This window comes from Nicotiana tomentosiformis, chromosome 1 (genome assembly GCF_000390325.3).
Source record: "Nicotiana tomentosiformis chromosome 1, ASM39032v3, whole genome shotgun sequence".
Taxonomy (NCBI): domain Eukaryota; kingdom Viridiplantae; phylum Streptophyta; class Magnoliopsida; order Solanales; family Solanaceae; genus Nicotiana; species Nicotiana tomentosiformis.
Genome location: NC_090812.1, coordinates 68,694,816 through 68,755,886, shown reverse-complemented (window position 1 = coordinate 68,755,886; position 61,071 = coordinate 68,694,816). Strand labels below are relative to the sequence as shown.

At 37.0% G+C, this 61,071-nt stretch overlaps 8 protein-coding genes across 13 annotated transcripts; 3 read left to right on the top strand and 5 right to left on the bottom strand.

The window, feature by feature from the left end:
- Window positions 1-3,802: 3,802 nt before the first annotated feature.
- On the bottom strand, window positions 3,803-6,022 carry LOC104089322 (protein MAIN-LIKE 2-like). Its single transcript, XM_009594184.2, has 2 exons — window positions 5,966-6,022; window positions 3,803-4,393 (listed from the first exon to the last, which is right to left on the bottom strand). The coding sequence occupies exons 1-2, from the start codon at window positions 6,020-6,022 to the stop codon at window positions 3,803-3,805; spliced, it is 648 nt and encodes a 215-aa protein (XP_009592479.2).
- Window position 6,023: 1 nt separating this feature from the next.
- On the top strand, window positions 6,024-12,733 carry LOC104089320 (alpha-L-fucosidase 2). Of its 4 annotated transcripts, XM_033654313.2 has the most exons (10): window positions 6,034-6,474; window positions 6,820-6,965; window positions 7,998-8,839; window positions 8,967-9,099; window positions 9,447-9,605; window positions 10,059-10,283; window positions 10,453-10,554; window positions 10,692-10,827; window positions 11,674-11,869; window positions 12,153-12,733. In XM_033654313.2, exons 1-10 carry the CDS (start codon window positions 6,258-6,260, stop codon window positions 12,457-12,459), a joined length of 2,463 nt encoding a protein of 820 aa, XP_033510204.1. In that variant the 5' UTR covers window positions 6,034-6,257; the 3' UTR covers window positions 12,460-12,733. The 4 variants fall into 4 exon arrangements, 3 of the variants coding, with proteins under 3 accessions (XP_070040481.1, XP_033510204.1, XP_070040490.1); XR_011410820.1 differs by lacking the exon at window positions 12,153-12,733 and having other exon boundaries at window positions 6,024-6,474; window positions 10,692-11,498; window positions 11,674-11,813; XM_070184380.1 differs by lacking the exon at window positions 9,447-9,605 and having other exon boundaries at window positions 6,032-6,474.
- Window positions 12,734-13,375: 642 nt separating this feature from the next.
- Window positions 13,376-16,445, top strand: LOC104089319 (uncharacterized). Its single transcript, XM_009594179.4, has 4 exons — window positions 13,376-13,753; window positions 14,180-14,289; window positions 14,533-14,600; window positions 16,189-16,445. Exons 1-3 carry the CDS (start codon window positions 13,614-13,616, stop codon window positions 14,553-14,555), a joined length of 273 nt encoding a protein of 90 aa, XP_009592474.1. The 5' UTR covers window positions 13,376-13,613; the 3' UTR covers window positions 14,556-14,600; window positions 16,189-16,445.
- A 1,810-nt stretch (window positions 16,446-18,255) lies between these two features.
- Window positions 18,256-18,597, bottom strand: LOC138906730 (uncharacterized). Its single transcript, XM_070196239.1, has one exon. The coding sequence runs from the start codon at window positions 18,595-18,597 to the stop codon at window positions 18,256-18,258; it is 342 nt and encodes a 113-aa protein (XP_070052340.1).
- Window positions 18,598-18,919: 322 nt separating this feature from the next.
- Window positions 18,920-19,282, bottom strand: LOC138906727 (secreted RxLR effector protein 78-like). Its single transcript, XM_070196236.1, has one exon. The coding sequence runs from the start codon at window positions 19,280-19,282 to the stop codon at window positions 18,920-18,922; it is 363 nt and encodes a 120-aa protein (XP_070052337.1).
- A 10,206-nt stretch (window positions 19,283-29,488) lies between these two features.
- Window positions 29,489-34,628, bottom strand: LOC104089318 (TIP41-like protein). The gene is made up of 8 exons (XM_009594175.4): window positions 34,341-34,628; window positions 33,545-33,730; window positions 31,917-32,004; window positions 31,454-31,567; window positions 31,275-31,334; window positions 31,152-31,193; window positions 30,900-31,028; window positions 29,489-29,714 (listed from the first exon to the last, which is right to left on the bottom strand). The coding sequence occupies exons 1-8, from the start codon at window positions 34,478-34,480 to the stop codon at window positions 29,598-29,600; spliced, it is 876 nt and encodes a 291-aa protein (XP_009592470.2). The 5' UTR covers window positions 34,481-34,628; the 3' UTR covers window positions 29,489-29,597.
- Window positions 34,629-36,304: 1,676 nt separating this feature from the next.
- Window positions 36,305-45,708, bottom strand: LOC104089317 (pathogenesis-related homeodomain protein). 3 transcript variants are annotated; one of them, XM_009594172.3, is made up of 9 exons: window positions 45,336-45,708; window positions 41,893-42,650; window positions 40,688-40,853; window positions 40,481-40,604; window positions 40,260-40,372; window positions 39,593-40,153; window positions 37,961-38,230; window positions 37,333-37,422; window positions 36,305-37,209 (listed from the first exon to the last, which is right to left on the bottom strand). In XM_009594172.3, the coding sequence occupies exons 2-9, from the start codon at window positions 42,363-42,365 to the stop codon at window positions 36,784-36,786; spliced, it is 2,223 nt and encodes a 740-aa protein (XP_009592467.1). In that variant the 5' UTR covers window positions 42,366-42,650; window positions 45,336-45,708; the 3' UTR covers window positions 36,305-36,783. The 3 variants fall into 3 exon arrangements, with proteins under 3 accessions (XP_009592467.1, XP_070040467.1, XP_070040465.1); XM_070184366.1 differs by having other exon boundaries at window positions 41,893-42,645; window positions 45,336-45,702; XM_070184364.1 differs by lacking the exon at window positions 45,336-45,708 and adding an exon at window positions 45,173-45,308 and having other exon boundaries at window positions 41,893-42,648.
- Window positions 45,709-53,325: 7,617 nt separating this feature from the next.
- On the top strand, window positions 53,326-55,197 carry LOC138906723 (uncharacterized). Its single transcript, XM_070196234.1, has one exon. The coding sequence runs from the start codon at window positions 53,326-53,328 to the stop codon at window positions 55,195-55,197; it is 1,872 nt and encodes a 623-aa protein (XP_070052335.1).
- Window positions 55,198-61,071: the final 5,874 nt, after the last annotated feature.

The window sequence follows — 61,071 nt, the reverse complement described above, 5'->3', positions numbered from 1 at the left end:
AAATTATCAAATTCCGAAACCAATTCGTCCCTTAAATCATGATTTCTCATTTTGAAATATTTCTTCAAAAACCTCCATTTTTCTCAACTCAAAACACAAATTAAATGATAAATAAAGATAAAATCATGGAATATAATAAATTCTATGTGAAGAACACTTACCCAATCGATTTGCTTGAAAAACCCACAAAGAATCGCTCAAAACCGAGCTCCACAAGTCAAGATATGATAAAAATGGCCTAACCCTCGATTTGAAAATCTTATATTCTGCCCAAATGATTATGCATCGCGAACGCGGAGGAAGGATCGCGTTCGCGAAGAAGAAAAATGAGGCTGCCAAGAAGTGCTTCGCGAACGCGAAGACAAGCTCACGAACGTGAAGACAAGCTCGCGAACGCGGAGAAGAAATAATTACTTCCCAGAATTAGTGTTACGCGGTCGCGAACAACATATGCGATCACGAATAAGGAAATTGATGGCCCAAGAACTGAGCTACGTGAACGCGAAGGAGGGAAAAACAGACCTTCGCGATCGCGAATGAAATCATGCGAACGCGAAGAATAATAATTCATTCTCCACAAATTGCACTATGCGAACGCGGAAGAGGTGACGCAAATGCGATTAAGGAAACCAGATGGCTGAAACCATCAGTCCAAAAATAGAAGAAAATAGCCCGTAGCCCATCCGAAACTCACCTGAGGCCTCCCGGGACCCCGTCTAAACATACCAACAAGTTTCATAACCTAACAGGGACTCGCTTGAGACCTCATATCATATCAAACAATGTCGAAACTACGAATCGCACCAAGAATCGAACTTATAAACTTTCAAATCTTCCAACTTCTAAAACACATATCGAAACCTACCAAATCAACCCAGAATGTCGTCAAATTTTGCAGAAAAGTCATATTCAACATTACGGACCTTCTACAACTTCCGGAATTAGATTCCGACCCCGATATCAAAAAATTCACTACCGGTCAAAATCTCCAAAAATTTGACTTTCGCCAATTCAAGCCTAAATGAGCTACGGACCTCCAAAACACAATCCGGATACGCCCCTAAGTCCAAAATCACCCAATGGAGCTAACGGAATTGACAAAACTCCATTCCGAAGTCGTCTTCATATAGTTCCGACTACAGTCAAAATCCTAAGGCTTAAGCTTCCATTTTAGGGACTAAGTGTCCCAAATCACTCTGAATCATCTGGTAACTGAATTCAACCATACATGCAATTCAATACACATAATACGAAGCTTCTCAGGGCCTTATGCCTCCGAACAAAAATGCTGATGAGTCTGAAGATGACACACCCTTCCCTGATGAGGGTGATGATGATGAAAAAGAGAATGCTGAACCTGATTTGACGAGGGAGCATGCTCCAACTCCCGTTAGACCAAGAGTGTATGAGTCCCACGTGTCATTTCATTCAAGGAAGATTCCCTACCTTGATCATTTGCCAAGTATGCCGGATGTTGATGCCCTCACAAGGGATCTTAACGAAATTTGAATAGTAATGTGGGATAAATCTAGAGTGACGGTGATGTCAAAGGGCATGCTTTTTGCTGATAAAGCGCGCCTAAGCAGGGCGGTGCGAATGTATAACATAAAAGAGTGTCGTGAGATCGTGGTTCATAAGTCATCTCTGGATGTATACATGGTTTACGGGTTGTAATTGGATGCTGGATGCAAGGAAGCTGAAAACAAATTTGTGGGTTGTGGGTAAATACATTGGCACCCACAATTGTGAAATGGACACATTCAGTGGGAATCATTTTAACTTGAATGTTGACTTGATTTCTCTTGTCTTGATTCCACACATTGAAGCGTCCATAAGGTACAAGATGAAATAGGGTATAACATCTGTCCACCAAGTATATGGGTGTATCATTACCAAAAGAAAGGCATTTCTCGGGCGCAAACGTGCGTTTGAAATTGTTTATGGTAACTGGGATAAGTCCTTTGCATCTCTACCCAGGTACATGGCCGCATTGCAACACTTTAACCTCGGTACTATTGTTGAATGGAAGCTTGAGCGGAGTCCGGAAATACCATAACGTATATTCAGATATGTGTTATGGGCATTTAAACCAGCCATTGATGGTTTTGTGCGTTGACGGCCGGTAATATTCATAGACGACACTCACGTCATGGAAAGTATGATATTAAGTTGTTGATCGCCGTTGCAGTAGATGCTAATGGAAGTATATTTCCCCTAGAATTTGCTATTTGTGCTAATGAAAGCCAAGATACATGGACATTATTTTTGTACCACTTGAAGGAGCACGTTGTCAGACAGCGTTCAGGTATTTGTCTAATATCTTATCGTCATGGCGGTATTTTAAGTTTTGTACAGAATTTCCGTGTATGGAAGGAATCGTATGCCTACCATCGTTACTATGTGAGGCACCTGAAGGCCAACTTCCAGAGAGCTTATCCGAATAAGGACTTGCATGATTTAATGTGGATGGCTGCAACAGATCACCAAGAGTATAAATTTAAGAGGCGAATGGAATTGATCATGCAGGAAGACCAAGGAGCTTATACTTGGTTGATGCGACATGAGCTTGACAAGTGGACTTTGCATGCGGATGATGGTAGAAGATGGGGAATTCTGACTACAAATGTGTCAGAGTCTTTCAATGGGTTATTGAAGTCTGCACGTGGATTGCATGTCACTGCCATGGTGTGAATGTCATTCAAGCAGATGGCGGAGAGGTTTGTTGAAAGGTCTAGAGGTGCATCCTCATTGATGGAAAGGGGTTTTGAATTCATGCCAATACCAATGAAAAGATTTGAGAAATACAGGAAGCAAGCATAATGGCATTCATTTTTGCAGTATTGCAACGAGCAAAATATTTTTGAAGTTCGAACCGCTATCCATCATAACCGGGGAAATAATACACACACCGTCAATGAAACCAGAAGATTATGCTCATATGGGAAATGGTCCATTTATCACATGCCGTGCTCACATGCCATGAAGTACTTTCAACATACAAGTTTCGCGACAACGAGGTACGTTAATAAAGAATATAGTGTTACTGCATACTTAAACACCTATAGTGGATAGTTGCAGCCAGTGGGTGCTGAGCATTATTGGCCACCGGAACCATTTAAAATGGTGTGTAGCAAGGAGTATGTCTGTCAACGACAAGTGCAGAAAAGAACGCGTATACGGAACCAAATGGATGTTGGTGATACCGTTTATGCACGTAAATGTGGCATATGTTCCCAAACAGGACACAACCACCGTAAATGTCCTTCAGTGGTTTGGATAGCAGTGGTAGTTCAGCTCCCGGTGGAAGTTCATCCAATGTGGCCAACTATTAAGGATACACGTAGTGTTTTGTTGCCGTAATTTATTGTAATAAATGTATGTAAATGTTCAGCTTGAAAAATATATGAAATAAAAATTATGATTCCAATAGGGTTAAATCTAATTGATATTTAGTATCAATACTTCAGTACAACAATTTAACATACCACCCCAAGAAAAAAAATAATAGTCATTCACCAAGTAAACTTAAGTATACATGTACCTGCGCGCCCTCCAGCAAATCCAAAAAATCCCTTCAATAGGATAGATTATGTCGAGCCTCGACCTCGCATCTGTAGCCTCGCCTATCAATCCACCTTCTAGCTAAAGGGAGAAACGGTGGAGGTGGTGCATCCGGAGCGATGGGTGGTAGAGATGGCTGCAACTGCAGGAACCGCTCCCAGGTCCAAACCTAATATACAATGTGGACGTAAAGTTTAAGGTATATTTTTACTATGTATGTTTTAATCATGAAAATAATTGACTATGTTTTCACCTGTAGCAGCGAAAAAAATCCGGCAATGTCTCGTTGGGTGCCCATGCTCGCCCGACACATCTGCCTATACAAGTAACCTAGAACATCTGCACCCCAGCTGTAACCAGGTAAATCATCTAGCCGCTCAAGATGATGAAGAAATCTAAAGCTGACTAGGTTTTCCGAAGTGTTCGGGAACAATACCTCACCAAACATAAGCAGCATCAACAATCTCGTGTACCGGTCGATATGGAGATCCTGTGTATCATCTGTAATGTCCGCATCCATCGCCTCCAGATGCAGCTGGATAGGCGTCAATTGCAAATGACTGGCCCCACTCAATGCAACTTCCTCCGCTGGTTGGAAACCGGTGAGCCACTGCAACATTTGTAGGTACTGCAATCCCGTATAATCTCTGAGAGCATGCCGGTAAGCTACAGAATGTCCATCATCCAGCAGCCCATAAAGAACCCCCACGTCCTGAAGCGTGATGGTAGCCTCGCTAATGGGTAAATGAAACGTGTGCTCTCCGGTCGCCACCGCTCTATCATAGTCGTGATCAACGACAGGTCCAACTGCAACCGGCCGATCTCTATGATCCTATAGAAACCCGTATCCTGAAGGCGTCTGACTATACAGGGATGGAGTGGGTGGGCCCTAAGAAAGTCCCCCATATGTACGAAGACCTATGCTCGGCCTGTAGCAACAGTAGCTCTAGCGATGCAGGTCCGGGATGCACATGCGGAACCTCCATGACGACTACCGTAAATTGAACAATATTAATTAAAGTATTTTTCTTTTTCATTGCTTAACATCTTTAAATATATTGCAATATCTTTAATATTAAAATTTATTCGATATTTTTACTATATTGTTAATTAGGTTGATACATTTTCTATATTATAATTTTATATTTTATATGTTAGTTTATTATTTTATATGTTACTTTATTATTTTATATGTTAATTTACTTTTTTATATGTTTGTTTATTATTTAATACGTTTGTTTCTTATTTTATATGTTCGTTTATTATTTTATATGTTAAGTTTATTATTTTATATGTTTGTTTGTTACTCACCTATTTTTTACTGTAATAAAATTAAATAATTAATTTTCATAACTATACAAGATTTAATTATTAAATATTCATATAACAATACTTAGTTTGACAAATATTGTTATTTTCTAATGTTATTTTCTTACATTTGTTGACTAGAATTCGAGAGAGTTTGTGTTTGAACTGCCAACTTTTTTCAGATATTTTTGGGTTTAACAGATAGTTAAATGATTAATTTCAATAACTACAAAGATACTACGCTAAAAGGCACTACATTTTACTACGCTAAAAAGCACTACATTACAAATACGAGCACTACATTAAAATTACAGGCACAACATACCACTACAGGTAACTAAAGTCACATATTCATATATGTACAATAATAACATCTAAATAAGATTAATTATTCCTAAAATAATAATTTATCTATTTTACTAATCTTTTAGCAAATAATTAATCTAAACCGGATAAAAATAATAAATTAATTTAATCATAAAACAATCACGAAAAAACATATAACAAAGTAAAAATTAACTAATTAATATTTTTTTAACAACTAATAACAATTTCTCTATTTTACTAATTTTTTTATCATACTAATAATATAATCCGGATTAAAAACAACAAATTAATTAAATCGCAAAACAATCACGAAATAACATAGAACACAGTAAAAAGAACTAATAGGCATTTTTTATACATGAGTTTTAACAAAAAATAAATCGGAATACCTCGATTTTAATTTTTTGGAAAGTTGAAGATTTGGTGATTTGGAGCCGAAACGAGCAACACATTACGAGATAACGCCTTAGATACGATATGAGATCGAGAATCTATACTTTTTGTGGGACCGATGGGCTCCAACTGAGTTTTTTTGGTTTAAAATGGTGGGGGGCCGCTGGAAAGGAGGGGCGTGTTCTAGTTCGCGTCTGTGAGGAAAGGAGACTTGCATGCTTTTTTATCTAGGTATAGCGCAATATATATGCACGCTATACCTTCCCGCCTAATTAAAGTTCAAATATAATGTGATATTTTATCGCGCTATACCTTAACGGCTTTGAGTCCAAAAGAACTGCACTTTAATTCCGGACTCATAAATTCTGGGACATACATGTCGTGCAGTGCAGTAGAAGAAGAAAACTGTGTCACATTCTTTTGCTGTCACCATCTCTTCGTTACACACCAGCACCAACCGCCCTCAGTATTCTGTCCCTACGTCACATTTGCCACACTTCAATGTATCCTTTGCTCACTTCACGGGTTGAGTTAAATTTTGAAGTGCTTGGAATTTACTGCACTCTCAAGTTTCAAAACACTACTTTAATCATCACTTACTGTGCTGAAATAAAAAAAGTGACTTCCTTTCTTTGAGTCCTAATTGAGTCACTTCTATTGGAGTTTCAATGGAAGATTGTGAATGGGTTCTTGTAAAGGAGCCCACAGACAGAGATATATGGAACCCAAGTTTGAAATATGGTGAGGAAAGTTCTTCTTTGAGGCCTCTTGAGATAAGGTTTAATGAGGCAGCTAAGCATTGGACTGATGCTCTTCCCATTGGTAATGGCCGGCTTGGTGCTATGGTTTGGGGTGGTGTTTCATCTGAAATTCTCAATCTTAATGGTAAGCTGCAGTTTTCCTTGGTAATGCATGTGCCTTTCATCTGTAAATATGGTTACTTGGGTTTTACTCGTAAGAAATAAAGATATTAACCCAAGTAAAACCTTCTAGGGATTTTAGAAACAGGGGCAGGCACAACTGTGATAAAGATTTTCTTTGAGAAATTCCTATTAGAAAGGAACTGATATTAGCTTGTAGTTGCTTTTGTGTAACCATTCAGGGAATTTATATTTTTCGACCCGTTTAAACATGTTTTATTTAACCTTTGAATTTAAAGAGCTATCTTAGAGTATTTTGGTTTTAGGCAGAGAGCATTACAAACTGAAGTTTCTTTTGTGGTTTGTTTAGAGGACACACTCTGGACTGGAACTCCTGGGGATTATACTAACCCTGAAGCTCCAAAGTCATTGGCTGAGGTCAGAAAACTTGTTGATAATGGCCAATATGCAGAGGCTACTGAAGCAGCTGTACAACTGACGGATAATTCCCCTGATGTGCGTTTCTTGATTAGCTTGGTTTTTATTTCGCATCACGTGTTCGTCCTTTGTTTGCATCAATCAACTTTTAATGGTTTGGTTTTGATCTTTGGTGTAAAATAATAATTTTAAAAAAAAACCAAAGCCTCATTGTTAAACACATAGATACTCTATTAAGCGATGAGAAAATTTAGTGAACTAATGAAGAGATAACCACTATGAAGAAAATAGTTCATTGATGTTGAAATTTGATTTTCCGTCTCTCTTTGTTTAATTCTATGTTTCACTTAAATGACAATGTTAATAAATAGGTACAAATAATGGAATAGAGCGGGAACTTTACCAAGTTGCATGTTGTGATCACATTAAGAGTTTTATGCTCTGTATATGAATTTCAATTTTGCATCTGTATGTTCTAGTCCATATTAAAATCCTTCGAAACCACCCACCCACTCCCCTGAAATTATTTAACACAAAGTGAATGGCGTGTGGACGGTAGTTTGCTCTTGTTTCCGAAAAAACAAAAGATTATGGAGTAGTTTGAGTGGTTCCCATCAAGCACTTGCAGAGGGTTAATCCCTGAAGTGGCTAAGTCCCACAACTGTGTTACATTATGCCAGTACCAATACTTACACAGATTCCGACATTAATAAGGCTACTAACTTATATCGATTCGACACCTGTTACATTATGCCTTGAAAAAAGTATGAGGATATTAATGGAACAGTCTGATCTTGCTATTGTTAGTAGCCTTATGAAGGTATTGAGGAATTAATGTAACACGGTTATTAGCCGTTGCAGGGATTAACCCTCTGCTGATACTTGAAGTCCCATTTATACCTTGACTTGCTTAAGCCATGTCCCCTGACACCTAGGGGCTGGCTCTGATGCTTTGGTACAGACAAAGGGACCAACTTTGTAGGAAGTAGATGAGGTTTCCATCTTAAATCTTGAGAAGGTGAAGAAGAATGCACTCTTTAACTGGATTTCCTAGTAACTGTTTTTTTTTTTTTTTTGGCTGGGGGGCAATGTCAATGGACAATGATGAAGGTTTACCAGCTCCTTGGAGATATTAAGCTTGAGTTTGATGATTCTCATGGGACATTTCAAGAAGAAAAGTATGAGAGAGTGTTGGATTTGGACACAGCAACAGTGAAAGTAAACTACTCTGTGGGTGACGTAGAATTTGCAAGGGAATATTTTGCATCAAATCCAGATCAAGTGATTGCAGCAAAGGTTTCCGCAAATAGGCCGGGGTGTTTGACTTTTACTCTATCTATGGATAGCAAAATGCATCATCATACTTATGTCAGCGGAAATAATCAAATTATTATGGAAGGAAGTTGCCCAGGTAAAAGAAAGCCCCCCAAAGTGGACACAAATGACAATCCCAAGGGAATTCAATTTACAGCAATTCTTGACTTACAGATCAGTGGAGGCTCAGGTAATCTACAAGTTTTGGACAATAGGAGGTTCCGTGTCGAGCATTGTGATTGGGCTATTATCCTTCTAGTGGCCTCTTCATCATTTAATGGACCTTTTATCAAGCCTGTGGATTCAAAAAGGGATCCTAAGTCAGAGTGTTCAAGCATGTTGAATTCAATAAAGAAGTTTTCATATTCTGAATTGTATGCGCGGCACTTGGATGACTATCAGAAGCTGTTTCATCGGGTTTCACTGCAGCTGTCAAAAAGCTCAGACAGCGACGCAAAAGAAAGTGGTAGAGTTTCGACTGCAGATAGGGTGAAGTCCTTTAAAACTGATGAAGATCCATCTCTAGTGGAGCTTCTGTTCCAGTACGGTCGATATCTACTTATTGCATGTTCACGTCCTGGTACCCAGCCAGCGAACCTGCAGGGCATATGGAACTACATGTTAGAGCCACCGTGGGAGTATGTCCATAATAAAAAAAATTAGTTCCTCTTTAGCTTTTAGTCTGGACCATCTCTTTATAGCGTTAGTTTACGGTCTCTCTTCATATTGTAAAAATTGTTATGAATTCTGCTTTCTCCTTTTCAGTTGTGCCCCTCATTTGAATATCAATCTTCAAATGAACTATTGGCCTGCACTCTCATGCAATCTTAAGGAGTGTCAAGAACCTCTTTTTGACTACACAACATCTCTGTCCCTCTGTGGATGCAAAACTGCAAAAGTAAGAGCTTTCTTCTGCTCATCCTGCATGCTCAACTCTTTGTGAATGTCATTTCTGTGCATAAACATGCTTTGCAGTGCAGGAAGATTTCAATCCTTTCTATCCCTTCTACTATTCTATCCCACCCCACCAAAATGATAACCCATGCACTTGGATCAGCTGTGAAATTTTCTTCTGGTTACTGGTAATATGATGTATGCTAGAATATTTAGGAAACCTTATATTGTACTATCCTCCAGTAATAATGAGTATATGAGTTTATTGCTAGTTGTGACGGTTAAGGTCCTTGACATTTCATGTCATATTATGTGTGCAACCCTCATGTATTTAGTTACAGAATCTTACAGGTGAACTACGAAGCATCAGGCTGGGTTGCTCATCAAGTGTCTGATATATGGGCAAAGACATCCCCAGATCGAGGTCAGGCTGTTTGGGCTCTGTGGCAAATGGGTGGAGCATGGATTTGCACCCATTTATGGGAGCATTATACTTACACATTGGATAAAGTAATAGTCTCTTAATGCAATTTCCATCTCTTTTGCAGACACATTGTTTTATATGATATAGGCCTTTTAATTACTTTGCGGTGCAGTTTTAACACTTCCCTTTGTTTGGACTTTTGACCACCTATAGAAATAGAAGGCCAGTTGCTTGACTTAAGCAAATTCTCGGTCAATCAAGGAATAAGAATTGCTTGACTTTGGTTTCTTTACTGGCACATTAATTATGGTAATAAAAGAAATTGAAGCATTATGAAGGGTTTACATGCTACTGCTAATACCATGATCCTAAAAGGAGAAGAACTATGAGAAAAGGATTTTGTATTCTAACTATTTGCTGATCCATCGGAAGCACAAGAATATCATGCTTGCATAAGTTTAGGACAAGCATTCTATTTCCTGAACGTGAAAATTATACTGCAACCATTGTTTGACAGTGCATCTTCTGCAAATATATAGGCGTTTTTGGCAAATAAGACTTATCCCTTGCTGGAAGGTTGTACTTCATTTCTGTTGGATTGGTTAATTGAAGGCCGCGGAGGTCATTTGGAAACCAACCCATCAACCTCTCCTGAGCATGCTTTTATTGCACCGGATGGTAAGGCTGCTAGTGTGAGCTACTCATCAACCATGGACATGTCAACCATTAAAGAAGTTTTCAGTGACATTGTCTCTGCTGCTGAGGTCGATTTTCTTCTTGATTTAGTTACATTTTAGCTTTTTGTTTCTCTTTTCGGCACCTTATTATGTATGTCATCACATATACTTACAAATATGATGCCACATATACCTTACTGAAAAATGAAAATAAAATATTTATGCAACATATAATAAGTTCAGTGTTTGTTAGCAGGTACTTGGAAAAAGTGATGATGATCTAATTAAAAGAGTTCTTAAAGCTCAACCTCATCTTTGTTCAACCAGAATTGCAAGGGATGGTTCTATCATGGAATGGGTATGTGATGAAGCACAGATACCTTACTTGATGGTAGAATGGTCTTCATAGTATTGAGCTGCTTATGAGTAACAAGTTTTAACAAAATTTAATTGAAGATAATGTTATCGTTAGTAATTCATACTATGTAATGGCAGGCACAAGATTTTGAGGATCCAGAGATTCATCATCGTCATGTCTCACACCTTTTTGGCCTCTTCCCAGGGCACACAATCAGTGTACGGGGAACTCCTGCCCTCTGTAAAGCGGCAGATTATACCCTATATAAAAGAGGTTTGTCTTGGGATATGAGTTGGAGGTCATTTCGACTCTTCTAGTTGACTCCTGAAATTGGCTCTAGATTAACTTTTTTGTTGCTTGAAATTTAATAAATCCTACTTCCACAAACTTCCACAAAGGTTAGAAGGCCTTGAAGCAACGGTAAAGTTGTCTCCGTATGACCTATACGTCACAGGTTTGAGCCGTGGAATCAGACGTTGATGCTTGCATCAGGGTAGGTTGCCTACATCACACCCACTTAGGGTTCGGCCCTTCTCCGGACCGTAATAAATACGGGATGCTTCGTGCACCGGGCTGCCCTACTTCCACAAAGGTGTTCTCCATGTTGTTTAACCTTTGAAAAATTATAGCAATATAACCATGCATTATGGGGAACTCAGAGGTGATGCCTGATCATGAGAAATCCCGCAAACCTTTTACATTCAGAAGATGCTAACACCCTCCAAACCCTTAAACTGTGAGTAATAGTTCTTACTCACAGTTTAAAATGGCAGGATGGAACCTTTTCTGCAAGAACTGCTTTGTAAAGTGAAAATGCTAGGAAATATTGCAACTATGTATGAACCAGAGAAAAAGAGTTCCTGTTGTACAAAAAATAAGGCCATACTATTCCAAAGCGTTTGAGTTGCTTCACGTCACTTTCTTCTTGTTCCTCTCATTTCCTCGTAAGTTCAAATTATGTCATTAAGATGCCATCTGTAGACATCCCAGGTTTAGAGTTCTTTAGCTTTGGTATCACTTTTTTTTATTTAATTTAAATTATAGCTTTAATTTATTTTTTAATTACATGCTAGGCTCATACAACTATTTGAAGAATCAAGACTCTTATTTTTTGAGCAGGGGAGGAGGGTCCAGGTTGGTCAACAACATGGAAAGCCGCACTATGGGCGCGTCTTCATGAGAGCGAGCATGCATACCGCATGGTCAAGCATCTGTTTGATTTGGTAGATCCTGATCATGAAGCCAACTTTGAAGGAGGTCTCTACTCTAACTTGTTTACAGCACACCCTCCTTTCCAGATTGATGCCAACTTTGGGTAAGTTCTTGTTATGAGGTTCCCTGTAATTGTCTTTAGAAAGTTCACTTTTGACATTGTTGTTACAACAACAACTACGCCTCAATCCAAGCGGGGGTTGTCTATATGAATCCTTACAGTCCATGGGGCGCTCATCTAATTTGTTTGACACTGTTGTTAACTGAAACTAATGACATGTCGAGATTTCTATAGGAAATTACATAACTCATGACATTTACCTATTTAAACTTGACACGAGGGATGCTGCATTGATGAAGGTGCTAATTTGCACATCTGTTGTTAGTTTTTCTGCAGCAGTAGCAGAAATGCTTGTGCAGAGCACCATGAGAGATTTGTACTTGCTCCCTGCCCTTCCTCGAGATAAATGGCCAAACGGTTGTGTTAAGGGCTTGAAAGCACGTGGAGGTGTGACGGTCAGCATCTGCTGGAATGAAGGAAATCTTCACGAATTCGGCCTATGGTCAAATGGACAGACTAGTACAAAAAGGCTGCATTACAGAGGGCGTACTGTCGCAACAAAGATACTGACCGGCAAGGTTTACACGTTCAACAAGCAGTTGAATTGTGTGAAGACATACGCTCTCTTCTAGTGGTTCCAAGTTAAGCCTGGTGGGAATTTGAACTTATTACATGTTTGACAAATGTTTTATCGGGATAAGGCATAGCACCAAAGTTCTTGATTATTACTATTGTTTTATGGTCCGCTTTAATGGCGCAACATTCTCACTTTTATTTTCTAGCGGAAGGTAAAATTACCATGTTAATAACCGATTTCCCTTTAATTTGGAGGTGATGTTTGCCTTCTCTTCCTGCTACTATAAAGTATTATCTGCTTGTGAATGAAAAGGAACCAGATTAGCGATGGAGTTCCGTACTAAAAGAATTTATTTCATGTTAAAAATAATTAATTTTTAATTGAGTAATTAAATTATTCATCACTATTTAATTGAATTATCATAAATATATTTTGGTAAATGATAGATTTCTCAAAGATCAATTGGTTTGATAGTATTACATTGAAAATGTAGTCGCCGGAATATGTGTTTAGTAGTGTATGTCTCATATTTAAGAAAAAAGAATCAATAAAAAATTAACTTAATTGGTTTGGTTTGATTCCAATATTTGAAGAACCGACTGAATTGGTTTGGTTTCTTTTTAAGAAAAACCGAACCATGGTTTCTTTTTAAGAAAAACCGAACCATGAACACCCTTGTCCATAACAAAATAAATAAAAAGTCTTATTTAATAATTATACAATTTATAAGAAAATAACACATATTAATTAAAGGTTAATAAGAGTTTGGTTTGGGATTATGACCCAAATTTTAGCCATATTGACTCAACTCATCTTAGCCCAAGTAACTTTTGAGCGGGCTATTTGACCCGCTGAATTATTGATCCAACCCATTTTGGATCGTCCAAAATCGACCAAAACCTCCCATTTGACTTTAGGGTACACGTAAATATTTGTAGCTAACTTCATCCCATGCTAAGGACTATCATGGTTACCCTTGGGTGGAATTTCATGTTCTATATCCATAAGAACGAGTTTTTGGGACAATGTATAAAAACAAGGGGACTGGTTAGCAAATAATCATACTTTATTTGCAAATGAAAATTTCAGCAAGTACACATCCATTTTCCTGGTCATAAGCAGCAGCATAGTATAACCCTAAACCCTAATCTAAACCCTCAAAGACCATTTTGCTGTGTTCGGAGATTCAAACAGAAAATCTGAGCAGCTATGGCTTGGCGTGGTTCCATTACCAGATCACTCGCTAGGGTTTCCACCTCCCGTTCATCTCCCGTCCTTAACCGCGTCCGCACTCCGCCGATCTCCGCCCCTCGTTCCCACACGCGCCGCTTCTCATTCGCCACTCCCAGGTCCTCCTCCATCTGTTTCTTTTTGGGAATTATTGAGTATTGCAACGAAATGGATATAAGATATAGAGAATTTACATATCTGTTCCCAGTTAGTTTGGGGTTGAGGAACAGTAATTGTTGGAATAAGAGAATAAGCAAATGAGAAACAAATTAGACTCAAATTATAGGGAATTTATATAGTTAATTAATGACAACTAGTTTATTTGAGATTGAGGCGTAGTAATTATTGTTACTGAATGAGAAAATAAAACTAGAATTATAGAGGTCCAAATAGAGCAGAATGAATATAGAAGAGTCATATTGTTTTTGCTGTTAAAGTAGCTCCAATATTGTATTTTATATTTGTTTCAACACCCTTATCACAAAAAATAAAGGAGAATTGTTTTATGACAAGTAGTTTATATCTGATTTGTTATATCTGATTAGGACATTGGGAGCGTTGGGGTGTACACAGTCATTTTTGCCGCTGGTGGCAGGAACTCGATTGACATCTCACTTGACAGTCGACGTACGGGCTTGCTGCGAGCTGTATCATGGTACCTTCCAACGTTCTTGTCAGGATCGCTAGTAGTAACTCTTTGTGAGTCTTGTTTCTGTTTTTTAGGATAGAAGAAATAGAATGATTATGTTTGGAAAGCAGTTTTAGAATCTCTCACATGTTTGTGTGCATAACTAGAATGTTGCTTGCCTTTTTGATTGGTGAACTGAGGGGTGTTCTAGTTAAATATTTGTTTTGTTTGTTGATAATTGGTTGATAAGAAGGAATTGGGGATTTATAGGGAGGAATGGAAAAGATGGGTGATGTCAGCAGCGCTTCCAAACCTCCAACGGGACATTTTGCAGCATTGTAGGTTTCTTATATTCCACCTTCTTTTTTTGTGGTTTTTGATTGATAATATAATAGTATCTTAAGTAAGCAATTCAGCATTGTTGATGCAAAAAAATTGCATTGAGTCGGAGAAATGATGGGTCTTCAGAATTTGAGTGTCCAGTATGTGAAATGAAGAGTTACTTTCTCAATGGGAGCTATTCACCTATGTCTATGATTTGCAGTTTTATTTGTGTTGTTACTCTTCTTTCTTATGGTAAACCTTATCATGCCTGTTTTCTGCATTGTAAATTTTATCTGTATGATCAAAGCTGGTTGGTCAACTTAAGCCTAACGTAATCATTGGTGTTTCAGGAACTAGTAGGTTCTAGACAGTTTTTGTTTTTCTGCTCTTTTCTTGTACTTCTACACCTATGTAAATTTTTAAGTAGTTATTCCAATATATTCCTATTCCTTTTGTGGTATCGAGATAACGGAAATTGCCTCATAGTTCAAGACAGTTTCTTTTTATTGAGAGTATAATCCATAAGTAGTTCAATCGAAGTATATAGTGTAGTTCAAGAGGTGACCTATAAGTTATGGAAGACTGCTGTTCAATTGTTTTCCATGGACTAGTAACATAGGATAATGGAGTTATCAACAGTTAACCTAACTGGTAATATCTTTGGTAGTCAAATGGCATCAACAACAATCAAGCAGACATCAAGGAAGTAATCCAAAGGGCATTAAGATTCTAAACAATACTTAGCTAAGTTGGGAGGGGAAAAGAAGTCACCGCCGGGGATGACTGTAGCTAGACAAGTTGGAAGATGATCTTTATCACGTATTAGATTTCCTATATTTGAAAAAATCCTTTAGTGCCCAAACTAGGGTTTTTCGGATTCGAATTCAATCAGATTTAAGATGCAACTATGGTCGCATTAGGAAGATTGGAATGCAACTATAAGCAAGGGGATTATGATACGACTGAATCTGGTGTAATGCGTAGCCATTTATTTGTTATAGACAAGCAAGTAAAGTCAGCCATATGTTAAGCCAATAAAAATGTAACTAAACATTTAGGTGGGGGAGATGCCCAGGTATGGGTTGGTAAGTTGTGAGTTGGTTCGCATTAGGGAGTGGTGGTTTGAAAGAAGTAGACGGTCGACACCATTGTATTTTACTAATAATCTTTAACTAAGACCTATTATGAGCTACGAAACACCAAATAGTAAGATTTGGGAATTCAAGATCCCTTATTGCTACCAAGCCACCTATATACAACAGGCGGTACTTATGTACAACAGACATAAAACAGTGTCATTCCCAACTACAGCTTTGTCGGCTTACCTAATCCTATCTTGTGGAACTATCTTATTTGGGCTCAAGAGGGATTCTAAGGTCAGCCAAAAGATATACAACAACAACAAGCCCAGTAATTTGAAACTAGTGGGGGAGGGTAAGATGTACGCAGCCTTACCCCTACCTTAGAAGGACAGAGACGTTGTTTCTGATAGACCCTAAATTGCATGAGTTGCTTTTGAAACCTAGCACTATTAGAATTGTTTTAGTAGTTCTATACACTTGCATTGACTAACACAGATACCACATGATTTGTTTCTACCAGGTACTTGAACACATTACTGGAGCAGCACAAAGTGCATGAATATTATGGTGGTCTTGGGGGGTAAATGCATCTGTGACAATCTGTTTTGGATGCACAGAATAATAGCCGTAGTATTTGTTATTCATATTCCAAAGAGAGACTAGTAATATCTTTTGCTTGGACCTTGTGTTTAAGTTTGAAACACGAGAGCAAGTCTTTGGGCTTAGTGCTCATTCGTGCTTGACCTATCTTATGTATGCAATTTAAAACGTTTCTTATTCTGCTTTTCTTTAGCAATCTTGTTTGATGTCATTTTACCAGTGCGGTTGATATAAGGTATAAACTGAGCCAAGGTTATGTTCTCTAATATGCGCGTACTTTATGAGCATTTTTGGCCTTTACGTTGGCCATATTTTATTGTTAGTGCAACGATACACTTGAGGGTTGAGCAGATTTGGTTCTTTGGTAGAACAACTGTAGAATCTTTCCTTCTATGACCTATGTTTTGGTGTAGATCTGCAATCATTTGTATTCAACACCTAAGCTGAGAATGATTTGAAGTTATATCTCGATGATGTGAAAATGAGCAAATGAAGAAATAGCTTGTAAAGTCAAAACTCAGAAGCACTTGTCAAAAAAGAAAATCGGAACTCGCTTAGAATAATATTCTGGTTTTGATTTACCGCTTCAAAAGAGCGACTCTTCATTTGAGATAGCGTAGAATTGTATTTTCCTTTTTTTATCTGCTTTTTTTTGCTTCCTCATTTGATGTATCTTTGAGGGTCTTGTAATGCTTTAGGTAGGATTAGCAGCTGTAATGTGGGATGAGTTGTATGACCAAAATCTAAAGTTTGTACATGCAATCATGGAAAACGTGCCTCTCTTTTCGCTTCTATTGTACATTAAAGAGGGTCACGTTATTAGTAACCGTGTGAACTGTGAACTGTGAACTTGAACATGAAAATCTTGGCGATATGATAGTTTGGTCTTCTACAGCCTTATAGCATGTTTGGCCAAGCTGAAAAAATCAGTTTATTTTGAGAAGTGCTTTTTAAAAAATTACTTTTGAAAAAAAATAATTTGCTTTACAAAAAATACTTTTATATGTCAAATTACAAATAAAGACATGAAAAGATTTGTTTAAGAGTTAATATTATATAAGTAGATAAATAATTACAAATTTTTATTATTAAAGATAATAATTAAAATTTTATTTTATTTAAGTAAAATATAAAAATAAAATTGAAAAGTACTTTATTATTTCAAGATAATTTAAATATATCAAAAATTATCCAATAAATATGAAAGTTCATCCCAAAAGTCATTTTATATTACTTAATAGTTTAAACTAAGTAAGGTTATTTTGGTATATGTAATATTTTGTAAAGGGTATTTTTGGTAGGAAGAAATGTCAAAACTGCTTCTGCTTCAGGAGAGAAGCTACTTTTTTCGGTTTCTAGCCAAAAGTACTTTTTTTTCAAAAAAAAAAAAGTTTGGCCAAACACCTCAAATTGAGGAAGAAAGCACTTTTTTGAAAGAAAGAAAAAATATTTTTGGCCTGCTGAGAAGCTTGGCCAAATAGGCTATTACTCCATCAATGCCAAACACCTCAAGTTAATAAGTTTTGAAAAATGTAAAACTGGGCAAGGCATGGTGGGCTAATATTTTAGCAGGTCAAGGTTTGACTTGCCCTACCCCGCCCCGCCCTATTTACATCCCTAACGGGGACTGAAACTAGAATTGAAATTGGGCTTTGATCGATCAATATATCTACCTACTACTAATTTCTAACTTTCCTTACTTTACAAGAACAACGAATTCAGTTATTCCCATAAATAAGGTTTGGGGAGGATAGTGTGTAAGCTAACCTTACCCCTACCTTATAAAGATAGAGAGGCTATTTTCGATAGACTATCGGCTCAAGGAATAGTGAAAATAAGGCAACAAGTAGCAAACAATAGTAACAACAATATATTAAGGTAACGGGCGCGAATGACACAACATGTAATAGTAAAGAATCATGAATAAGATAACACACTACTGGTCCTAGTACTACTAGTAAGCCTAGGAGGAACACACTATTATCTGTCAACCTACAACCTTAATCCTCGACCTCCACGCCTTTCTATCGTGGGTCATATCCTCGGTAAGCCGGAGCAATGATATGTCCTGTCTAACTATATCTCCCCAATACTTTTTAGGCCTACCCCTTCCTTTCCTCAGACCCGCAATGGATAACCTCTCACACCTCATGACCGGAGGATCTACGTCTCTCCTCTCTACATACCCGAACCATCTCATACTCGACTCCCGCAACTTGTCCTCCACAGATGCCACTCCTACCTTGTCCCTAATAATTTTATTCCTGACCCTGTCCTTCCTGGTATAACCATACATCCATCTCAACATCCTCATTTCAGCTACTTTCATCTTCTGGATATGTGACTTCTTGACGGGTCAGCACTCAGCCACATACAACATAGTCAGTCTAATCATCACTCTATAGAACTTGGCCTTAAGGCGAGGTGGAACACTCTTATCACACAAAACCCCGAGGCGAGCCTCCATCACATCCACCCCGCACCAATATGATGGGTAAAATCCTCGTCAATCTCTCTGTTGCCTTGAATAATAGACCCAAGATACTTGAAACTATCTCTTGGCAACGACTTGAATACCAATCTCACTTCCACTCCTTCTTCATACATCCCATCACTGAACTTGCACTCCAAGTACTCAGTTTTCGACCTACTCAGCTTAAAACCCTTAGACTCCAGCGTCTGTTCCAAACTTCCAACCTAGCGTTAACTCCGTCACGCGTCTCAACAATCAGGACTATGTCATCGGCGAATAGCATACACCATGGCACCTCCCCTTGTATGTGTCGCATCAGCAACTCTAATGCTAAGGCAAACAAAAACGGGCTAAGAGTCGATCCCTGATGCAACCCCATCTCCATTGGAAAAGGATCTGAGTCTCCTCCCCCAGTGCTCACCCGAGTCTTCGCTCCCTCGTACATGTCCTTAATAACCTTAATGTACGCCACTCGGACACCGCTAGCCTCCATACATCTCCATAGGACCTCTCTCGGGACATTATCATAGGCCTTTTCCATGTCTATGAATATCATATGCAAGTTCTTCTTCCTTTCCCTATACTACTCCACCAATCTTCTCACAATGTGAATGACTTCTATAGTAGACCTTCCCGGCATATATCCGAACTGGTTCTCGAAAATAGTAACACTACGTCGCACCCTCCTCTTCACTACCCTCTCCCAAATTTTCATAGTATGGCTCAGCAACTTGATACCCCTATAGTTGTTGCAGTCTTGAATATTACCTTTGTTCTTGTACAACGGGATCACCAAACTCCACCGCCACTCCTCGAGCATCTTCGTCACCCTAAAAATGACATTAAACACCCAATTGCCTTACCCCTGCTTATCTTTCGCATTTCCCCCTCAACCTCCTCACTCCTAATACGCCTGCAGAACCCAAAATCCCTCTGACTCCCTGAGTTTACCAACTCACCTAGTACGATGTTCCTGTCCCCTTCCTCGTTCAGGAGTCTATGGAAGTAATCCTGCCATCTACGCTTAATACACGCCTCTTCTACCAGCACCCTACCATCCTCGTCTTTTATGCACCGCACTCGATCCAGGTCCCGAGCCTTCATCTCCCTAATCCTAGCTAACTTGTACAGCTTCTTGTCGCCTCCTTTGCCCCCAAGATCCTCATACAATCGCTTAAAAGCTGCAGTGCCCGTTTGGATTAGCTGATTGTAAATAGCTGATAAGCTTGTAGTGCTGAAAAGTTTTTTTAAATGCTGAAACTGATTTTTAAAATAAGCATTTACGTGTTTGGATAGAAGTGCTGAAACTGATAATAAGCAGTTGATGTGTTTGATTAAAAAATACTGACAAGCTATTCTTTTGTTAAAATGACTAAAATAACCTTGAATCTTTTTCAAAAGATTATAAATTAAAAATTTCTTTGTAAAGAAAAGAATTAATAACGAATATGGAATGAAGAGAAAGTTAAGAAATTTATTTTGGGAAAAGTATTTTGTGAATTAGAAAATATTATTAAGGATAAACTAGTAAAAGTGTTGGTCAAACTAAAAGTGCTTATAAGTTGAAAAGCCATAAGTTGGGGATGACCGGCTTATGACTTATGGCATTTTAGCTTATAAGTACTTGGCTATAAGCACTTTGAGTGTTTACCAAACGCGTAGATAAGCCAAAAGGTGCTTATAAGCCAGTTTGACCAGCTTATAAGCTTAGCCAAACACCCTCTTTGCCTCTTTACTTGCCATCTTATAACGTCCCCGACACGTCCTCTGCTCCTCCTCATCCATGCTCTAACTTTCCTTACTTTAAGTAGCAATTTTCTTTCCTGCATCAATATACATGCTTGCACGAAAGTTTCCTTTTTTTCTTCCTTTTCTTTTCCTGCAACTACACATACTCACTTTCCATTTGTGAATTGTGATCACAACTTCGTAAACTGCACCACGCTATCACAGTTTTGGTAAACGAAAGCGCTTATTTCTAACCATTGAGGGAAAAAAGCTTTTTTTGGTTCATCAGCAGAGTTCAGGTCTACGAATAGAAGAGCTTGAAGAAGTGGTTTTTGCCCTTACTTCTCTAGTAGTCGTTGAGGGGCATAGCTGATTGCTGTACATTTGAAGAAACACAAGCAACGTTAGTGGACATTGTAGATAATAGACGAATTAGAGTTACCATACATCATACTGGTTGCAAATCTGGTCTACTTGCATTGAAGTTAAGTTTAGTTAATTATCACACTTGTTGCATCTTATTACTACGTACAAGAATTTACACAATTACAATAGACTGATAATGAAGAAACAGATTTATCATTATTTTCTGAATTTACACAATTTTCCTTTTTCTTCTTCTCTTCCTTTCCTTTAAGTGGCAATTTTCTTTTCCTGCATCACCTATACATACCTGCGCCAAATTTTCCTTTCTTTTTTTTTCTTTTTGTTTGTCCATCTTCTTACATATCTGTATCACGATGATGTGAAAAAGAGCATCTGAATGGAAGAAAGAGCGCGTTATATTGGAACTGAGTCAAGTGAAGCGTCCATTTTCCTTAACTGTTCTGAGCAGCAAGTTACTGTAAAAATTGAAAGCGATAAGTCATAAATTTTGATCTTTTTAAAACTTGAACTTTAGTATGATTAAATTATAAATTGTTTTTAACTTGGAAAAATTCATTCGTGATGTTGACTATTTCAGGTGTACAAAGTTCCTATTTATCTTACTAGTTTGATTTATTAATCCCGAAATTCCTATTCCTAAATTTTCACAAAAATAGTGTTGGTAGCTAAAATTGACTTTCAGATAATTGAGATCCCACTCCTTCTAACTTTAATAAGAGGTCTTGAGTTCATATCTTGGCATGAAAAATCTTTCAGCAGAGAGCATTTTACCTCCATGGTGGGTCCTCTTCTAACTTTAATTAGAGGACTTGAGTTTACGTGTGACGGAATGGTTGAACCGAAAGAAAAAGAACATGCATATCTTTGGAAAAAGATAGTACATGCGCCAAAAATAGACTAATGAAGGACTGCAGATTTGTCGTTTTATTTTGTTTTCCCAAAAGATGGAATAAATTGGAGATGGAGGCTTTTCGACATTTACTTGACGTTGCTCCTCAGCTAATCTTGAAATTTATCTTGATCTTTTAATCGGGGAATCTGATGTGAACACTAGAATTCTCTCTTCCGCCGAAAACGTTATTCCGGACAAAATTTTGGATTAAAATTAATGAAACGCATTACTCAGCATTCGAAGAAACATGACTAACTTGAGTACTTATTAAGCTCGTAATATAGATAACTTTAAAAAATTATACTAAAAAAGTTGACTCAAAAATAGAAAGTATTTCACTTGAAATACACCAACAAACCAGTATTTTAACGTTCTATTTGAATTTCTAACATTTACAAACACGCATCGTTGCAAATACTCATGGTCAAGCAAGTGTCCTTGCACATATTGAAATTTGAGTACTTGTAAATACTGGATAAGAATTTGTGCTTACGAGGCTAATAATTATTACTAGTTGCATACACCCGAAATTATTTCCTCAGATCTATTTAATGATTGTGTAACCCTCATGACAAAGAACGGTTGAAAAAGATATATTTCCTCTAAGATAAAGGAGTGAACAAAAAAGCAATTTGGCATTTCCCTAAAGTTGGTCCTCATGATGCCATCAGCCTACCCATGATATGATATACCTTCTTTCTCTAAAGTATCAGCACCTCATCAAGTTTTTGTTGATTTTTGCCATAGTTGACCTAGCACTTGTCTAACTTTAACGAAAAAAGATCTCAAAGTTATGTAACTACATTCGACCAATCAAAACGTACATCTATCGTTTTCATTATCTCCTCTCCGTCCGACCAATAATAGACTTGACTCAATTAGTCCGCCTGCTCTTGATTTCAATCCTTTGCCAGTGAAAAAGCACCATTTTGGCTGCCAATTGGCCGATGTCCAAATCAAACTCTGCTAGAAATTCGCCTAATGTCTTCAGTTGGGGATTCCTCTCTATCTACCATATCTAAAGTACATTCCCCATCTTTTTGAGAAACTACTCGAAAACCATAGTTCAGAGCAAAAGGTTCTTTGAGATATAGGGAAGGACATATGGTGGATTGACTAGTCACATCATCATCGTTATCCTCCTCCAAATATGCCTTATCTCATTGATTCTTCAAATAAGGTCAGCAAACATATTCGTACCTAAGCCAAGGAATAAACCTATCTGGTATTTTGGACCACATGAGAAGCTTGGAAAGTAGGAATCCACTACTTCGTTGTACATATACAACGGAATACACAAGCTAAATATTTGTGTAGCCTTGATTCAACAAAAGAATGGATGAATCACAAGCATCTATGGATGTAGCCTAACGGTCAACAAAATAATGGCGCGAAAAGAACATGACTCCAATCCAGCCGAGACAAAAAAAACAATAAATGATCTATTCTCATCTATCTAGTTTTAGTGGGTAAAATTACTCAGCGGTAGTGTGCAATCATAATAAAAAAAGGAAAAGATAGACAAACCACAACATTCCTAGCATTATAAGAAAGAGGTATAAATGGATTTAACAAGTGTAAAAGTGTGGCCCACCATACTTCTTGACTCTTGAGACATTTGGGATGTAAAAATACTATTTCATTTTCTGGAGGTGAACTAATGACGAAACAGACTAATAAGTAGGAAAAGCACCCGTGTGGCCTAGTGGTCAATGAAGTGGGTGAGAACCATGAGGTCTCTGGTTCAAAACCCAGCAGAGGCAAATACTAGGTGATTTCTTCTCATCTATCCAAGCTTTGGTGGATAGAGTTACCTGGTACCTGTTGCTGGTGGGAGGTGGACGGTATCCCGTGGAATTAGTCGAGGTGCGCACAAGCTGGCCACGGTTATAAAAAAAAAAAAAAAAAAAGACTAATAAGTAGGAAAACGTAACTCTTATTACAATGTCTAGAATACGGACAATCTTAAAACAGGACAACACTCCTTTATCAAAAAAATAAAACAGGACAACATTGAACTGACTATTGCCTCAACCTATGTGACAGTAGAAGACTTAGTTACATGAACCTCAACCAATAATCGGATGCTCCATAAAAGGAAAGACATCAAGTGACAGTCACCAAATGATAATTCTAGCTTCAATTGCAGAAGTTCTTTTTTGGTTTTTCAAATAACGGTGGTGACCATGTTGCAAAAGTTATTACTCCATCTGTTACTCAGCACAAATACTTTTCACTCAATTTTTTTATCAAATCATTCTAACACCTTAATTATTTAGAGAGAGAGAGAGGGGGGGTATCTTTATCTCATGGTGAACTGGGCTTTCTGCTGTTCATATACAATGCCCACTATCTGTCAGGAAAGAAACCCCAACATGAAGACACCCACATAGATACTCATGTTTAGAAGAAAATACTAAACAAAGTTGGCAAAGATGCTATCTCATCTCTTTCCTATTTTAATCACTATTATTGCCAAATCTTTGGACCCTACCACTCCATCAGACATTGAAACAAGCCACACTCAATTTAGTATGACTCTACCACCACTCACTCCTACATCTACATTCTGCTCCTAAAGCTTCTCATTCACTCATTCTTTCACAAGGGAAACAAACTCTCTGCAGGTGGGTTCCATCTCTATAATACTTCCCCACCTACTTTATATGAATTTTTTCGCAAACTACAAAATTTTACCCCAACACTAGCAAAATAACAGGAAAAATGATAGAGAGGATCAGTGCATGAAATCTATTCTCAGATCTATCGGGTAAATATCCTTATCGAAATACCAACTAATTCTTCAAAATTGGACAAGCTATAATCTGACTCAAGCTGCCAGATCCCTTAAGAATATATACCTTTTGAAGTGATCTCAAACCCATAAAGTTCAGTCATGTGGCTTCTAAATTCTTATCATACAGCTAAAGAGCAATACCAGCATAATCTAATACATCCTATATCACAGTCTACATTAGAAGAAGAAGCAAAACGTCAGACAAAACAAACTGTAAGATTATGATTAGACGATAAATTGAATCATAGTAATTGGCAGTCTAGATCAACTCCAACGAGAAGTTGTTAAAGGCAGAATTATTTGATTAGATAAAAGAGAAAAAAAAAAAGGTGGGAATCACAGGGTTGACAGGGACTGCAGTGAAACATGACGTAAGCATTGTCCCCCGGAACACCAAGCCTCACTAGGTGGGGACAGTGAAAAGAGATGATAAATTTCAATACCTAATCTCACCTTCACCTCCTGCATGATCTCATTTTTATTCCTTGCCTCTCTGATCTCTAGCCCTTTAAGAGTCCTTTTGGTCAGTATCTCCATAAAGCCTCTAACTACATCTACAAATTTTAAATTGCTTGTGGGGAGGGAAAAAAAGATTTCTACTTACTGCAACAGCCAGCAGAATGAGAAGTGATCAACGAGAGTGGTTGAGTTTAAGCTTAGGAAGAATCTCACCTTCAACATCTAAAGAATCTGAGTCACAGACAAGACCTACTCCAGGTAAGATTTATTCATGTAACTTCTGCATGAGAAAGTTCTACAGTTCACAGGCTCTAGGAGGTCATCAGAATGCTCACAAGAGGGAAAGAGGAGCTGTGAGACAGTATCAGTCCCAGAGGATGATGACAATGATGGCTTTGCCTATCAACAATCCCATGTACAGATCTCTTGGCATGGTTCCCCACTCACTTGTGCATAAAACTGGCAGAGATGCAAGTAAAACAGTGGCAAGGTTCAGCGAGGCTAGTGCAGGCTTTCAACTGACATCACGTCCCAATCAAGTAGATGAAAGATTTGACTTGAAGTGGCCAGGAAGTTTCCGACTAAATCCACAACAATCAGAAGACCAGGCCTCAAATACAAATAAGATTGATCTCAATCTCAAGCTGTAATTATTCTACTCATCCATCATAAATGGAACTATTTACTATCCTCTCCTGTAACAGCTTCAGCTTGGTTCATCATCAACACATGAACTGACTGTATGATATGCGAACACCAATTTAGATTTAAAAAAGATCCTAGAGAAGCAGTGCTCCTAAATGTCAAGACTTCCAGCTATAACCTGTCAGATGAATGATATCTAAGATGTAATATGTACTTTTCAGTTGCTTTTATTCCTACTGCACCTAGAACAACTTTTTAACACCCTACTCTCTCCCAAATAGTGGCAGAAGGTTACTGAATTATGCATTTATAATTTTTTTGTATTAAGCTCCGGCAATCCAGAAGCAATATGTTTAAGCTACAAGAAATTAGACAAATTCCGATTAGATTTTTAGAGGAAGCAACAATTGTCTATTGGTTTATCGACGAACTTTAACGAGGTAAACTTGCAAAATGCAGAGAATGAGAGGGAAGAGTGTGTGAAAGGGAGCACTGAGGTATTAGTGCCAGATGGAAGCTATGAAAGAGTCCTCATACTGAGAGAAATATTTGACCAAAGTAAGAGAAGGAAAAGGATAGCTAGTCTTTTCCCTTTTCTTCCCTACATCTTGTAATTTTAGATGGTGGTGAATGGTGATCAGGATTAAGTAGTGACATAGTACACTGTGAAAGTAATGAGTGGGCCTTCACCTCTATTGCTTTCAACATATCAAATGCAAGTTGGACCTCTTTCCACATGCCAAACAAACAGAAATCAAAACGCCTTCCAGTCAGCAGTCAGCAGTCAGCCACAACACTTATTTTAAAGTACTGCATGAAGCAGCAATGTAGAAACCCACCAATTGCACTACTCCTAGAATTTTGTGAACTTCTGCCCCCCACACATGAAATACAGATTTAAATGAGATCATTTTATACTTTGACAAGCCAAAATCAACAGAAATCTAGGCCTACTTTATTCAGCACCAGAGTCAGCATGCCATTCTCTACAAAATGCTTATGAGGTTGGTGCGAAAGCATGTCAGTAATCACACTAAATGTTCAGAGCAGTATACTAGTGCTACTGCTATCAGATTCTCCAGAAATAGCAGACCTACTAGTCAAACTCTCAACTTTCAAATTGGCTAATACACAACAGATAGCAACGTAAGATAATATCTCATTGTAGCACCAAATGTTTGACCTATGTGACTTCACAAGATACCTAGGAACCCACATTACCAGTTGGAGTTAAAATATTTCAGAGCCAGTAGCAAATAGAACTACACTTCTCAATCTGGCAACTTTCAAGTTTTGAGCATCTCAAAACTTTGGGGAAGAAGTGCTTCCTCAAAGATATTGCATACCATGCACTTTCTCATAAGAACTTTTCTGAGGAAAAAGTGTTGATCTTCTCCTGACATGAGGCAGTTAAAAAGGAGGGTTAGCACAGGCCATAACACCTCCGCTCCTCACCCACCCTCACCTTGAATTTTTTATGTCATTGGTGAATGCTTTGAAGCTTTTATCTTTCGTAGCGATTTGACAAAAAGTCACCCAGCACCACTTGCTCACCAGTTTAGATATTAAAATTCAACAGTCACCTATACTAGGGAATGTAAATTAGGTGCGTAATAAATTTTTTTGTAAAAACGATACAAGATTCTAATACATAGCTTATAACACTTTTAGGAAATTTTATTCCTTTCACATTTTACAAATCGCCACTCTCCAACTCTGACTATTTCATTTATTTCTTTACATGCTGCATATATGCTTGAACACTTCATAAACTTTTCGGGACTGCCCTTCACTATCTAAGATATATTAGTTTAACCCATTGAACCTATTGTCCCTGCTTGGCCGATTAATGGAGAATTCCCCTTTAGATCTCATCGTTGCCCTAGTTGTATTAGTACAGACCATATCCTAATGGACTTTGTAATCTTACAGTTTATATAGATCAGAACCACACCCTATAGTTGAAGGCAATCTCTATTACACGTACTAATAGAGCACTTTACCCAAAAAAATTCTAAGAATGTAATTTTGGAGGGAAAAATTGGGTTGTGACTAAAGTTTAACTAGTACCAAGAATCAACATCACTACCCTGGCAAGGACACTTTTATATATTTATCTTAGGTTTGCAACATGCTCTCTCATGTGTAGCCTTGATTCTTTTTCTTTGGCCAATCACACTAAATAGTTCTGTTGATAAAAGCACAAACTTTAGTATTTATTTATTTTAGGCAAAAAGGCCTCCTGGCCACTTAAACTTGCACCCGATTGTCATGCCGGTAAATAAACTTTCAAAATTCCCATATGAACACTTCAACTTGAGCATAAGTGAACTAATAAACACCTCCGACCGTTAAATCATAGCGCGTGCATTACAATTTCACAAACGTGGCAACCCAGTCAGCAATAAACGAATTAAAACCTGCCACGTGTAAGGCGCGAAAACCCACTAAGCACCGACTATTCCCCATTCATTTTTGACCTAAAGACCCTAAAACACTCATTTTCACTCGTCTCACTCAAATGGAGTGAACGATTGTCATAGGATTTTCCGCCCATTAGATCATCTGCATAGCTCTGCCAGGAGCCCACCAAACCCCCATGCCATCAATGGTCAAAGTGTGACCCAACCATAGAACCTTTAAGCACCACTGAATAACTCGTTTCTATTTTTATCGACGGCTTTGCCAGCATATTCGATCTGAAATACTTTGCCGTCTGGCGAGAATATCGTCACCGATAAGTCACAACATGTTCCTATGCTGCTCATTTTTTAAGTTTTGATTCCTTTGTTGTGAAATACTACGGCTTTTACTGATTCAATTTTAAGTTCGAAGATTTTTTGCTTCGGAACTATGAACGACGGAACATACAGAGGAAGAGGAAAAAGAGTTTTCTTTTTGTGTCAAGACAGAAGAAGAATTGGAAGGAAAGGGGAAGTGTTAACGAAAAAAATAAAAGAAAAAGGAAGAGATAAGAGGACTGTGATGAGAGGGGTAACGAAGAAGATGAAGAGGGGGAGTACCTGCAGGCATTTGGGTTTTTCTTTTCATTTTTAGTTTCTGTCTTTTTTTAGTATTTTTTATTCCAATAAACTGAATTAACGCGTCTAATTCGCGAGATTGGCACGAACTATTGCCACATCACACACGGCGTTGCCACAGAAGCATGGTCAACGGTCAGAGGTATTTAATAATACTTATTCTCTCAACTTTGAGTATCTAAATGGGAAAGTTGTAAGTTTGTTTACCGAGATGACAAACTGACGCAAGTTTAAGTGGCTAGGAGGCCTTTTTGCCTTTATTAAACTTTTGCAATAATGTTGACCATAAGTTGACAATTGTCATCACATAAATGGGTATTATGTCGTTGGTTTATTAACTAAGTCCTTCATCAATAAGTTCCCAAATGACATTTGTTCCTCAGCCAAAAAGTTCTCGAACAACAAATTTGTTTGCTCAACCAGATCTCATATCAAGGGAGGAAGTTTCACACGTACCTCGACGATTCCACCTGATATCTGCTACTTCCCAGCAGCAGCAGAGGTAGGAGATAACTCTGTTCACCAAGGCTTAGGTAGATAGGAGAAATTACCTAGTATTTTTATCGCTCATAGAGCCTTTTGATTCTTTTTAAAAGTCTCCAATGTAATATTCAGTTAGTCACTACTGTGCCATTCCACTCTTCCATTCATTCAAGGCACCAACCATGTTTTGGTGCTCTTTGCACGTCTTGATGCAGTGTGATTTCTCTTCAGATCTAGACAACACTTGCATGGGGCAGAAAAAGTCGGAAGAAGAAGAATGACAGGATGCAGGCACTCAAATTGTGGCGATACTCATAAGGTCAAATAATTCCATAATCTCCTTGAAGATTAATTATCATTCACCAAATTCCACAACTAGGAGGAACATAGAATGAAGAATCTGATACAACAATGTTGATCACACTTATTGCTTACATGGTATTTCGATACTGAGCTTTTGAGTCTTCTGCATTATGATGGGAAGCCTTTCGCTAATAGTGCTTGGATCACTATACGCAGCACAATCAGAAGGATATCCTTTCTGCAGAAATTAAGAAGATTAGTGACAGAATTCTACAAAACAAATAAAAGTTAAACAAAATGCGATCTAACACCTGAGTAATCTTAACATATAAATGAAGTGATAACGAGATACAAAGTGCACGTCTAAAGTAATGATTTTTCTGAAAACAGGTATACAAGAAGAGAGAGATCTGTCACTTAGTTGGACCAACTAAACTGAACTCTCTCAAAATTCTTATCAACAATACAACTGAGGCTGAATATACTTCAAAGAGGACTGAGATAATCACATCATCCCTAGCAGTTGCTTTTACATGGAACAATTAAAGCCCATATACAGACAGTGTCTGTAATATGCCGTGTAAATAGTGCTGACATTAGTTTCAAGGACTTTTAAAATCAATTGTAAAGGATATTTTGAAATTTTGGTAAAAGGGAGGCCAACTACTTTTCCTTAAGACTTCTCTATCTTTTTCATTTTTCCCTGTGTGCACTTGCACAATAGGGCATTTGTTATAGTGGTTAGGCCCGTTTCTTGAAGTATAATTAAGTCCTTGTAAAATCTAGGAGAAATCTCTAAAATGTCTAGTTAAAACTTAGTCCCCTGATTTTCAAAGGCATGAGGTTTTGATCTCTAAGACTAATGCTTCTTATTATTATTAGGTGTAATAGAAACATGAGTTGTAATGGTATGCTTATGAAGAAGATTATGATTTGAAAATGTGGTATGCACAGATAGCTTAGGGTAAAGAGGACTGTCCACCTTCCCACCCCTTTTCTCCCATTTGCTCCTCTTCTTTGTTTCCTGCATTTTTTCTCACTGCCGTTGGATCTGTTTCTTCATCTCACTTGTCACTACACAAGCAATCTTATTCCGAAGTCCTAATCAATTTTTAATGAAAATCCTCCCTGAAACCTGTCAAATATTTTGCTCTGTGTAACTAATTTCTGCACCAGAGTATCCTGGACCAGTACTGCATCAACAACCCCTTAGGGATTGTGAAACATGCCAATCAACCTAGACAAGGAGTGGATGAATGGTTTCTCCCTAAAAGTGCAAAGGTAAAGGAACATTGAGATTGCCTACTCAAACAGTCGATAAAATGGGCCTCTAGTATGCCAAACAACCTATGATGTCTATAGAACAATTTAGGGAGGCACCAGTAGTGACAGACAATGCAGATAGAGATAATATTTCACTCACAGAAGACAACGCTTGAAATGTGGCTTCTCTCCAGCTGCTTTCTCGAAGAATAACTGATTTCATATGGTCTCCAAATAAACAATGTAAACGAGTGTCTCTTAGCCTCATAAGCACTCCATCAACTCTAAGCTGTGTAACGCATCCAACCATCAGTAAAAGAGATAAACAAACAATAACTCGGGTGCAAAGAACAGATTCCTCAGGAACCATGGTAGTAATTGCTTATGTAGAATTTGCAACAGATCCACTCACCCAAAAACGCAGCAATAGGAACCAACCACTCGGCATGACTCTCTACAAATACACAGAAGTCGTTCAGTGAATTGGAAGTCAGCCATATTGATATGACCAAATAAAAGCCAGAAACCACATTACCACTTTAACAGTCAAAAGTGAGATTCCATTATCAGCAAGTTCATCCTCATACAAGATGATCTGTTGAATGAAACAATGAAATAAACTTGGGTGCTAGAAGGTAACAGTAACACAAGTAGAAAATGGATAACATTACTCAGTCACATGACCCAGAAATCACCACGTTCTGAGTCACTAACCTCATCATAAAAGAGAATAGGTTCTTTTGATGCAAGTGCAACCAAATCAATTTTCTCCGTGCAATCCTCCCATTGAAGACTGCAGCTGCTTTCATTTGATAACCCTCTTACGCGCTAATTATACAAAAGCAACAAGAATAGTTCAAATAACTTGGAGCTCGACGGCGAAGGAGCAATAATTAAAGGAAAAGATAGAAGAAGGAATATAAAGAAAAAGTTCCCATTCAAATGAATTAACTTTCCAAGTAATCAGCGATTATTGCTAAAGTGTAACTTAAAAATACAACATTCGAGTCAATGACAGGAGGATAAAGGACAAAATAACTGATGAAACAGCGCAACCACGGTGGCAAGCATTAAACCAGCTTGCCTATTAGCTTTAACACAATTTAGAAAGTGCTAATGAATAATAAAACGACATCAAACTTTAAAAAGTATTACTCCAATGATAAAAGATACAGACCTCGGCATTCGTATCGAAAGTTTCACTTCCACTGTAAGGTGTCGTGAAGGTATAGTCATAGTCAAGCACCACCTTTTGCAAAGGTTTACTGCAAAAAAAACACAAATCAATGAGTGAGTGAGTGAGAGAGAGAGAGAGAGAGAGAGAGAGAGAGAGAGAGAGAGAGTGGGCATTCTGTCGGCCCACTTTCACCGTAGATATCAAAGCTATTTCTGAAGGGAAAAGAAGGAAATGAACACCAAGTAAAAGGCATAATCTGCTTTAAAGCATATGAGTTTTAGTTGTCTAAGTCCTGCATCAGAATCATTCAATGGCCTCAACATTCTTTTAAGCCAGCAGCAAAGTAAACAGATCATCATCATCCATGACATTAGTTTTGTAATCCAATGTTGTAAGAGATTAGACATGCTCCTAGATTCTGTTGTTATTATAAGCTACCAACCATGGTAAGAGGAAAGAATGAAGAACAACATTCAAGACAGTTGCTGGCCTTTTTCTTTTCTTTTCTTTCTTTTTTTTCTTTTGCGATTTCTTTTTTGTTTTTCTTCTCCCTTTTGATTTGCTTTAGTTCTCTTTCTACAGAGCTTAAGCATTTCAAATGTGCCAAGAACCATTCAGCAAGTACCAAAAATGTACTAGAGCCTTCATACAGTTCTTTGTTTTAAAAAAAAAAATTTAACCAGTGGACTTTTATATTTTATTTTTACTATATTTGGTCACATAGCTGAAAAGAAGTTTGTTTTGAGCCTAGGACCTCTGTCTCCTCTAATTCCATGTTGGAGTATAACCATCTAATCTCACTGCCATCCAAAAGGCAAATGATATTTCCACATTTTTGGCCCATGAAACAGAATCAAGCCGACATGTGAGAGGGCGACTTGAGACATAATATAATTAACTAATCAAAAGTGCGCGCTCTCCTAAAATTTAAAAAGCTTTTACATGAGATGGCCACATTCCAACAATAGTACTAGCCTAGAAAAAGCACAAGTCTAAGAGTGTGGATCTCAATAAAAGGGCAAGGGCAATGCTCACTTATTCTTCTAGGATTGTTGTAAACTTCACCATGCCAGTACCTCCTAGTAAAGGTACACAATGTCCTCTCTGCTTTCCTATCTTTCTTTTTCAATTACACGCGCAACTTTTATCAAACATAAGCTGAGTGAAGGAGCTTTCATAAACGGCTGAAATGCAAGGTATCCCTCCCCAAGAAAAGAAACAGAGATGAATAAAAGGAGGTTAACTAAATGAGGATCCAGAATACATGATATAATTAGTAGGAATTTATAGACTGCACACTCTTGTAGTCCTCAATTTAAACATCAATATTTTTGGTTTTGTTATTGCTAATCCCCCACCTGACTTCTTGCTCACAACCCCACCCCCACCCCCCAAAGAAAAAAGTCCCAACCCCCCAAATAGAAAAACTGAAATCGGTACTCACTCCTGGTGCACATTGTAGACTGAATGAGTTTTTTAGGCAATTTAACCACCCGAAAGGAGGTGCATGTTTACAGCTATTTCAGGGTTCTGTGAACCTCCTAAAAGATGTTCCTCTAATATATTCAGAAATATTAGCAGATTCTTTTTCTTTCATCAGCTGCAATTAATTGGAAAACTAATAATACCTTCTGAATTTCCATTTTTCAGCTGCTGGAACTTCAACAGGTGGTAATGCTTCGCGTTTCCAACCAACTAGAGCATCGAATGCATTGAAGTGAATTTCCGTGCCAGTATTCACATGTTTAAGCACCAAAGAATTGTCCCCAAATACCATCTCTGGCAAGTGAGAGGTCTGGAGTTCCTCTTCCCATCTGTATGCATATCAAGCCATTTAGGGAGGAATTAGACCCTTTCAAGACATTGAAGAGAGAGGTGTGCTTGACAAGAAGAGGATACAAACTATTATACGCAAAAGCATAAAAAGTTTATGCCCCCGGGGCTTTGGTAGAGTGGTAAGAGCACAGCTTGTGATGTGTGGGTTAGGCGCATGACAAAAGCCTGATATTTAACTAGACAAGGCAGAGGGGTAGACCCATTATTCATTGAGTTTAGAACCGTGGGCTACTGGCCCTTGGAAATTTCTCATTTATAAAAAAAAGCATAAAAAGTCTGTAAGTAAATGTTCATATAGAACTAAGACAGCTTGAGGGAATGAAAGGAGCACTTGAATCCGCATATTTCAAAGCGAATAAAAGAAAAAATCAATTTTAAACACAGGATTTCTGTATATCGAAATATGTAAAATGAAACACGCCCAAATTCCTACATTGAGGGTTGAAATTATCCTAGCTTTAGTAAGAAATACATTAGATAGTCTAGTTTAAATTGCTTATTATACATGAATAAAAGCAAGTTGCATTCACGAAAACAAAATCAGTGCTTAATTGAATTTTGCACATGTAGAAAGGGAAAAAAGAGTACTGTTGAAGCTGAAGAGAAGTGAGAATGGAACGCCTCCGAGACTCAATTTCCCAGCCGTGAATTCGGAGTCCCCTCCTTCCCTCCGGCAGAAGTTCAGCTCCCGCCGCCTTTAATTCTCTCTCATCACTTTCCCACTCCATTTTCCGATCCACCTAACTCAACAAATTTCACTTCCCGGGATTCGGTAGTGTTCGACGAGTTTTTAAATTAGAAAAACTTTTAGCAATTTCTCCAAAAAAAAGATAAATTGCGGATCCAAACATAGATGTCTTTATTTATGAAAATAACAAATAAGTCAAACTAGTTTTCACAATTGGATAATAGCACTTTCGGCAGATATTGATGAATTCTGGTTTTGGTCCTTACAGTATTTGGCCACGCACATTTAACCTGTAATTAATAAATTTGTGGTTTTGGTCCCTTTATATAGGAAAAATTGTAACTTTGGCTATTTTTAAAACTAATTGTCCTCAAAATATAAAGCAACGATACAAATTCATCATAACGCATGGGTAGTTAAATAGTTTAATAGTTGATAGTTCATTATATTTGTTAAATATGCAAGCATAAGGATCAAAAAAGTGCATTACAACTAATTGAAGGTTATATATGCTTAACCATCAATCACATTGGTCAAAATTCGAATTTACTAATAATTGGAGGACCAAAGGTACTATAAACTAACGACACATATTTCTACAAATAGTGCTCTTGTCAAAACCTAACCTAAAACACAATTAGGAAAACTTAAGAGCTACCTAAAGGCCAAAGAATACCATTTTGCTAATAAACTTAAAAGTTATCCTTATTACAAAATGTACCCCAAGACTTTGTTATTGATCGACTTATTTTAAGTGTTTATTGACTTTCAAGTATTTTTTTAGTTTTTGCGGTGTTTGACAATGATAAAGAGTGCTCAAAAACACTTACTTTTAGGCATAAAAAGTATAAAAATAAGTCAAAAGCCAAAAGATATTACCAACTTATGACTTTTGATTTTTAGCTTATAAGCTAGTCCATTCGGTCCATAATAAGTAACTTTTTAACATTTGTCACACCCCTAAAGAAAATACTAACTCCTAGAGAAAAAAAGGTATATTGACTAAATTACCCTTAATTAAAATTTGCATATTGTTATTTTGACACATTGGATATGCAAATGAGGGTAAATTTGGGGGGGGAATCCTTCTTGATGACACTTATTTTGGACTAAAATAAAAGGCCAAAAGGTCACTTATTATGGACCAGAGGAAGTACTTTTTAAAAGTCAATTCAAACACCATCTTACGGCAGATCACATGAATGTGTGAGAAGTAAGAAGTAGGACATTTAGCCAGGTAAGTTATCTGATAAAAGAACATTTAATTAGTAATTCAACAGGCAACAATACAAGCATTTTTAGAAATGATTTCAAATAGCATGACAAAATTGGAATCAACATGATTATCTTTCTAAGCGTGACTTCCTTGCTAGGAAAATAATTTATTCATGTAAATTACAGTTTAAGCCACGATTCTCCAATCTCCTTGGGAGTATTCTTTTTGTCCTTTAGAAATCAACATATAACAATATTGAAAAAGAAATTAAATATAGTTAGAGGTGAAGAAGGTTGTATTTATAGCTGAGAAATGACAAATAAACGAATAGACTTAAGAAGAAATGGTATGGAAAATATAAACTCCGGGTAAAATATTTTTATCTTGGAAAGTCACTTTTTCCCCCCTCAAAACCTTTCCTCTCCCAAATAATTGCTTTCTTTTAATAAAAATAAGCACTTTTGGATTTCAGAAACCAAGCCAAATTACTCCTCACCCTCAAAGGGATATTCTGTCACAACTACATCTTGTGTCGAAAATAAGAGGTAGAAAGTTCAACACTATGTCATATACTCTACGCTAGGTGAATTTCGGCTCTTAACAAATGATACTGTCACATTAAATGCTTCTCCAGAATGACAGACAGGCTGAGCGGCAATCCAACTGAAATAGGCTCATCTTTACTGTAGCAGTTACAACAGAAGGACGACGAAAGCCAAATAAATAAAAAGGAAGAAATAGTTTAATATGCAATACGTACAACACAGTAACATCAGACAATGTCTACCGTAAAATTTAGACAAAAATGTAAACTTTTATCAAAATTTAAATAGAACAGCTCCAGAAGTCCTGCTACATCCAATACGGATGGTGAAATGCGAATGCTACTTCCAGCTTTCCTCACTGCTAAGAACAAATTCTGCTACTCACCTAGAGAATGCTGTTGGATAGACGTGAGGGCTCCACATATCTGTGTCCCCCAAAACCCCGCTGTGTATATAAGTGTCGGACCCCTCGTCTGGCTAATATTTCAATCTTAACCATTCACATAGATCAAAAAGCTTTCCAGGTAGATTTATATCCCACTCAAAGTATTTGTTTGTTCCAGAATTCAGCACTTCCATGACTCAGCCTTGTTTTTGCAACCTGCTACTTCTACGGACATTCTGAGAATTCGGGGTATCAACCTGTGCGTTCTGCTTCTTATAAGTCTTATTGCTGGGAGTGTCATCCAATCCTCGATCTGTGCTATCATTTTTTGCTTTTGGTTTTCTAGATTTTTTCCCACTGGCCTCCTGTATCAGCAACTCTCCCTCGCTCTTATTATCTATTGCATGACATTTTTCTCCATTAAGACATTGCTTTGGTGGTTCCATTTTTTCAACCCCATTGCACAAAACATTGTTTGTGGTGCTTTTAGATTCAGTTCCAAGTGGTTCTCCCATTATATCTGGTGAGGAAGGAGATTCTTTCGACACTTTTTGACTCATAATTGAGTTCCAGCGAGAAGAATGACGATGGCAATGACGAGCATTTTCAAACCATTTACTGACCTGTATATTTGACAAAAAGAAACTAAGGAAAAAGAGGGCAGCAGCAAAGCAAAATCGAAGACACAAGTGGCGAAAAAGCCGACGAAGCTGAAATTAACATATGCCAGGGAGAACTCATAAAACCTGGTGAGCTGTTAGGCCTAATTCTTTACCCAACTTCTCCTTTGCATCACGGTCAGGATACTGATTTTCCTTGAAGGATTCGTAGAGCCTCTGCAACCCCAAAAAAATTGAGCTGAAGGGAAATGCATGAAAACTAACAGAGAATATTCTTTTAGTAAAGTAAAGAAATAAGTCATCAATTGCTCTAAATCACAAACTAGGTGGGTCTGCCATATGAAGCCTTCAGTCACAATTCATTCTAAAACTAATCAAGCTGTCTCTTCAAGCAAATTCAAAAAAACCACGATATTCAAAACAAAAACAAAAACAAAAAAAAAATCATACATCCATACAACTTTTTAAAAATACTCTCTTTCAGAGGACATTACCATATTAGGCAAGCACAACTACAAATAAGTATTACTACTTTCTTTTTCGGAGGCAATAAAAGAGTAAACAAGTTCTGCTTAATAGCTAATAAAGTTAGTTTATGATATCCATTGTATACAACTTGTTCAAGGATGACATAACAATGACCTCCTACATTCAATAAAATTGTTTTTAATTTCATGGAAAGTAAGATGTTGCTGAACCTATAAACACTGATCAGATACGTAAAAAGTTGGAACCAGAGTAAAGCCCTCAATACCTTGATGGCACCTTCCCCATATGTTTTCTTTTTACCACTTGAACGAGGTTCAGAGGTGTCCATGCCTCCAATTTTGAGTTTCTCACAGAGACCCCTATCAGAAGTATGTCTACTCCCTTTCTGCTTCCCATTTTGGTACTTGGTATCTGCTGGAGTCGAACTAGGAGAAGTCATAGCAGCTTTGGCACTTCTGATCTCTCTCACCTTGGGTGAAGGACCACCCTCAAAATCTTCATCACTAGAATCAGAAGATTCATTTCCATATGTTTCCTTCATACAAAAGTGATCTGAGCAATCAACCCAAGCAGGTGGAATATAAAAAGATAAGGAGCCACATTGAAGAACACAAGCACATATATGATCGATGAAATATGACATGCAGAGACGTACCATTTCAATGAAATAAATCACTGTTTTTCCCGTATAATAGAACTTAGTTTATGTTATACAATAAAGAAAAATAATATGTCCCATCGCAGATAAGCGATTTTCTCAATCTTCCCCTAAAAATAGCAGTTAAGACTTCACATTTTAAACTCCAAGATAATTTGCAAGCTCGACATTTCAACTTGGTTGTATCAGAGTAATTGTCCATCAGCTCTACCAGCTGAACCACATCATATGAAAGTTACAAGCCGTGTTTTGGAAGAAAAATGTCATTCTCTTTCTTTCCAAGGGATGACCTTTATATCAAGTAACCAACAAGGGAAAACAGCAAAGAAGGTCGGCTACTGGATTCAGTGAAATCGATACCTCAGCAACCTAAACATTAGTCATGCACCTCTTTGAAAGTTGAAAGAGTAACAACAGTTCACTATAATGACAAGTGCTTGACTGCTTTTACAACTTAAGCACCTATTATAAGGACTTGGGCCAACTCAGATGTTAGAACTCCATTTGCATTTTTTTATGTAAGAGCTTATAAGTCAGCCAAAACGGGCATGCACTCCGCATGTTTTTGCCCTGAAACTTTTTTTTAGTAAAACTCAGTGATCCAGTTCTTGTATATATGCCACACACAATCTGATATTTTAAAATTTTAACCATAACATATTTCAGGTGGAAACTGATCAATAATACCCAATCACAAATAGATTAAATGTTTGTCCCAACTCACAAGGGTATTGTGTTTGTGTTCCCATTTTTTCTTCTATCCTTGTCCTAGAGAGAATAAGCTCTCACGACCAGTTTTACTGATGATAGAACTAGAAAATTATGTTAATGTGAATGACAGCTCGAGGATAGATAAGTTGCATCTACGCTAAAGTCAAGAAAATAACCCAAACAGTAATTGAATCTTTGTGCTAAAAAGATCAGGAGCATCATTTTGAGTACGCTAATCTCATAAATAATGGCAGCATAAACTGCTCAAGGAAAATGGTATTATTATTGCTACTAAACTTTCCATGTTTTCTTACGGAAATTCTACATGGAGTACGTCAGTAAATTCATGCTCCTAATCCAAAACGGAAGACTGACCAAGGCAAGACCATGTCAAGAAAGTTGAAAGGTACTGCTTTAGTTATATACACAAAGAGTAGACAACTAAGCAGCATACATGGGATAATTATACGAAAATAGTGACACATACAATAAAAAAAATAGTAATAATAATATAATAGAAAGGCTTACATCATGCAGCTTTTTGTAGTCCAACCTCTCTATGTGCCTTTTGCCAGAGACAACAGGGCTATGAGACAGCATAAGATCGGACAACTCAACCTTCAACGAATTTCTTTTAGCTCGGCCAGCTTTGGGTTTATCCTCTTGGGAAGCCGAGCTAGGCCTACTGTTATCTACTGAACTGGAAACCCCTTGCTCATCACCTGGCAGCCTATTAGCATCAACTATCAAACCCAAATCCTCAGAGTCAGAAGTAAAGTCAGAACTTGAACTTTCTGCTTTAACTGGCTCATTCTTATCTGGATCATCAGGACTATAGTCATCATCTTCGGAGTCTTCAGAAGGAAGCCCCAAGATCTCATCATCTTTAGGAGGGACTTCTTCCAAATCTTCAGATGCAGAGAAAAAATCAGATTCATCAGAACTGGATTCATCTCCGGAATCATTCTTCTCTACATCTGGATTTTCAGGGTTGTAATCATCATCTTCCGAGTCATCTGATGGAAGTCCAGAAATATCATCCAGCTTTTCCCCCGATTCAGCAGCAGCAGCTTCCTTAGGATATACTTTCTACACATGTTAGAAGAAGACACTTAGAAACAATGTTTAAGATCATAACGATCAAAAAAAAAAAAAATAACTGCTGATTTTCCAATAACAATGATCAAGACATAACCTCCCAGCTGTCAGTAACAGAAAGATTTGTTCCTTGAAGATCATTAAGCAAGTCAATGCAGTCAACTTTGCAATCACAGCCAGGGCAAAGCCAGCCTTCATCATCAGGTGGAACTGCAAGCATAGTGAGAAGCAACAGAACCATGAGTGTAGTGAAGTTATTCGAGACTTGAGAAAACAAAAGCTATCAGAACAACTATCAACAGGATAATTGAACATTACTGTCTTCTTTTAACAGAGGTGGTTCCAAGCACAACTGGTGAAATCCACGTTCACAGGCGCCATCACAGAGGATAATATCATTATCAGCTGGCAGATCCTTAGCGCTACACTTTGCACAGAATATCTGCAGAAGAATAAAGATCCAGTTAACCCATCATAGCACTGTGAAGACGTGTAAAAAAGTAGCAGCCAACAAGTATATCCTACATCTTCACTGTCAATCTCCCCTTCATTGTCAAATAAAGATGCTGGAAGTCTCCCTTGAGCAAGTAAAGTATCAAGACGTTGGAACAAATCTCTAATTTTCAATTTGTAACGGAAAATATGAGCCTTGGCTCGTTGTAGCTCCTTCTCCAGCTTTATCTTTTCTAAGCTGCAAGATTATCAACATTGCAAAACCCAATAATGACTCTGAAAAGTATATCCTCAAAATTTTAAATAAACAGGAAAATACAGCAAAAGTGAGCTAAGCAAGGAAAAACAAATACTAGAGATGAACATAACTTCTACTATATTATCTTTTCAACAGGCCAGATAATTTTAGCTAGGCTAAGCTGGTAGCTGCAGTAAAGGGTGCAGCACCGTATGAAACAGCAGATAATTACAAAAATAACAATGCACTAAGCATATAACATACATTCTCCCTGCCTTAGAAATGTGACATGACACGATAAGCTAGAATCAGCTAATAGGGGCAATAGCAACTGGCTGTTGCTAAACACATTGCCCTTTGTCAATGGCAAATGTCAGCAAAGCACAATACCAATAAGTCTACAAAGTTAATATGCTTACACCTGCTTTCTCCTAGTAAAGAGCAAGTAATTTGACCATCATATCAAAGCAACACAAATAATGCAACACATCAGCAGCTCGAAAGTACCTCCCCCGGGCGACTAATTCTTTATTTTTTTGATAAGTCGGGAATACTTCAAAAACATACATCAACAGAATGATTATGCAATATTGCCAACAAAGAAAAAGAACTGATATCCTGCAACAAGCATTGAGATTGTACAAGGTTCACGATGCTACTTCACAACATAATGTTAGTGGTGTGCACCTGCAAGCTCGAGCCATCATCACTTAAACAAAACTAATCTAGAATTCTTTTCCTTTCCTGGTAAGGTATATAATTTTATTGATAGTGGGGAAGCCCTATATACAAGCATTAAACTAGAATTTTTTAGAGTAACATCTCTTGTTTCAAAGAACTATAGTATTATTATGTCTTTCTTTCATCAATATCGATCTTGCATACTATTCAAACTTCACAAATATGAAAATATTGCTGTAGAGTAACAAGCAGCTATGAGCGGGTCAAGTACTGAAAAATGGGACAAACTGTGTACAACAAAAATACAACAAGGCATCACACATTTACTACACAACAATTATGATACAATTTAACAAACCTCTGTCCTTTCCAGCCTTCACCAGAGTAAGCTTCAATCAAGGTCTGCTCATATTTTATTCTTTGTAATAAGTACCTCAGATGGCCCCTTATTCTTGTGAATTCATTCACAGCTATATGCTTGCTTTGTTTTTTCTTTCTCCTTTTTCTTTTCTTTTCCTCATTAGCTTCATGAGTTGCTACAGTATTATTTGCCTCAGAAGCTACAGATTTCTCCTTTGACTTTGAGCGCAGAAGTCTAGTACTGTTGATAGGGGTTCCAGAAGTAGATTTTCTTTTTCTAGGCCGACCAGGTGTTTTCTCTTGACATTGGGATAGGTTAAGATTTTGAACTGCATTTTCACATGCATCTCCCGATTGTTCAACACCACGATTTTCAGACATATTACCTGCTGAAGCTGTGTTATTATGGCCCAAAACAGTTGTTCTTGCCACCTTTTCAGGTGACACTGCTGTGTTTCCAATAGTTGACATCTCAGTTTGATCTTCTAGCTGTGGTCTCACCTCTTTCTGATTGGCGTTACTAAAAATGTCTTCAGAAGACAGTTATCCTACATTTATATCCTACAATCCCTGCTTCCACTAGTTTATGCTCTTCATTTTAGTCTGAATGACCCCTGTGCTCAAGTTCTAAGTTACTGCAGAGATGAATATATTCAATGCAAGATCACGAGCAGTCTGTTCCCCCAATTCTCAGAAAGACAATGCCATGGCACTGAATTTCTTACACTCCAAATTGAAAAACACAATATTGCTTCTCTGATCCCAAAAAAAAAAAGGGCATGAGCATAAATATCAAATCAAAGTTGATCTTTAAAAAAAACTTATACTAATTGCATTCAAATGTGTAAAACATGAGAGATAAAGAATAAAAAAGCTCATCCAATTGTGCACTTAAAATAATGAGGTTTAATGCTTGATATGAAATCAGTTAAAAGATGAGACATTTGGTTGCTGGCAGTTTCTCTAATGTGTTCATCACCGTGCACATTATACAGAAGCACTATTAATTACTAATCTACTTTTGGCTTGCTGGACTTCATCAATGCAACTGAACCAAAGAGGCAAGGGAGGCTAATTGATCTCCCTCGAGTAATAAGGATATGAAGCAGAAATAGATAGCACCAGCTCTCGGAGCCTCCATTGCTTTCTACCTAAAGTCCCTAGAATTGGTAAATGTGTAACTTATAATTTACCTACCTAAAGACTAGAACTCAGGAACATCAATATGGTTAGGGATCATTAAGGTACAGCCCTTAGCCTATTTGTTTCTGCCTTCTGAAAGAATCCAGAATCTCAATTATGAATATATTGTAACAACACACCCAGTATAATCCCACAAGTGGGGTCTGGGAAGGGTAGTGTGTACGCAGAACTTACCCCTACCTGTCGGAGGTAGAGAGGTTGTTTCCGATAGACCCTCAGCTCAAGAAAAGGTGAATAGAGAGAGAAGGGAAGAAGACGAAGAAGAAGAGAAAGAAGAAAGAAAGAATAGAGAGACAAAGGACGATAAGGAAAAGGGGAAAAAGACAACAACAACAACAACAACAAAAAATAAAAGAGAAAGTAGCATCAAATAGTAACAAACTCAATTATGAATATACTGTATATAGTGATTTTTTTTTGCAAGCCGAACATACTACGTTAACAATAGTTGAGGAGGGAGGTTATGGTGAGTTAGATAAATTGTAGTTTTGAGTCCTCTCAAGGAAGGGCCCCTTTGTTTTAACCAAAAAAGAATAAAGAAAGTCCCAAAGAGCGAAACAGCCATCCAATTCCCCCAAGTGCAAGAGAACAGGCACCTCTTCTCGGCCTGTCCAGCAAGAATCGGACATACCAATTTGCCCATTTACTAGGTTGGGCGCTTTAACCATTCATCCATGAACACAAAAAAACTCAGTGAGTGGTGTTCATTCTTCTTGATGGCATGGGGCTGCAGCATTAAATACCGAGGAAAGAAGATAATAATATTTTCTAGAAAGCACAATCAATAAAGAGCATTTAGTGGAGTGGCTTAAGTTAGCTACTTCTGACACAAGACCGGAAAAGAAGCTAGCGAACCTAGGTTAACTAGAATTTGACAATTTGTGACGTTAACCACATTATGAGAAAGTTTTTTTCAAATGTTAATTACCCAGATTGAGCACAATGACAGCACTAGATTTCAACTTTGTTTTGGGAGGACCGGATGAGTACGCTGGCCTACAAAACTATTAGTCTCTGGAAGAAATATAAAGACAATGATTAGGAAACATTGATATATAGAAGCTTTTCAGATTGATACTGCACATCACAACGTGATGCTGTGAGAAAGGACTTCTTCATGACCTTTGAGATAGCCTTAGAGGATAGAAGGCTATTCCAACATCAACAGCTCAAGCAACTGAATAGCTTGATCTTAGTTCACTACAAAAGCATACTTTCCTCATCAGTTTATCCAAAATAATGACCACTTTCCTAAGTAAAACTAAAACTCAATATAACTTTAAGCCAAATGCTAGAAAGGTAGCAGTATAGTCTTTATAATGAACTTTATTTCTTTATTCATAGAAAGGTGGCAGTATACTCTTTACAATAAACTTTGTTTCTTTATTCATAGAAATTACTACACATAAATCTTCCTCCTTTGGATTATGTAATATATACACTTGCTAGCATTCATGTTAATCATCATGTAAAGTCAAAATAGGAAATCAAGGACAGAATAAGAATAAAATTCAACATCAATTACACGTTCATACAGTGAAAAAAGGATCGTGATTTCTACTTAATAAATGTATGCATCTCTAACTAAATTGCATTTACTAGAGTTGAATGGAAAAGGAAGCTAAATCTTGGTTCTTTCTCTTTTCTGGTATTTAGTTTGAGAATAACATAAATTCTGAGAAAGACATATGTATCTATTTGGTAGCAATATTTGGTTTGTAATTCACATCATACTTGACCTCTAGATTTGAGTGTTACATAAGTACCTTATTCACTCATCTCCTCTACCAAGGTAGAATAGTTTACGTGAACAGAAGCTGTCACAAGCACCACCTTCACAAAAACAATCTTCCATTTTAAATTAAAAAATAAATTTTCTTGCCTATCAGTCCAAAGCTTGTCTTTAGAAACTAGTAATTTATAACAACGAGACAGACAGAAGAAGATATCCAGCAGCCAATTCAAGTAACCGGAACAATTTAAGCTCATCTGCATAATTTTAGCTCTAGTAATAAGCTAAAGAATACGAAAAGCGAAACTAAAGGTACGGGAAAAGGAAAAAAGAAAACACTAACCAACAGTAGAATAAATAATCTAGTGCAAAATCCATAAATTTAGTGTAATGTGGAAAATCTCCCAAATTTCCATTTTTCTTGTTTCTACCCACATTTACCCAGACGATGTTTGCAAGAGTGTGGACCAACAAAATTTACAAGGGTTAGAGGAATTAAAGATTACCTCAGTTTTTTTTTTTTTCAATCGAGAGAGAGAGACGAAGAAAGACTTTGAATCTCGAGTGTAGGAACTAGGGCTTCAAACTGAGGGTGTAATTTTCTTTTGGGAAAAGTGAGTGAGTGAGTAAGTGGAGGAGAGTATGAAAAGTAGGAAGAATGGCTGTAGAAATTGACGTTCCCGAGGTTTTCTCTCTAAGCCGATAACATATGGATGTCGTCGGTAGGGGTGAGTAGGGTGCAGTTTGGTCCTTCAAATCAGGGTGCGAGTGGTGCAGTGCACTTTATATGTTGTGTGCTGAAAACGTTTTCAAGCGAAAATTTTACACTTCACGCGGTCACTTTTGCCGCGCCGCCATTGTTTTGCCTCCCTCACTTTCGCTCTGATCATTCCAGAATCCAGATGTACCTTTTCACAGGCTGGGCCTTATGTTATGGGCTTAAGTTTGATCCAACAAAGAAGGGATTGTTACAATTAACCCAAATAGCCGCACATTTCACCACTTAAACTAAAAATAGTAATAGATGTGTAATTAATATATAATATATTATATTTTTATTTATAATCTATATATACCGAATACAAAAGTAAACAATAAAGGCGACTATTTGTGTAAAGATCCCGTTTTACTATTGGGCTAAGAAAAATGTTTCCTTGTTGCATAGTTTGTAGAAATGACACAAGGTAGCCACTTTAGAAGGCTGTTATTTAGGAATTAGCCAGGGTATCCTGAACTTCAGTTTTTCAGTTTAATTTTTTAGGACAAAAATATCCTGAATTGTCCTAAAGTTAAAAATTTTAGTTTAAAATTTCATGATAAAATAAGTACTGGTCAATCTCTAAATAGCATCTCTGAGAATGGCTATTTGTGCACTTGCCCCAGTTTCCAATGTCAGTACATCCATCAAACATTTCGTTAGGAAGTCGAGTTTGGTATTTATCTTTGTTCTACTCTTGAAATCTATCTCTTAATGGTGGTATTCATTCTTATTTGACTTTGGGAATCACTAAAAATAAAAACAAAATTCACAAAATAATATATACCTGCTCCCCTCCCCTCCCTCCCCTCCCCCCAACCACCACCTCCAAAACCCTCATTTTTTTTCTTTTTAACTGAGTTTAGGAAGTTGAAATTCTTTAGTTGTTTGTTTATGCTCTTCTTGATTGCTAATTATTTGCCATGTATTATTTTCTAAAGTGGATCGATGAAATCTTTCCTTTTGTAAACATTTTCAGATTGTTAAATCGATGCAAACAAATTACTTCTCCTTTAATGGAATTTTTTCCTTGGTAGGTTGACTTCTTGGATGCTTAATTTACCAAAAGCAATTAAGTGATATGCATTTTTATTTGAATGTATTGACTCTTAAAGTTAATCGTTTAGTTAGCTGTAAAACATCCATGTGGGTAAGTATTTACCTAATATAAGTTTGCATCATAGGTTGTTATCTCGCATCTTGTTTCCATTTAATTTTTGTACTTGCACAAAGTGTTACTATATACTATATTATTCCTTACCCAAGCATGATCTATATGTAATGACGTCTTAACTATTATTCTCATCTTGATGATTTTTTGTGTGTAAAAATGCTATTATGATATTATTAGATAATATGTCTTCTTTCATGATATGCTACGCCGTCTGCGCGTCATAAATGGCGGATGAGCAACGATAGATATTGAGACTATTTGAGTTTTAATAACTATGCCAAATTAACTATGAAGACATGTCAAAGTTTAAAACTTCACTTAGATTGTCAATTCGGTTGGAAGTTCAACTCCGATGGCATATGAAACAAATGAAAGAACCGTGTTCTTTTTACTAGTGCTACCGTCGCAAGCAATCTCTCAAAGAATAGAGAGTGAACGACCCTTCTATCTAGATCGATGATTCCGTTCGGCAGCCAGCTATCAGAAGTTTTGCAAGCAACTTACACTAAGCTAAGCGAGTTATAAACTGAAGTGAAACTCTTTTGGCATCTTTTTCTTTGCTTTTACCGCGACTTTGTCAATATATATATATAATTTTACACGGGAAGCAACAATAATTGTAGTTATATTTTCAACCTCAAATTAATTTTAATTTGATCAGTGGATGAAAGATTATCTTGACAAAAGGTTTATGAATTTGTGGACATGATGGATTAGCTCTAAAGTAACGCCTATCTCTTTCTTTTTTGCTCAGAATGTCGAAAAGAATTGGAAGAATGGAAGATCTATCAAATAAGGAACATAAAAGCAACAAACATCGATCTTGGAGAAATAAGAAAAGGAAATCGAGCCTAATGGAGAAAGCAATATTTGCAAAGCATCGATCAAATTCCCTCTATGTATGTTTATGTGGTCAAAATGATGATTTTAATACTTACATAACAGTGATAACGAATTGCAGCCCTTAAATCTTAATAAGATGTGTTCACACAATATGAAGCAAGTATTGAACCAAACTGCTGGATTCAAAGTTTCAAACCCCTTACAGAATTAACATTTTTTCAATTTTAAGAATTGTTCTAAAATGTTTATTTTAAAATTCAAACACATCTTTCGAATATTATTTTTTTTTCTTAAAAGTTTTTTTTCATTGATACGAGATACACGCGCGTTGCGTTAACGCGCGTGTCGAGAGACTAGCAAATGTTAAACAGTTGAAAGCAAATAAAATTGTGTACTCAAATTTGTCAATAGTTAGCAAGTCTTTGCATCTCCTATGAATGTTTACGATAAAGTAAGTAAAAATGGTAATCTATTATTCTTATTAGGATGTCGAGTACCTTTGCAAGGTAGCAATTTGTCAGGTAAAACGAAAGGATGATAGAAAATACATGGTCATTAACTATATTTAGATCTTCATGCACTTGTATTTGGGCAAGTCCCATGAAAATTACACAGTTACAACTCAATTTAAATCTAAAAACAAATTTACATGTCAATGGATAGCATTGCACAGTTCAATTAAGAAAAGAAAACAAACAAGCAACTTATCATATTTGCAGTTTTGGACAAAAATATTAGGCTCAAGGATGTCGATCTACTTGCCAATTCTCTTTAATTATTTATTTTAAAGTACTTTTTTTAAATCATTAAAATTAAATTTATCGCATGCTATAATCACAGTAGCTATAACTTGTGATCGAGGACCATTTCAGAACAATGTCATTTTAGGCCCAACAATAAATCACAGATTATGTTGAGATTCAGTGATCGTGGACACTACAAAATAGTGTCATTTTAAGTCCATCTGTAAAGCACGTTTTTTGTTAACGTTCAATGATCGTGGACCACTTCAAATCAACCTCATTTTAGGCCCAACAGAAAGCACGTCTTAGGTTAAGTGAATTATTTTTCGTCCTATACAATATTTGAAACTTATTTATAAAATTGTCATAATTTTATATATTACTCAGCCTAAACAAGTATTACTTACTAATTATATACAATTCATAATTAGTGTCTTAAATTAGAGGATTCAATTACACCATTTTCCCTTCTTTTTTTCTCCTCTCCTCTTTCCTTATTTTTCTGCGAGATTTTTACCTTCCTAATGGCTTCTACTTCTTAATAATTAGTACTCCGAAGATGGTATGTTCAAGTTATTTGTTGAGCAAAAGTCAAATACTTTCCATTTTTCGGGGAGTTTAATGTGATTCATGTGTACGAATTTTTTAAAGAGAAAAATTTTGGTCGGTTTGTTTGTAATTTAATTTGTCCTTGAATTTTACCTTCCTTTTCTTTATTTTACTTTTACCTGTTAAAAAAACAAATTTACTTTTCACCTTCATTCATTTATGAGCCATGGTAGCAATTTACGATAAGATGTACCCCCTCCAATTTAAAGTCATGATTAATTTCCCTTTCTCTTGCCTTTTCCCCTTCCTTCACCCCAAATTATACATTGTAACGTACAACTTTTACTTATTAATAAGAATTTTATAGTTACCTTGTAATTCTCTTCCTCATTTCGTTAGTTTCTTATTAAAAAAAAAAAAAAAAAAAAAGGAGACAGATATTGAACGACAAGAAATAAATACGTGTGGGTAAATGCAAAAAAAAGGTTATGAACGATATTTTAAGTGACAATAGCAGAATACAAATTTGTATGGTACAACGACATATAAATTAAAAATAAAAATCGTATAAATTTGATACATCTACAACAACATATAAACTGAAAACGTATTTTATATAACTAATTATATAGTATAAAACTTATTTATAACTTATCTACAACTTTTATACATTATTTTTACTAACTTAAATACAAATTTTATACAATCTGTCTTTTGTATATGATTTGTATATATTTTATAAGTAGTGTGTCCTTCTTCCTCTTTGAAATTCCAATCAAAACTTCCTTTCTTAAAATAACTTTGATACATATCAACAACTTGTAAGCACGTAATTTTTGATCCGGCACGTTTTTGAGCTATTTTAGTGTTTAAAATATTTATTTAACTTAACTTTAATTTTTATAGAGTTTCAATCAATTTTTACTTCAAATTACAATTTAAAAAAACTCAAAAATATTTTTATTTTTAGTTTAAGGTCAGTTAGTATATTTATGTTTATAGTATTTTAATTTTACCATGACTTTAGCCTATTTTCTCTATTTTTACTTTATTATAACATTCAAAAATATAAAAATATAGTTTTACTTTTAATATTTAATTTTATTTTAGTAGTTTATTAGGAGTAATTTTTATAAATACATTACATTATTTTAGTCTTCTTAGCCCAAAATTAAAACCCAACAAGACATGGACCCAACCCAATTTCCTAAATCCAAGCCCAATCCCTTAACCCTAAGCCCCTTCTCCCTACCTAAAGATAAATACACACCTCACCCAAAATAAAAACAAGAAAAAAAAGCGGCCGCTCTTCTCCTCTCTAAAATTTACTCTTTGCCTATTAGTTATCTCCTAAAGAAAAAGCTTTAACTTCAACACCTCTACTGTTTCTATTTGGTATTTACCATAACAGAAATTTAGTTATCCTTTATTATATTAGTGGAGTCTGCTTTTGTCCGAGAAAAAATAGTAGAGTCGAAGTCGAAGTTCGATAGCGCATCTAAGACCCGCCTCAGCTCGCTGCCCTACAAAAGCTCTTTGAGTTTCGGTTTTCTCTGGGTCGAGTAGAGTTCGAGTTCGTCCGCGAGATTCGAGTGTTTTCCGGTATGGTCTTTGGTTAACGGGTCTGGTATTATCGGCTCGATCTTCTTTGTAAACCAGCTGAGAAGTATATTTTTTTTGATATTTCGAAAGTTATAAAAAGGTCTGTTTTCGGCATTTCCTTAGTTCTGCTTGTTTTCTTTTGCTTATTATAGTTTGGTGTTTATTTTTGATTAGCTTATGCCTATTTCGTGTCAGCATTGTTTTAGTTGTTGCTTTGTTTGGTCTTGTTCATTTTCATAATATTCTGTTGGTTTATTCCTTTGAGTTGTGAGGGTTAAAATCGTTGGTGAAATCTATTAAGCAGTTTGGTGGATGTTTAAGTCGTTCTTGCGTGATAACATACATTTATCTTGTTAATTTGACTAGTTTGTTCATTTTTTTCTTAATATTAATTGTCTTGTTCTCTGAATTATGATAATAGATTTGATATAATGGAATTTGGATTTAGTATGTTGGGTCATTAATCTGTTGGGGCTATAGAGTATTGGTACATGTTGGCCTATTTATTCCGTTAACTAATTTACTTCATTCTTCCACAAATAATTTCATAATTCTTGACCTTACAATAATCTAAAATTAGCTTTAGGAAATTAATTAATGAACATCGTAGTTTTCTTTAAGCGCGATTAATAATGAATCATCGTGGTCATGGGTACGGTTTCCGTGGCATGGTCACGATACGTAAATTCCAATTCGGGTGTGCATTTCATGTGACCCAACCATAACTTCAAACAACAATAAAATAAGCATGTCGTAAATCGCGGGTGCGTTTCACGTGACGCGATTCGTAATATGTACAAAAACAAACGAGTGCACGACATCGCGACTTGTCCAAATAAATTTCATAAATATTAAAAGCGGTCAAAAAGATAAAATGCGCAATAGGCTTCAAACATGTAATAAATCAGATAATTAGGTCAATTAATAATAGTTGAGCGACCATGCTAAAACCACGGAATCCGGGAGTGCCTCACACCTTCTCTCGGGTTAACAGAATTCCTTACCCGATCTTCTGTGTTCGCAGACCATAAATAGAGTCAAATTTTCTCGATTTGGAATTTAAAATAAACCGGTGACTTGGGACACCATAAATTATTCCAAGTGACGACTTTGATCAAATAAATAATTCCATTTCGAATATTGTCACTTTAATTGGAAAAACTCCCTTATCCCCTGTCCCCGCGGGAAAAAGGAGGTGTGACAGCTCTGGCGACTCTACTGGAGAACGAACCCAGAATCTCTGGTTCAGGGTTCAGAATTCGAGCTTAGATGACTGTTATACTTGGCTTTTACTTATTATCCTGATTTTTTTACGTGTTTGAGCCTAATGTGCTAAATGCCTATTTTTACTGCTTTGATATTGTTTGGACTGTATATAAACTGTCACGAAACCATTTTCCTCTCTGAGTCTTCTAAATCTTCTGGGAAGTGCATGCTGGCGTGACTTCTTTTCTGTTAGTGTCATATCCTAATTTAGAACGAGGATCGGATAAGTTACAAAGCTGGATGGCCTTTTGGTTACCGATACGTTGCCCCCCCTCGGCTCGAGTTGTCCGCTCGGGTAAGCCAGGTCTAGAACAATGCACCCAGAATTTAAACTTAGAATAACATAGCCTCATGCCGGATCCCTAGTAGGTACGTTTGCTTGCATCACGTGCATTTGACTTAGGGGACTCAACACAGGGGTTGGGTCCGTCTAGGACAGGTGTACTCAAAATTAAAGGACCATCCTGATGCATTCTTTACGTGCTACTTGCGCATTAATTTGCTTGGCTTGTATGTTGACCGGCTTCGTGACTAAAAAAAAAAAAAAAAAAAAATTCCAAAAAAAAAGAAGAAGAGAAAAATCAAGAGTGAGGTAAGATAGAAAAACAACTGGTTTTGATAATTCCGGTATTCAAAAATCCCGTTACTCTGTCGAAATTTCAAAAACAAAGAGAGAATCATTCCAAAACAAATCATATTTTTCTGTGCATCAAAATGACAGAACTACGCGGGTCTGATTCTCACCGGATGTGGGATATGTAGGCAAACCTCATCGGTTCCGGCCCACAATTTTCAAAAAATTCAAAAATATTTTCTTTACCTCCTCTTTAGGAAGTCTTTCTTTTAGACCATAATTTTTAAAAAATTTAAAAATATTTTCCTTTATTTTCTTGTTTAGAAAGTCTTTCTTTGAGACCCCATTTTTAAAAATCCAAAAATATTTCCTTTAATTCCTTCTTTTAGGAGTCTTTTTTTTTTTTAGAAAATCCCAAACAAATAAAAGATTAAAAAATAATTTTAGAACAAAAAAAAAAAATTTATTTGTAGGAGTCTTTCATTAGAAAAAGAAAACAAATGAAATTAAAATCCAAAAAATATTTTCTACCTTTTTTTTAGAAAGTCTTTCTCCCAAAAAATCCAAAAAAAAATAAAAACATCAAAAGCCAAAAAATATTTTTATTTCTTATATAGAAGTCCTATCGGAAAAAAATTAGAAAAAATAATCAAATTCCAAAAATATTTTCTTTTTTTTTTATATATAACTCTTTCTTTCGGAAATTAAAAAGAAAAAAATCAAAATCCAAAAAGAGTTAGTTTATTTACCTTATTTCTGATCCTCTCGAACTACGCACGATCTGATTCATGTTCCCACATGATACGTAGACAACCCACATCAGGTTCGATCGACCAAAAAAATTAAATAAATGAAAAAATAAAATAAAAATGATGATGATAATAAGGACCGACTGAGTCCATTCTAACGTGTCTCTTGTTTTGAATCATAGAAAAAGTTTGAGGTGGTCGGTTTGTGGTAAGTTGGCAACACAATATCCAAGAAAAAAATGCCATTGACAACTGGCATCAAAGCTGTTACAAGTGCTCAAGAGACTCAGGGTCAGAGGGTTCTACATGAGTCTACTGTGGTTGAGAAAAATAGAGTACTGAAGCAACAAATGACTGAAATGTGTCAAGCATGGGCCAATGGCCAAGGACCGCCTTTTTCTATTCATGGTTTCCCAGAGTTCACATCCATTTCGACTACTACCATTCCGGTCTCATTGCCCGATCAATCCTATCCACCTGGGTTCAGTCTTTTTCCTAACTGTATGACTACAACTGAAACTTCTGTTGCGCGCTCCCAAAGTGTGCCATTGACAACCAATCAGACAACCACTACTGTTATACCCGTCTTCACCATCCCACAACCGACGATGGTGCAAAAGAAAACTCACGAGTCACAATTTGCTACCCAACAAGAACAATACCATTCTCCTGAGTACCACTCGTACCTATTCGATCTTCCTGCAAAGATTGAGAATCCTGCCCGTAAGATGGTACAGGAAGAAATGACCCAAAGAATGAAAAGCTTAGAACAGCAGTTGAAAAATATGCAAGGGTTGGCAGGTAAGAAGAGTGTTGCCTTCAAGGATCTATGTATTTTCCCCGATGTTCGTTTGCCACTTGGTTTCAAGATCCCCAAATTTGAAAAGTATGATGGACACGGCGACCCCATAGCTCACTTGAAAAGGTATTGCAATCAGCTAAGAGGTGCGGGAAGAAATGAAGAATTGCTAATGGCTTATTTTGGGGAAAGCTTGACAGGGGTGGCCTCTGAATGGTTTATTGATCAAGACACCTCTCACTGGCATGTCTGGGATGACATGGTCCGGGCCTTCATCAGACAATTCCAGTACAATATCGACATCGCCCCAGACCGCAATTCCCTTTCTAACTTGAAGAAGAAATCGACTGAAAGCTTCAGGAAATATGCCATTAAATGGAGAGAGCAAGCAGCTAGAGTTAAGCCACCCATGGATGACCACGAGCTAATCACTGTCTTCCTTCAGGCTCAAGAGCCAGATTATTTTCAAAACATGATGTCCGCAGTTGGCAAATCCTTCTTGGAAGCAATCAAAATTGGGGAAATGGTTGAGAATGGCCTTAAGACAGGCAAAATTATAAGTCAAGCAGTTCTCAAAGCTGCAACTCAGGCTGTAAAGATTGAATCTGATAATTTTAGTGACACGAATGAGAAGGATGAAGAAACCATGATGACAATAAGGTCGAGAAGAGGTCCTAGGAGAACATCTCGAAGGTATGAGCAGCCTCATCAGGTTTCCGATGATTCCCCTGAGCACTACTATCCACCTCAGAACCCACAATACTCTATTGCTCCATTTCAGTATGTTGTCCAGCCACCAAGACACCCCAGAAAGCGAGCACCAGCACCGCAAAATCTCCACCAGTCTCCACAAAATTTTCAAATGCCCTATAACCCACAACGGAGCCAGGGGTATAGAGGGGAACAAAGGTTGAAAGATAATTTTACACCAATAGGAGAGTCCTATGCAAGTGTGTTTGAGAAATTAAAGCATTATGACATGATTGCACCTATTCCTCCAAATTATGTGGACCCACGTGCAAGAAACTTTGACCTTTCTAAAAGGTGTGAATACCATTCCAATGCCCAGGGGCACAATGTTAAAAGTTGTCGGGATTTGAAAAGAGAAATAGAAAGGATGATCCAGGAAAAACTGATAGTGATCCAAGATAATGACACCCAGAATATCACGCAGAATCCTTTATATGCACATGATGATGCACACTTTGTGGGGATGATGTGTGGTGACATGGAGTATGAGAATCCTCTCGGGAACTTGCCGACTGAAATTGGAGAAGGCCATGGTAATTCTGATGAACAAATTTGTGGCTAAATGTCAAGCTTAGCAATTGAAAAGTCATTCCCTCCTCACTAGGAAGGAATCTTGGTAGCTTGTTTTGATGTTTTTTCTATTACCTGGGTTATTCCAGGGTGTGATCCAGATTTTATTTGTTTTATTGAGTCGAACCCTTCTATCCCTCTATTTTGTCTGTGTGAGTCTTGTCTGTTCGTTTTGTTGCTATTTTTATTAGCCGGATTATTTTAGGGTCGTAACTCGGATTTTAGTTTGTTTGTCTTATTGTCAAATCCTTCTATCCGTTATTCAGTGAAATACAGTTTGTCCTTGTTTCATTCCATGCTTAGTTCTTTCACCGCTAGTTCTAGTGACATGGCATACATGCGGAACTTTTGGCCAGATCTTAGAAAATTGATCTAATCTTGAATCGGATAACCGAAAAAAAAGAAGAAGATATTTTTTAGGATGAACAAAGAGTCGAAACACTTTGGAATTAAGCTCGAGTAAGTTTTACCTTCAAATTATTGTGAAGATCGGGTTTGGGAAAGAATCAATTGAAGTTTGTTGGAAAGTTTGACATTAAGGGATGGAAAGTGTCTTTCGACCACGACACACCAAGAAGACAGACATGTTCATCAATGTTGTATCGCGAAAGGAAACCATGTTTGGCATTCTCGAGGCTAGGAGGCCATTTTTCTGCTACCCAAACACTTTACCCTTTATTACCCCTTTTGAGCCTGTGTTATTTTCTTCGACCACCCTCTTTTGGAATCAAGTTTAGAGTTAAAAGTCCAAAAAAAAAATGAAATGAAAAAATGAAAAGAAAAGTCCATGCCCAAAGAGTACGAACTGGGGCAACTCTTAGAAAGTACAAGTAAAAAAAAAAAAAAGAAGAAGAAAAGAACAGTCAAAAGCTCATACCCCCAGAAAATAGAAGTTGGGCAACTTGTTTTGAAAAAATAAAAGAAAAAAAAATGGAAAAAAGAAAAAAAAAAGAGCAGAAAGAACGATGAAAAATAATAGTTAGGTCAGATGTTTGAACTACGTTAGACCTGATTCCTTTAAAAAAGGGATACATAGGCAGCCTTACATCGTTTGGTCCAACAAAATAAGAATTCAAAAAAAAAAAAAATCCAAAAATCCCCAATATCTAAAGCTGTGGCAAAGATTTTATTTCACTTTTGAAAGAGTCGATTCCAAGAGTTGTAAAGTGTACAACCCATCATATTGAGTCTACTTAGAGCCTCCATGCCGACCCATCTTTCCAACCCTATCCAAAAACCTTCCAAATAAAGACCTCCCGATATGCCTTCAAGAATGCCAAGAAACGCATGCAATGAGCAACGGTTGTCACACGACATAGAACACTGTCAGGTTGCTCACACAAAGAAAAAAAAGAAGAAAAATGAGAGAGTCTTACTAGTGAAAACCCTCATGGGCACTGTAAGACGACGGTAATCAGAGATGAATAAATGAGAGAGACTTGTTGATGAAAACCCCTCGGGGCACCACTAGTCGAAAGTGAGTCATTAAGCTGATGCAAAGAATTGGCACAAACAAGCCCGACTTCAAATGTCATAGGAATGATAAAAGGAAAGATTTGAACAGTTTGAAAGATCAGGCCGCTAAGTCCAAAATGCATGTCATGATCATAAAGGCTAGCTGCCGCCCCCCCCAAAAAAAATCTTCCTCCTTTCCTTCCCGACAGGGGTATTTCTTGTTAATATTGTTTCTTCGCATCATTGTGTCATTCGCTCTGAGTCAGTCCTTGTCAAAACAAGCAAGAAAAGATTTCAAAATCTGCTACCAGCTTTTCAGTTGCACAAAGTAAATTTGGCCAGCACAGTCAGTTATTACAACCAACATGTCTTGAGGATTCGTGCAATACGAAGGTTTCCCCCAAAAGACTCTTGTCAGCCTATTTGGCTAAAGCAAGCAAAGATAACCTCAAGGTTAATCAGGGATTCCCTGTAGTACCGAACAAGGACTATGAAGTGGCACATTGTGCAAAACACACTTACCAATTGTGATTCTCCCTGAGAGACCAAATTGCTCTAAAAGCAAAAGCCATTCAAGATATCTGAAAAGGTTATCCAAGAAAAGAAATCTCTCTTTTTTTTTGATAAGGCTAATTGAGCCTCAAAACACAAGTGGAATGGGGAGCGAAACAATCAGGTTTGATACAGAAAGTAAAGGTCCCTTGTAAGGAACAACAGAGTCTCCCAGCAGTGCAGCCAACTACCAATGCAGTCAGTCTTCCAAAAGTTGGATGATCATAAAGTCAAGCCACCCAAGACTCAAGGCCGCAAACCGACCACCACTTTTAAAACTGACAAAATTTTCTTTATTTGAAACAGGAACAAAGCAGTGCAAGGAATTTGGGTTTCCAAAAAAAAAAAAAAAAAAAAAAAAAAGAGAAGAGCCAACAAAAGGTAAGTTTCTCAAATTTTTGCCTTTATCTGTCTTGCTAGTATGCATAAATGTTGTCATTGCTCTTCACATTTTTCCTTCTAGGATAAAAAGTCCTAGTCCGATGGATTTTCTCCCAATAAAAATCTTAGTCTGATGAATTTTTCTCCTAAGATAGAAAACCTAGTCTGATGAATTTTCTCCTAGGATCGAAATCTTAGTCTGATGAATTTTCTCCTAGGATCGAAATCTTAGTCCGATGAATCTTTCTCCTAAGATAATAAAAAGAGACCTAGTTTGATGAATTTTCTCCTAGGATCAAAATCTTAGTCTGATGAATCTTTCTTCTAAGATAAAAAACTTAGTCTGATGAATCTTTCTCCTAAGATAACAAAAAAAGACCTAGTTTGATGAACTTTCTCCTAGGTTCGAAGTCTTAGTCTGATGAATCATTCTCCTAAGATAGAAAACCTAGTCTGATGAATTTTCTCCTAGGATAAACGTCTTAGTCTGATGAATCTTTCTCCTAAGATCGAAGACCTAGTCTGATGAACTTTCTCCTAGGATCAAAATCTTAGTCTGATGAATCTTTCTCCTAAGATAACAAAAGGACCTAGTCTGATGAACTTTCTCCTAGGATCAAAATCTTAGTCTGATGAATTTTTCTCCTAAGATAGAAAACCTAGTATGATGAACTTTTTCCTAGAATAAACGTCTTAGTCTGATGAATCTTTCTCCTAAGATAGAAAACCTAGTCTGATGAACTTTCTCCTAGGATAGAAATCTTAGTCTGATGAATCTTTCTCCTAAGATACCAAAAAAAAAAAAAAAACTAGTCTGATGAATTTTCTCCTAGGATAATAAGTTTTAAAAAAAAGAAAATCTGAAAAAAAAATAAAGGTCAACTTTTAGTTTTCTTGAGTAATCAATCTTTAGTTTTCTTGAAATCAGGGGTCTCGCCTGGAGAATTGGGTCAGTTTTTAGTTTAGTCAAGCTTAGTTTATAGTTTTCTGTAAGCTCAATCTCAAATTTAGGAGATGCACTTTCTAGTTTGGGTTTTTCAGATTTTTATTTCTTTAGATGATGCACATCCTAGTCGAGTCCTCAATTTTGCTCTCATCATTGCATCCTTCATCAATAACATAGGTAATTTATAGTTCTGCTAATAACTCACAAATCTTCCTAGTGTAAACTGGGGCAGAAAAAGTTTCTTTTGTTGTTTCCGTTTTGTTGTAGTTGCAGGCACCCACCTGGAAAACGAGGGATTTTATTTCAAGTTTTAAGTCAGCAGGCGCCCACCTGGAGAACGAGGGAATTAATTTCAAGTTTTAAGTCAGCAGACGCCCACCTGGAGAATGAGGGAATTTATTTCAAGTTTTAAGTCAACATCAGGCACCCACCTGGAAAACGAGGGATTTTATTTCAAGTTTTTAGGTCAGCAGGCGCCCACCTGGAGAACGAGGGAATTCATTTCAGGTTTTAAGTCAGCACAGGCGCCCACCTGGAGAATGAGAGAATTTATTTCAAGTTTTTAAGTTAGCAGGCGCCCACCTGGAGAATGAGAGAATTCATTTCACGTGTTAAGTCAACAGCAGGCGCCCACCTGGAGAACGAGGGAATTAATTTCAAAGTTTTAAAGTCATCAGGCACCCACCTGGAGAATGAGAGAATTTGTTTTAATTTTTAAGTCATTATCAGGCGCCCACCTGGAGAACGAGAGAATTTATTTCAAGTTTTTAAGTCATCAGGCGCCCACCTGGAGAACGGGGGAATTAATTTCAGTTTTAAGTCAGCAGGCGCCCACCTGAAAAATGAGGGAATTCATTTCTTTTTTAAGTCATCAGGTGCCCACCTGGAAAAGGAGGGAATTTATTTCAGTTTTAAGTCATCAGGCGCCCACCTGGAAAATAAGGGAATTCATTTCAAGTTTTAAGTTAGCAACAGACGCCCACCTGGAAAACCAGGGAATTCATTTCAAGTTTTAAGTCAATATCAGGCACCCACCTGGAGAATGAGGGAATTCATTTCTGTTTTAAGTCAGCACAGGCGCCTACCTGGAAAATGAGGGAATTCATTTCAAGTTTTTAAGTCAGCAGGCGCCCACCTGGAGAATGATGGAATTTATTTCGAGTTCTAAGTCATCAGGTGCCCACCTGGAGAACGAGGGAAGTCATTTAAGAATTCAATTCAAGTTAGAAGTAGCAGAAGCTCGCCTCAAGAATGCGAGCTGACATTCCGAGATGACCAAAGGAAGAAGTCTCAATCCAGAATAAAAAAAAAAAAAAAGAAAAAGGAAAAAAGAGAAGTGAGTCCAAAATGCATAAGCCAATGAAAGACATGAACTGCTCAAGACATGGCTGAATACACGAGCACTGCATGTCCGGTCTTGATCTGAAGAAGCTGTAGAAGAATGAATCAGCACCTGCAGTTAGCAAGCCGCAAGGTTCAAATCAAAAGTCTGCATGAAGAACCATTCAAGCGTCAAGATCAAGCCTAGGAAGACTTATAGATAGGAATCTTGTAACTCATAGCTGACAGGCTTAGTTAGTCTTTTTTCATTTTTTGATGTAATAACAGGACCGCGGACCGGAACCTCGACGGAACGGTATCTCACTCGACTCTGTCATCCTCTCCACACACTCCATTACTTCATTCACCCCTGAACTACACGTGACCTGATTCCTTTAAAGCTAAGGATATGTAGGCAACTCAGATACCAGGGCTCGGTCATAATCTTTTGTCCGTCTTTGTTTCGCTTTGAATAAGCGTCGGGTCATAAATCAATTACGTTGCTTATTGTTCTTTGCTCCGAAAACTCTTCGTGTTTCCAAGCAAAGAGGGGCAGCTGTAAGCACGTAATTTTTGATCCGGCACGTTTTTGAGCTATTTTAGTGTTTAAAATATTTATTTAACTTAACTTTAATTTTTATAAAGTTTCAATCAATTTTTACTTCAAATTACAATTTAAAAAAACTCAAAAATATTTTTATTTTTAGTTTAAGGTCAGTTAGTATATTTATGTTTATAGTATTTTAATTTTACTATGACTTTAGCCTATTTTCTCTATTTTTACTTTATTATAACATTTAAAAATATAAAAATATAGTTTTACTTTTAATATTTAATTTTATTTTAGTAGTTTATTAGGAGTGATTTTTATAAATACATTACATTATTTTAGTTTTCTTAGCCCAAAATTAAAACCCAACAAGACATGGAACCAACCCAATTTCCTAAATCCAAGCCCAATCCCTTAACCCTAAGCCCCTTCTCCCTACCTAAAGATAAATACACACCTCACCCAAAATAAAAACAAGAAAAAAAAGCGGCCGCTCTTCTCCTCTCTAAAATTTACTCTTTGCCTATTAGTTATCTCCTAAAGAAAAGGCTTTAACTTCAACACCTCTACTGTTTCTATTTGGTATTTACCATAGCAGAAATTTAGTTATCCTTTATTATCTTAGTGGAGTCTGCTTTTGTCCGAGGAAAAATAGTAGAGTC

Bases quoted from the DNA above. Each gene is read 5' to 3' on its own strand.
- LOC104089322 (XM_009594184.2), bottom strand. From the start codon at position 6,022: ATGGTGACAGCAAAAGAATGTGACACAGTTTTCTTCTTCTACTGCACT. The intron at 4,394-5,965 runs GTATGTCCCAGA...GGGTTTCTATAG, and splicing joins TCTACTGCACTGCACGACAT to GATCATAGAGATCGGCCGGT.
- LOC104089320 (XM_033654313.2), top strand. From the start codon at position 6,258: ATGGAAGATTGTGAATGGGTTCTTGTAAAGGAGCCCACAGACAGAGAT. The intron at 9,100-9,446 runs GTAAGAGCTTTC...AGAATCTTACAG, and splicing joins GTGGATGCAAAACTGCAAAA to GTGAACTACGAAGCATCAGG. The intron at 11,870-12,152 runs GTAAGTTCTTGT...ATCTGTTGTTAG, and splicing joins CAGATTGATGCCAACTTTGG to TTTTTCTGCAGCAGTAGCAG.
- LOC104089319 (XM_009594179.4), top strand. From the start codon at position 13,614: ATGGCTTGGCGTGGTTCCATTACCAGATCACTCGCTAGGGTTTCCACC. The intron at 13,754-14,179 runs GTCCTCCTCCAT...ATATCTGATTAG, and splicing joins TTCTCATTCGCCACTCCCAG to GACATTGGGAGCGTTGGGGT. The intron at 14,290-14,532 runs GTACCTTCCAAC...GGGGATTTATAG, and splicing joins TTGCTGCGAGCTGTATCATG to GGAGGAATGGAAAAGATGGG.
- LOC138906730 (XM_070196239.1), bottom strand. From the start codon at position 18,597: ATGAAAGTAGCTGAAATGAGGATGTTGAGATGGATGTATGGTTATACC.
- LOC138906727 (XM_070196236.1), bottom strand. From the start codon at position 19,282: ATGGAAAAGGCCTATGATAATGTCCCGAGAGAGGTCCTATGGAGATGT.
- LOC104089318 (XM_009594175.4), bottom strand. From the start codon at position 34,480: ATGGAGTGGGAAAGTGATGAGAGAGAATTAAAGGCGGCGGGAGCTGAA. The intron at 31,194-31,274 runs GTAATGTGGTTT...GTGTATTTGTAG, and splicing joins CACTTTTGACTGTTAAAGTG to AGAGTCATGCCGAGTGGTTG. The intron at 31,029-31,151 runs GTGAGTGGATCT...TGCGTTACACAG, and splicing joins TCCTATTGCTGCGTTTTTGG to CTTAGAGTTGATGGAGTGCT.
- LOC104089317 (XM_009594172.3), bottom strand. From the start codon at position 42,365: ATGTCAACTATTGGAAACACAGCAGTGTCACCTGAAAAGGTGGCAAGA. The intron at 40,854-41,892 runs GTTTGTTAAATT...ATAATCTTGCAG, and splicing joins GAAGGCTGGAAAGGACAGAG to CTTAGAAAAGATAAAGCTGG. The intron at 40,373-40,480 runs GTAATGTTCAAT...CTATGCTTGCAG, and splicing joins ACCTCTGTTAAAAGAAGACA to TTCCACCTGATGATGAAGGC.
- LOC138906723 (XM_070196234.1), top strand. From the start codon at position 53,326: ATGCCATTGACAACTGGCATCAAAGCTGTTACAAGTGCTCAAGAGACT.